Raw genomic sequence first — 70736 nt, forward strand, 5'->3', positions numbered from 1 at the left:
TCTTCTAGGATAAGAATTAAAAGCTTGTTACCTTTGGGCAAGCAGGAGGAATGACTTGGAGCATCAGTGCTTGCAAGTTTGACATGGATGTTGATTCACTCTGTCATGGAACGCTACAGTGATTACAGTGGTCTGACTCTATTAGAAACAAGTACCTCAGCCCTGCCAAGGACGAAGCATCCTTACTAGCTGGAGCCCCACCAGACTTGGGAATTTCCCCCCATATTTCCTACTGCCCGGTGGCTGGTGAAGGAAGCCATAGAAACAAAAGAAGAAATGGGTAACTATACCCCCTCCTACTCAACTGGAATTCCAGTTCCAGAAACCATGTCTTCCTGAGGATGTGAATTCAAGAAGACAGAAGACAAGGCCATCAGAACAATTGTTGATGTCTCCAAGGAGGATGTGCAGCAAAGTCGAGCACCCAGCTAAGCCGTCCCTACATCAGCAGACACCCAGCCAGCCCTGAGACACACAAACCAGTTCAGCCAAGATCAGCATAGCCACCCAGGCCATCCCAGAATCAGCCAACCCACGGCAGACCCTGAGATGATGAGGGAGTTAGATGGAGGCCATCAGAGACCAGCCAAACTTCAGCTGGCCCTTAGTGAGCCCAGCCGAGGGCAGCAGAACTGCCCAGCCCAGTCCAGCTCAAACCAGCCAGCCTCCAGCTGATCTACAGACTCATCGTCAACAAGATCGAGCTGCACATTGAGCTGGACAAAGCCTGGTTCCCCCAGGTCCCAAGGCCCAGCCTCCACTTTGAAGAAGAGCTGAAGCAGCCCAACCTTCCTGCCACTTGAGCAGCGCTCCATCCAGCATTTAAACAGTAATACCCTCTCAGGGCCTCTGCCTGGTCAACTTGTTCACCTGGGCAAGACGAGTTTGAAAGTCATGTCCTCCTTGCTCACCTTGATCTGCATGTTCTTGGAATGTGAGCTTTGAAAATTCCACTACTACTTCCTTGACGTTTAAAGGTGAGGTTAGCAGAGTCAGTCAAAGCCCCTTGTAGAGCCCTCCATAGCCCCTCCTGCATATCCCCTCCTGCATACCCCCTACACACACTGAAGACCAGCTGGACCCAAACCAAGTAGGCACTGAGCACCAGCAGTTTTCTGTAACCTTTTGTGAACAACATGAGGCCTCCGGGGCCCCAGAATAATGTTTGCTCCTGAGAAGAAAGAACATTAGGGAGGATTTCCTGCTCTGTGCCTTCCTCGTCTCCACGGGGAGCTCCCTGTTTGCTGGAGACTGCTTTGACTCCTTGTTCTCTGTGGTCTGTTGTGGCCAGAGAAAGAGGCTTAGCAACCTGAGGGACAGAGCAGTGGCCACAGGGCCCTGGAGCACCTGCTGAGGTTCGTGACGCTCTGGTTCCTGCAGATACAGTACCAGGCAGTGGCAGTGCTGTACGGGACATTGGACCTGGCCCTGCTGCCCATAAACTGATGGGCTGGATGGCCGCGATGATGGTCATGGCCAGATTTTGAATTATTAAGTACTTACTGCTTTAGGAGTAGAGACAAACTGGCCCCTGGCAATTCTGCCCTCATGAGGCAAAGACATTGAATTTTTCAGATGCTTGACCTCACTGAAAATCAACGTGGAAGCCTCAAATCAACTTTAATGGAAGCCAGACTGAAGAACTAGCTATTGGAAATATAGAAAACTGGAGGTCATTAATAAAGAGCTGAATTCTCCAGCTCTTTACTTGGACTTAAAATAGCGGCTTTTAGGAAAGGACTTACCAAAGAGAGATCTCCACATTTAGAACAAGTTGAGCTGACGGCTGGCATCACATGAAAGATTCCATCTTAGAAGACACATCAGAACACAGCCATTACCAAGTAGCCGCGACCAAAGCCACCTTCAAAATATGAGAAGAAAAAAGAACAACTTTAGACAGTATTCAAAGGTGCTTTAGAGGAAAATGGTGATATTTGGGGGTGCGTAAAGCCGCTCTCTCACAAGAAGCCAAGGAATGGCAAGGGAGAGTGAGCGAACTCATTAGACAGAATAAAATGTTCGAGAACTCGCAAGTCAGATTAAGCCTCTGGGTGGCCACTTGGTTACGTAGTGGTTTGGGGCTTCCTTCCTGGGGGAAGACAATACAGATGGTGGGAGCTTGGGATTGCACATCAGAAATGCATCGGAAAACAGGCCTCCTAGAAGACGAATCAAATCAAAGGAGTTTTAAAGAAACTGATTGATGCAACTTGTTATGGATTGAATTGTGTCCCCCCAAAATACGTGTTGGAATACTAACCCCTATACCTGTGAAGGTAATCCCATTTGGGAACAGGGTTCTCTTTGTTACGTTTATGAGGCTGAATCTGTGTAGGGTTTGCCATAATCTAATCACTTCTGGGTTATACAGAAGAGTACAGACTCGGGACAAAAGGGGGACGATAGATGCCACGTGGAGATTGCCAAGGAACTGAGGGACAGAAGCCGAAAGAGACAAAACTCTTCCCCCAGAGCCGACAGCGAGAGCCTTTCCCTAGAGCTGGCACCCTGAGTTTGGACTTTCAGCCTCCTGAGCTGTGAGAAGATAAATGTCTCTTCACTAAAGCCACCCACTTGTGGCATTTCTGTTACGGCAGCACTAAGACACTAAAACACAACTCAAATATTTATTTTAAAACACTTTAAAAGAAATCGACTGTACGCTAAATTAGCTAAAGAAGGTGCAATAACTGGTGCCCTTAGAGATCATATTTAAAGTCTTTAAACTGAGAAGCACATACTTTGGACATGTTATCAGGAGGGATCAGTCCCTGGAGAGGGACATTATGCTTGGTAAAATAGAGGGTCTGAGAAAAAGAGGAAGACCCTCAACGAGATGGATGAACACAGTGGCTGCAATGATGGGCTCAAGCATAATAATAATGGTGAGGATGGGGCAGGACCAGGCAGCGCCTCTTTCTGTCGTACGTGGGATCCCTGTGAGTTGGAACCGACTCGTGGCCACCTAACAACAAACTGAGAAGCATCCCTGCAATCGGAAAAATACAGCTAGAGAGAGAGGCAACCACTCTGTCAGAAACTGCAAGTCCTTTCTGAATGACATCAAGAAAAATAGGTACATTTCACCACATATCCAACTTAGAATTTACCCATTATAGACGGAGGAGAATCTTTTCAAAGCATAGGACGAGATCATCCAGGCATGCAAAGAGCTAGACACTTACACAGTACAAATCAAAATTTTGCCAGAAAAATGCAAAAGAATCACTGGGTATTATCAAAGCCTATTTATTTCCCATGACAGAAAAGTGCCTAATAGTGGGTTGAGAGCTCTGACTGGCTGAAAGAAACCCCGATAACTTAAGAGAATTCATACACCAGACAAAAAATTATTGAGGAAGATTTCGAAGAGTATCCTTATGCCCCGGATGTTCCAGATGGGGCATGTGGCAGAGATCAAGAGGGCCAGGCTAGGGTTGCCAGGGAAAATACAGGATGCCAGGTGAAATGGAACATACTTGGCTTCCACCACATTCCAACCTTGTGGCCTTGATCCTAGTACAATGTTCCAAAACTTTCTAAACCCACATTTACAAATGATTTCTTAGAGTCAGTCGTTTATCTCAACCGTTATACTTTGATGCTGCTAAATTTCATTCTAAAGACAGCTGGGAGCCCTGCTGGTGCAGTGGCTAAAGCCCTTGGCTGCTAACCAAAAGGTCAGTGGTTCAAGCCCACCAGCTGCTCTGCTGGAGAAAGATGTGACAAGCTGCTTCTGTAAAGATTTATAGCCTTGAAACTCCTATGGGGCAGTTCTACTCTGTCCTCTAGGGTTACTATGAGCCAAAATCGACTCAACAGCAATGGGTTTAATGGGTTAGTGATAGCAGTACCTAAGCGTTATGAATTCCTAGTTTTGCTCCTTGGTATTGACAATTACAATCAGAGCAGAAAAAAAAAAAAGTCCTCAACCACAGCCTGAGAGATAGTCCAAGGTCTAGAGAGCAATGCCTCCCACATTCAGACCAAAGCGCCAACTTCCACATTCCCCAAACAGGTATAAATCTTCTCCCCGTGGACAAATATGGACTTCAGCCTTTGCTCTGGGTGAAAATACATAAAGCATTATGAAATATGACTACCAACAAGTAGGTAAGGCAACAAAAGGACACATATATTCCACTTTTCCCCTGATTGAATTTCTACCTCTATAAAAAGTACAGACTCTGGATTTGACAGGGGTAGGTGATCTTTGGTACACCCATCTTTACCTGGCCGTCAAACAGCTCTAGGCTTAGACGGCAGCTCCTCAGAGAAGCCCTCCTTGATCACCCTAGCTAGCGCTGCTTACCCCCTTTGCTCCCTCCATTCCGATCACATCCCTTGGGAAGAATCATACTTATTGACTTGTTTATTTTCTGTCTTGCTCAGAACGGAATCTCTACAGCCTGGCCCATAAGATGCCCTCAACCAATAGGTGTTTATGAGTGAACGAACAGCTGCTAGATTTTTTTTTTTTAGGAGATTTAGCTTTAGATTTTTCCATTTGTATCTTCCAAATTGTATCTTGCGGACTGTAAAATATTGAAAATCGCTTTCTTCCCTCACGAGGTGAATCAAAAGTCTGCTAAGAATGAAAATGGAGGAAAGGGGTGAGGTCAAAGGGGAATTGAAAATTAGCAGAGTGCGGCGCGGGAGTCGGCCACAAGGGGGCGCCATTGGCTCCTGGCTGACCGTCTACGAATAGCCTGGAGCGGGAGAGGAGGCTCCAGCTTCCACCTGGACCGGGACCGGAGTGTGGCCCGGCGGGGACAGAGGTGCAGCCACAGTGCCGCTCTGAAGGGCAGGAAGGGCCTCGGAGAAATACACCCTACTGTCCGCAGCCTCCAATTCCACGGCCCCCGAACGAGCTTCCCCTCTCTCTGGGTTCCCAGGAATAGGAGCCTGGCCAGCGATGGTGTCCCCAGGAAGAGGGTGCGGGGCAAAAAAGATTCCTTTCACGATAGCAACTGAAAATATAAAATCCTAAGAATAAATTTTATGACTCATGTAAATAAGAAAGCCAGAAAGCTTTACTGAAGGCCATAAAGCTGAAATAAATGGAGAGAGAAACCATATTCTTGCATGGGAAGAGTGTGAAACTGTCAATTCTCTCCCAAATTAAAGCAAATCCAGTTAAAATCCCAGAAGGTATTTATTTGCAGCCAAGCAGAAAAAACATTCTAAGATTTGTCTTAAAAAGCAAATACATTGCAATTGCCAAGAACTTAAAAAAAAAAAGTAAGGATGACTAATGATTCTGACATCATAAAAAAGGTGCTAGAAGAAAATATTGCTGAATATTTAAGTTTAAGGATGGAAGAGGCTTTCTAAGTTCACAGACAAGGAAGAAACCATAAGGGAAAATTTCATGGTTTTATGTATCAAAGATTCTGTCAATAAAATAAAGAAGCAGATGTCAGACTGGAAAAATACTAGCGAATAGAGCTAATAAAAAAATAGTCTCCTTTTTATGAAGATAACCACAAGCATAAAAAAAAAAAAAACAGGGAGAAGACACAGGTAGGACCAGTTGCCACCAAGTTGACCCCAACTCATGGCAACCCCGACTCATGGCGACCCTGACTCATAGTGACCCCATCTAATAGTGCTTTATGTATAACCTAAGGAAACATTGCCCTGTCCTGCACCATCCTGATAGTAGTAGGTACGTTTGAGCCCATTGTTGCACCCACTGTGTCAATCCATCTCACTGAGAGTCTTCCTCGTCTTTGCTGACCCTCTACTTAACCAAGCATGATGTCCTTCTCCGGGGACTGATCCCTCCTGATAATGTATCCAAAGTATGTGAGAGGTAGTCTTGCCATCCTCTCTTCTAAGCATTGCTGTACTTCCTCCAAGACAGATTTGTTTGTTCTTTTGGCAGTCCATGGTATAGTCAATATTCTTTGCCAACACCATAATTAAAATGTGTTAATTCTTCTTTGGTCTTCTTTTCTCATTGCAGATGTCAAAGCAACTGGGGTTGGCACGATTGTCAATCGTCAGCCTACTTAATGGAGTCATTGCAGGCCAGTCCCCTCTTCCTGAGGTCCAGATACCTGGAGAGGGTCAGAAGCTCATTTGGGGAGGTGCCTGAGGTAGTAAGTGGTGGGGATACCAAGGGGTATGTCCCCAGACCACAGAATGTGGATCACTGTACCGCCTCTCTCCAAAGAAACACTTTCCAAACAAAATATTTTACCATCACAAATTCAGCTCTGTGGATCATATCTAAGACCACATGTATGGCAAGACGCTAAATGTAAAGGCTGGCCAATGATTTGGAGCTGACGATGAAGGGCTTCGTTCTTCACACCTTCGGCCCATGCCTTATCACCACGGTGGCTCCTGTATGGAGCATGACCTACCACTGTGAAAGTCTCACCTTCCTGTCTGTGAAATGAATCAGACCCACAAAAAAAGCAAACCTAGTTCCAAAGTACAGAGTAAAACTGCCTATAGGGTCTCCAAATGTGGCTGGTGGATTCGAACTGCCAAGCTTTTGGTTAGCAGCCAAGCTCTTAGCCACTGCACCACAAGGGCTTCAGGTAAATGCTTGTCGTTAGGTGCTGTCAAGTCAGTTCTGACTTTTAGGGACCCTAATGTACAACAGAATGAAACGCTGCCCAGTCCTGTGCCACCCTCACAATTGTTGTTATACTTGAGCCCATTGGTGCAGCCACTGTGTCAATCCATTCTCAGTGAGGGTGTTCCTTTTTTCACTGGCCCTCTACCAAGCATGATGTCCTTCTCCAGGGACTGATCCCTCCTGATAACATGTCCAAAATACATAAGACATAGTCTCACCATCCTTGCTTCTGAGGAGCATCCTGGTTGTATTTCTTCCAAGACAGATTTGTTCATTCTTTTGGCAGTCCATGGTATATTCAATATTCTTCACCAACACATGATTTAAAGGCATCCATTTTTCTTCGGTCTTCCTTATTCATTGTCCAGCTTTCACATGCATACGATGCAACCGGAAAATACCATGGCTTAGGTCAGGCGCACCTGAGTCTTCAAGGTGACATCCTTGCTTTAACACTTTAAAGAGATCTTTTGCAGCAAATTTACCCAACGCACTGCATTGTTTGATTTCTTGACTGCTGCTTCCATGGCTGTTGATTGTGGATCCAAGTAAGATGAAATCCTTGACAACGTCAGTCTTTTCTCCGTTTATCGTGATGTTGCTTATTGGCCCAGTTGTGAGGATTTTTTATTTCTTTATGTTGAGGTATAATCCACACTGAAGGTTGTAGTCTTTCCAGCCTGGCTCACCCCCACCCCAGAGGCACTCATTAGCATAACCCTCCTCCATGTGGTCTGGAAGCTTCGCTAAAGATCAGGGGAAATTCTAAGGTTTCCTAGTTTATCTCTTAGGAACAAAGGAGAGAGATCAAATTCTTTGGCTCAAGCTAAATTCTTTAAGGAGCCCTGGTGGGTAAAGCAGTTGACTGCTAACCGAAAGGTTAGTGGTTCAAAACCACCAGCAGCTCCTCAGGAGAAAGATGTGGCAGTCTGCTTCTGTAGAGATTTACAGCCTTGGAAACCCTATGAGGTTGCTAGGAGTTGGAATCAACTTGATGGCAGTGGTTTTAGTTTGGTTTTGGTGTGGTGGCACAGTGGTTAAGAGCTACAGCTGCTAAATTCTTTAAGGACCCCCGGTGGTGCAGTGGTTAAGTGTTCTGCTGTTAAGCAAAAGGTGGGCGGTTCGAACCCACCAGCGGCTCTGTGGGAGAAAGATAAGGCAGTCTGCTTCTGTGAAGACTACCGCCTTGGAAACCCTATGGGGCAGTTCTCCCCTGTCCTACAGGGTCACTATGAGTCAGAATCAGCTCGACGGCAATGGGTAAATTCTTTACCCCACAACATCTTGGTATTATTATAAAAATAGCTTTGACCTCCAGACCTTCCAAAGGGATGTTAGGGATGCCCAGAGTACATGAACCACACTTTGAGGGCCACTGATGTAAATAAACAAGCCAGATTCAATATTTCATTGTTCATCCAGACTTTTACAACTTTAAGCCAAACGCAAACCTGGGTGGTGCAAATAGTTAAGTGCTCAACTACTAACTGAAAGGTTGGAGGTTCAAACTCACCCAGAGGTGCCTCAGAAGACAGGCCTGGTAATCTGCTTCAGAAAGATCACAGCCTTGAAAAGCCTATGAAGCAGTTCTACCCTGTAACATATAGGATCACCATGAGTTGGAAATAATTCGATAGCAACTAACAACAGGTCTGTGCCCCCAGGTTTAGCCTCACTCGTTTCCCTCACTCACAAGAGCAATACTTCTGTCACAGGGGCCAGGGGCTGTGGTGAAGATGAACGGTGATATAACATATGTGGAAAAACTGAGCAGATGGCAGGTTGACCATGATCAGGTCCTCAATTGCTGGTTTGTGTCTTGGGCTTCTCTGTTTTCTGCCATAGAGCTTAGCACAATGCTTGGCACACAGGGGTGCTTGGGAGACACCTGCTGAGTAGAAGTGTGAATTTTGGGGGGTAGGTGGCAGGAATGTAACCAAGGATTGGGAGCTTACGGGTGGTCCCCACTTAGCTCCTCCAGACACCAAGGTTGGCAGTTCACTGAGGTGATTAACAATCATCTATACTACCTTCCTCTCTGGCCTTCATCCAAACCAAATTCCTCCTCATCTCCTCCAAACCATCTTCTTCCACTGCTCCATTCCCTCTACCAGTTCCCCAGGCTGTGGCCTTGACGTCACCTGGGCCTTCTCCTTCCTCTTGGCCTGTCTGTCCTCAAGGCATCCAAGATCTGAGCCAAGATTATCCAAGAGGTCCGGGTCTGGGATGTGGACACCAAGGGCTCAAAGCAGCCCCACAAGACCTGAGGAGAAGAGGTCAGGGCAGACTGTAGTCTCCTCAACAAAGCTCTCAGGTTCCCTGCCCTCCATGGTCAGCCCATTGGCAGAACAACAACTGGGTTTTCAGCACAAGGTTGTATGAGAGTTCCTGGGTTCTCCACCAGGGAGAGTGACCAAAGACCCAGGACTTTGGTGTCAAGAGATATGCCCCAGCAACAGAAGCCACCTCCTCCCCAATTCCCGTGATGTTTTGCAGGAACAGAGTCTTGACTGGAACTCCATTCTCCAGACACCAGCCTAAGGATCTTCCCACTACACTTGCCATGATCCTCCTGGGCAAGGGAGGCATGGGGAGGACAGGGTGGGTCAGCTGGTAACTGAGGCCTCAGCTGACACTTCATTTCTGTTCTCGGACCCGTGGCAGTGTGCACACCCAGGGGTACTCTGGAAGATTCTCCAGGAATGAAGAATGAAGGATAGTGGAGAATCCAAGATTGAGGCAAGCACCTAGCCTTCAAGGACCCTCTCTGGCCAAGGACAGGTGGGTGGACAGGTGGTGGGAGCAGGTACAGTGGAGGCCCCGGCATTTCCAATGAGAAGGCTTTGAGTTGGGTGGCGGATAAGGAACTTGTCTAGACACTACATTTGCCTGGCAAACACTTTTAACAAACTGTGTTGTGGGAGGTGATGCCGGTCATGGGAAAGGATTAAGTCAGGGAAGGAGGCTGAGTCCATGCCTCCTGAATGAATGAGTGCAAAAACGAATGAATGAGCCAGTGAGTGAGTGAATGAGTTGGCGGTTGGTTGGTTGGTTGGCTGGCTGGCTGGCTGGCTGAGGTAGCCTCAGCCCTCCCAGGTCCAGGACAGCGCACCGGCAGGGGTCGCCACCGGCGCAGCGGTCCGACCGATGGGCGGGCAGGGGGCGCAGGCGCGGCGGGCAGGCGCCCAGGCCTCCGGCGGGGGCGGGGCGGGGCGGGGCGGGGCGGGGGCGGGGCTAGAGACGGGAGGGTGAACCAGCTCCGAGCTTCCGGTGTCTGCGGATCGCGGAGCCGCGGAGGCACAGCGGAGGCACAGCGGAGGCTGCGGGCGGACGTGCGGCCGGCGCAGCCATGGTCAAGATCAGCTTCCAGCCGGCGGTGGCCGGCGTCAAGGGCGACAAGGCCGACAAGGTGCCGGCCGCAGCCCCGGCCACCGAGATCCTGCTGACGCCGGCGCGGGTGAGAGGGCCGGGGGCCCTAGCGGGGCCGGGGGGCTCGGCTGGGTCGTCATCCTAGAGTGGGGAGAGGGCTTGGAAGCGGCGGCAAGTCACAGTCCGAAGAGTGGGAGGGAGCTCGAGGGACTGGCCCCCCAGTGGGAAAACGCTCGAGGGCTCTTCTAAAAGGGGGGGGGCCCTGGGCGCCTGCCCCCCAAAATAGGGGGAGGGGGCTGGCCCGAAGAAGTTGGGAGAACGTGGGTGGGGGGACGCTCCTGGTTCCAATCAGGAGGGAGGGGGTGAGTCGAGGCCCTTGGTGGGGGATGGGAGGAGCGTTGGACATCGTTGCCCCAAAGTGTGGGTCTTGATTGGTTGGGGATTGGGGAGGGGGGCGTCTCTAGTGCCAAGGAATGGGGAGGGACCACTGGTTTCGACGCAGACGGGGTGCGGGAGGCGGGGAGGTGCTGCGGAGCTGCCCTGGAATTGGCCGGCCAGAAGTGATGAAATGGGAATAAAGCAGCTCCGGGCGCCCGGGGGTCGGGGGTCCGAGGCCGGTCGCCCACATCCCACCCAGCCCCCGGATCTGAGGAGTGGGTGCTGCCGTCAGGGCCTTCCCGCTCCTCCCTCGTCCTCCCGCTGCCCCCTTCCCGGGCAGGGCTCCCCCAGTGCCCTCCTGCGTCCTTCTCTGCGGTGCTTGGTGGAGGCGGCCCCGCCCCCCTCCAGCGCCCCGGTCCTCCTGTCCCTCGGGCCGGGGGTGGGGGTGGGGAGGGAAGGCCGAGAAGAACTGCCTGAGCTGTGTGGATTGCTCAGGGGAGGGGGCAGGACGCGTGGCGCAGAAAGGGGACCCGGCCCACCCAGTCTTTATATGTCCCTGCAAAGACGCCTCCGCAGCCGCTGCCCCAGGCGATCTCGGCTTGCACCGAGTCCCATCTCCCCAGTCGAGGCAGGACTTTAAAAAGTCTTTGTCCACTCCGTCCGCCTTCCCAAGACAGGCTTCTGAGGAGTTTTCTGCGGAGCCTCGCCCCCTCCCCAAGTTCTGTGGCTTAGACTCTGCCTGACCCGGGGTATTACTAGGCTGCACGCCACACAGCCAGCGGGGGGACGCTGGGGAGGGACCTCGGAGATGGGTGTCCCAGCGTGAGCAAAGACGTTGCATGAGGAATTCAAGGGTCTCGGCCTAGCGCACCTGCGCTTTTGTCGTCACTGCAGTGAGGATCTGTCTATAGCCGCAAGAATCCTCCCATCACCTGGGGCGGGGGGAGCTGTGCACGCAGCCAGAGCAGCTCCATCTTTATCTGTTGCGTAGTTGGGGAGGGATTTACGCCATATTTGAAGACCTGCTCTGCAGCTTTATAAGTTTTGAGGGGTTCTACAAACCTCCTGCTTATCTTTGCAGATGGGAGCCAGCCCCCTTCTCTCAGCATGGGGAAGGAGCTGGGGCTGGGGGCAGAAGGCATTGCTCTGGCCCCCACCTTCTTCCCCTATTTGCTTCTCCAAGGGCCACGCGGCCAGCTGAGACCTGGAGCCAGGACCCTTAAGCCAGTGTTGTTTCTATTCCCGCTGGGGGACAGGGGAGAGAGGACACTGAGTCTCCCAGCCTGATTAAAAACCTGGAGCTACATGTCAGTTACTGCCACGACCATGCCAGGCTCTGCCACCCGCCTGACACCCATCAGGCTGCTGTTAGATTTGGGCAGGGAGAGAGCACATCATTCAGACTCCATCAAAAGGTCCCCAGAATTTTGCAGGAGTGGCACATTCTCCTCACAGCAGCCTGATGGCGAAGCCCGGCATGGTCATGGTCGTGACATGCAGCTTCTGGATTTTAATCAGGCTGAGAAATTGAATGTCTTCTCTACCCCTGTCCCCGGTCCCCCAGCATGAATGGAAATATCAACATTTTCCTGCTAGCTGTTTGTGATGGCCTTGAGCCCACTGAGCTGGCTCCTCCCACAAGCTGGTTAGCCTGTGCTCTCTAATTGGCAGGGAGGAGCCAGGGGCTCAGGAGGAGGAGAAAAATGGGCACCTGTCAGACAGAACCACATGTTGGTAAACCCGAGGTGATGCAGGGGACTCGCGGTGTGGAATTTAGCCCTTGGTGCCTTGGGAAGGCAGTGGACTTCTGTGAGCCAATGGGCACATGTCCACGTAGTTCAGAGCCTGGCTGGTGTGGCCCCGTCCTGCAGTGGGCACAGTAGGCACAAGGCTATTTCACAAAAGTAGCTCAGGAGAGAACGTTGGCCATTAGTGGGGCCAGAAAAAAAAACCAGAGGGGAGATCTTTACTGAGGCAGTCAGTTTGGATTTTGTCCCACAGGGAACACAGAGGAAAGCTGGACTGGCTGGGGCCGACCTGGGAACGCTCCTTGGTTTCTGAACCGGATCCCACGCCAAACATGGCTTGGGGGGACCTTCAGGCAGTGAGCGCCTGTCTGGCTTTTATAATAAAACGTCGACTTGGGTCCAGGCTGGGGGTGGGGGCCGCACCCTCACAGGTGGGCTCCCCTTGCTTCGGAGCAGAAACTGACACAAGGAGATGTCTCAGGATCCGAGGCTGGAAGGAAGTGCCTTGGTGGGCCCAGGATGGGGGACGGGGGCGGGGCCTCCCCAGGAGTCCACGCGGTGCCTAGACTGGCTGATGAGCTGCTCATGGTGGGGAGAACGGAAGCCCACCCACCCCTCCTGGCAGCCCGGCCTGGCCCGGCGGCCATGCCCCTCCAGCCTGCCTCCCCTGCTCACACAGGCGGGGGTGGGCAAGTACAAACTTGAAGGGGCCAGGGGCTGCAAGAGAGACACATTAAATGTAGTCATTTTCTCCGCTCTGGAATTTTCTCCCTTGCATTTGCCTTTGATTAACAGCCCCTGTGTCCCCCTCCCCCACCGCATACCTGGGGATCAGGTTTCACTTTCTGTGTGTGTCGGGGCCCCAGCCCTTGGCGGGGAGCTGGAGCTCTAGGAACATTGTCAGGGGGAAGGGGGTTGGCTGGGCAGGTGGGCAGGGCGTTCTCCTCCCAAAGGGCCCCTGGTGCCCACTCCCCTGAGGGCTGGGTCAGGACGACTTTGGTTTTTAGGTGGCTTTGCTCTGGGTCCTTTCCCTAGTGGTGGGGGCTTCCGAAGCCTGCCCAGGGGGACTTTGGCTTCTTGCTCTGTCTCTTCCCAGCATGCTTCAAGGCTGTCCGCAGCCAGCCAGCGAACAGGAATTTCTCTTAGGAAAAAAATGTTTCCTCATAAAATCACAGAAGCGAAGCCCGCCACCTCCCCAGCAGTCTCAAGTTCTCGCTTCCCCGTGAGCAGTGAGTTTGCTTCAGTCCTTCCTGAGCCTTTGTTCTCTCGAGCAGGAGAGAAAATCCACAGCGCCGAGGAGAGAGCATGAGGCCGGAGCTGTCCTTGTCCAGCCAGCACCCAGAGCACCACCAGGCCACACTGTGGGTGGACGCTGGGCCAGCCAGGGAGCAGTACGCTTCTGCACAGATGGGGGGGACATAAGGGCGGGTTCCCCTAATGGTCAAGCCACGACTCGTGTCTCAGAGGTCACCCAGGGGACCTCTGGAATCTGGAGCAGCGAGCTCTCTGTGGTCAGGGCTGTCCAGCAGGCATTTGTCAGCCCCCATCCCCCTCGGTGTGTCTATCTGTCACACACGCCACTGCACCCTTTGCCCTGTGGTCCGGAGCCTGGCAGAGAGATGCTGAGGGTAGAGTGATGCTAGGGAGGCAGAGCAGATGCCGGCCCGCCCCCACCCCCGACCGGGCCTCTGAGAGTGCTTCTGCTGGCCTCCTGGGCTGCCTGCAGCCAGAGTGTAATCTGCTTGAGTTAATCTGGACATTGTTGCAGAGGCGAGAGAGCTGGGGAGTTATCTCCTCTGGCCGTGGGGTCTGCTAGTTAATGCTGGAATTGGCTGCTTCCTCAACCGGTTTGGCCCTGGCCTCGCTAAATCATGTCATGAGCCCATGGCCCATCTCAGGGTCCCAGGATGACGCTCGAGAGCTTCACACGCAGTGCAGAGCACAGAAGCATTTGCACTGAGAGCCGAGTTGCCTTGGAAACAGCATGCTATAGTTTTTCTAAACTGAAGTCCCCCAAATGCGTGGCAGCGGATGCTGCTCCGTGGGAAGCCGAATTTTCCTGGGCCTCAGCAGTTGAGCAGCAGGAGGCCTGCTCAGCCTTTCTTGTGAGTGAGTTGGGCTGCCTGGGGCCTCCAGCCAGCAGGGACGCCAGGGGCTGGGGGCAGCGCTGACTGTGGACACATCACAACAGGTGTAACAACACCAGGTGTTTGGGCTGTGGCATGCCTGGGCTTGGAAATGTGAGCCCTGGTCTCGGTTATGTGTTACTGGGCCCTGTAGGCAAAGGCAGTGATGGGGGTGGGACTCGGGGCTCTCCCTGCCGTTTGGGGCTCTGTGTCGGAAGCAGGGATGCTGTGGTCTCCCCCTGGCAGCCCCTCGGCCTGCCTCCCCTTGCTGCCCTGCGCAGCCATGATGCTTCTGGCCGCAGGTTGACAGGGTGTTAACAGGGCAGGGGAGCGAAGTCACTGTGGCCATTCACCATTCCCAGGTGAGGCGGGGAATTCCCAGTCTTCACAGTGACCCCCACAGACACATGTGAGGACATAGCCAGAAGGCCCTGGATGGAAGCTCTGGCCTCTTCTGCCACACCTGGTCACCTTCCACTGGGGCCACTCAAGCCCCACCTCTTCCCTGCCCTTGCTGACTTTTCTCTCCCAGCCTCTCCCCCAGCTACACAGAAACACTGCCCAGCCATCAGGAATGCAGGGCAGAAACAGAAAGGTGGTTGTGAAGCAAGAGGCCTCACCTGGCCCTAGCAGGTCTCACCTGGTCCTAGTAGTACTTCTTACCTGGTCCTACCAGGTCTTACCTGGTTGTAGTAGTACATCTCACCTGGTCCTAGTGAGCCTCACCTTGTGCATGAATTTTGAGGTGCAGGCCCTCCAGGTCTCGCTCCTGGCCCGTTTACCCTCTCCCCCCACCTTTAACAGCTCTCAGCTCACTTCTCTGGTTTCCCGGATGCAAGGAGCCCTAGAACGGCCAGTGCAGCCTCAGCAGTGTCTGTCCTCAGCGCTGGGCTGATAAAGATCTGCTATTTTTATCTAGCACTTCATCCTTTACAAAGGGCTTCCGGGTTCTTTTGTCTCTTTTAACCCCAACAAAACCCTTGTAAGGGAGTGCTGTCCACTTTTTATAGAAGAAACCCAAGGAGGGGAGGTTAAGGTGCTTCCACGCTGCATCTAAGCCCAGGCCCTTGCCAGGGTCTCTGGTCCTTCTCAGCTCTGGGTCCCAGTGGCCATCACCCACCCTGACCCACTCGAGTATGTTGTGCCCGAGGGCAGCCTCAGCGGGTGGGGGCGGCCTGACCAGACTCTGGGTCTGCAGCCTTTCCTGAGGACACACTCCTGCTGCCACTTTCCCCTGGCCTCCGTGCTTGCAGGAGCCCTGGGGTGGCTTGTTGTATGGAGTCCACCCGACCTGTGCTGCTCCCCAGAGGGCCGTGTGGGCCGTGGCCATGCATCAGTGTGATCAGTGTCTGGGGGCTTGTTTCCCCAGGGAGCCCCTCCACTGGAAGAGCCCCCAGCCCAGAGTGCTGAGGCAACACCCACAGGACCTGTGGCAGGGCCAGGGCAGGGAGAGGCCCCAACCTGCAGAGGAGCTCAGCCAGTGAGGGCAGCTGGTTTAACTCCCCCTTCTGACCGCAGAGCTACGGGAGGGCAGACTGGGTATGGTGGAGTGGGGTGCAGGGGCCAGAGTTCCCCTCCATCCCATCTCCATCCTGTGGCTGGAGCCTGGCGGCCTCAGCAGTGTCTGTTCTCAGTGAGGACAGGTGAGGAATGACAACTGTGCCCAGCTAGGGGATATGTCCTTTGGCCGTCTTCTGTCCTTCTCCTGGGGTGGGGGTGAGGACAGTGCCACTCTGGTGGGACTCACCGCTGTGCCCCGAGGCCTGGGCTCCACCCCCAGTCTTCTCTAAGGCAGGAGGGACTGGGGATGGGACCTGAGCACAGCTGGCCCCACCCCAACCCAGCCAGACCCCTGTGCTGCACTGAGAGCCGGTCCTGGGTGACATGGACCTGAGCCATGTCCCCACCCTCCTGCCACCCCCACCAGCGTGAAGGGGCAGAGGAAAAGCAGCACAACCTGAGAACATCAGACTGGAAAGGGCCTGCGAGATCACTTAGTCTGACCGGCTCGTGTTGCAGATGGGGAAACTGAGGCCCAAAGGGGCGAAGAGGCAGCTAGTGGCACAGCCAGAGCAGGAAGCACCAGGCCCCCGGCTGGAGCCCCTTCCTTCCCCCAACACTGCATCCTTGGGGTCGTGGTGGGGGTGGGAGTTCTGGGAACTGATGTCTGACCTCACTCTTGGCTGTGTTTGGGCACCCTCTGAACACCACGGAGGATGGGTTGAATGGTGGACATGGAGGTGGAGACAGGCCCGAGGCTCTTGCAGACATTTCCAAGGGTGAATGAGGGCCTGGCTGAGGGCAGGGTGGCGGGTGGCCAAGGTCACAGCCTGGCCAAGGGCCAGAGTCACCAGCCTCTCAGCCTAGCACTCCCAAGTGACAGCAGCTATATTGGGTTACGCCCTCTCATGCCTTCTTCCGGCACGTTCTGGACACAGTCAGTCGTGTTGGCTTGTTTCCTGGCCGTCCTGAGCCTGAGTCTCCTGGCATCACAAGCAGTTTTCCCCAGGATCCTCTGGTCCTGGCTGCCCGGAGGGAGCACGTCTGACTCCTGGTGGGCGCTCCCCCCCATAGACCCCACTTCTCACAGCCTGTTTGACGTGACTTTCATGCCGGCCAGGACTCAGCTCAGTAATCTTCCCTGGCTCCCCACTGCCTGAGGGATGGCTCCCGAGGCTGCCCAGTGCATCCCTGTAGATTCCGACGTCTGGAGGGATCACTGCATCTGTGCTTCCCACCAGTTTATATCGGAAAGAAATCCTGCGGTCACTCAGGACAAGCTGGTATGACGAGGAGACAGACAGCACGGAGTAATTCAAACTGCTTTTGCTGGATCCCAGCTGGTCGTTTCGTGTGGCCTCGGGCAGTCTGGGCTTCTCTTTAAATGGGAGGAAGCTGGGGGTACCAGGAAGGTCTCCTTTCCTTCCAGATGAGGCTGCTCTCCTCCCCTCCCCTCAGGCGCCCTGTGGTCCTCGGGCTGTGGCCCCATTCCTGGGGTGGGGGGTGCCCTCCGGGGCCCTGGCTGACCCTGGTACTGTGTCCACAGGAGGAGCGGTCGCCCCACCCCCGCTACAAGAAGGGCAGCTCTGTGGGCAGCGTGTGCTACCTGTCCATGGGCGTGGTCGTGCTGCTCATGGGCCTGGTGTTTGCCTCCGTCTACATCTACAGATACTTCTTCCTTGCCCAGGTGAGGGGCCTGTGGGAGGGCCAGCGCTGTGAGCCAGGCCTCAGGTTGTTTGCAGTGGGTATGGGAGCAGGGAGCCCGGGGATGCCCCTCAGGTAGGTGAGTGGCGCCTCGGATGGGTGAGTACCCAGGCGAGCCCAAGAGACCAGCTCCTGTCTCCCACCCTGGGGCCTCCTGGGACCAGGCCTGTCCCCCCTCAGCCCCATGTCCTGGGGAGCCCAGCGTTTGCCCTGTGAGAGGGAGAGCTGGGGCTGGGCCCTGTCCTCCGCCTCACAGGGACCCTGAGGAGCTTGTCATCGCCCCATATCTGCACATACATTGGAGACTCATAGGAAGCCTCCCAGGGGCCCCCAGGCAGGGTGGGAAGCAGGGGTGGATGCGGGGCTATGTGACTGCAGGCCCAGTGTCACCATGCAGCACCAGCACCAGAGACCCAGTGCAGGGGAAATGAGAATGCTGCCGTCCCAGCCCCATGTAGTGCGTGGCTTCATGGGAAATTCCACCTCTTGTAAGGAGTGGGAAGTGGACTCCAGAGGGTCACCTCCACCATGATCCCCGACCCAGCCCACCTGGCGGCTGCTCTCACAGCAAGTAGAGCCCAGAGAGAAAGGCAATGCCTCTGTGGTCTCAGAATGGAAGGTTGTTATAAGTAGCTTAAAGGAGTCAGCACAAGCTCAACCAAGTTTTCTTGGTGGTTGTCAAAACTAGGAGTCTCAGAGTGACAAAGCAGCTGGGAATTACCAGTTGTTCATGACACTAGTAGCCTGCTCCCACCCTCGAGCACAGGGGCACTGACTTTGTTGTCACCGGTTTCCCCAGGGTGGAAATGCCTGGAATTTGTATTCCATGGGACTTTCTTCTTGAAACCTCAGTTCCCCTTTTGTTCATCGCCTCTTCCTCCCCCTCCTCCTCCCCCCCCTTCCCCCACCCCCCACCCGGGTCTGCTTTGCTTCTCCTGTGTGGGACAGGACAGCCCACAGGCCTGGGACCCTGTCCCAAGCCTTTTCCTATTGGGGCCTTGGCCCTCCCCCAGGACCCACACTGGCTCCTCCTGGTCTCCCGTTCCCTGCCCAAGTCTTGAGCCCCCACCCGAGTTCTCCGGGAATGAGGACACCTCAGAGCAGACCCTGGGTTTGTGACCCTGGAGGCCACAGTGGAGCCCAGCCCTGGGACCCAGTCCTGGAGCAGCACTGAGCCTGCACCCCTGGCCGCACTCAGGAACCACATGGCCCTCAGTGACCCGTCCTCCGGAGAGCTCACACTGAGAAAGGGAGAGGGGTACTGCCTGTCGTCACAGGTTGGTCAGTCCTGAGCATGAATCTGCAAGGGCCCCGGAAACGTCTGAGCAGGCAGGCTGGGTGGTTCATCTGGCATAAGTCTCTCACCCAAGGTGCCTGGGGTGGTAGGTCAGATGTTTGTCACGGTGTCTCGGGTGGCCCAGGGGTCCAGGAGAGGTGAAGAGACTGGTCTGAGGCTAGATGTGAATTAGCGGCAGGGGCAGCTGCCTGTCACCTCCTCCTGGTCCTCTGCTGTCCCCCAAGGTCTGCAGGGCTCCAGGGCAGTAGGTGGAAGGAAGGCAGGGGAGCACCCCCTGGTGGCAGGGAGGGCCTCCCCATAGTGCCTCAGCCCATCCAGTTAGCGGTTGTGGTCTGACCCGGCTCCTGTTTTCTGCAGAGGGCCTGCCCTCCGCACCAGCTGCTTCCTCTGTGTCTAACCCCTGTGGGGGGCACAGGGTGGCCACGGCCTCCCCGTGCCAGTCTACCCCATTTCTCAGTCATGGACTCACAGACTTGAAGGGGCCTTTGGGATCCTCATTCCCAGATGGGGAAACTGAGGCCCGGCAAGGTCATCCACCTAGGAACTGTCAGACTTGGTTCCCCCACCCCTTTGTCTCCCAAGCTGTGAAGTGCCTTGTCCAAGGCCCAGCTCATCTCCTTACAGGCAGCTCCGTGCTCTGACCTCACACCCCTACAGGTCTGTTTCTTCATCTGTGAGATGGGTTTAGCGTCTCGCCCTTCCTGCCACCCCAGGCTCCAGGGTGGCAGTGGCAGTGCCAAGAGTGCCGCATGACCAGTCTGTCTCCCCTCTCTGCCCTGCTTAGCTGGCCCGGGACAACTTCTTCCACTGCGGTGTGCTCTACGAGGACGCCCTGTCCTCCCAGCTGCGCACACGGATGGAGCTGGAGGAGGATGTGAAGATCTTCCTCGAGGAGAACTATGAGCGCATCAATGTCCCCGTGCCCCAGTTTGGGGGCGGTGACCCTGCCGACATCATCCACGACTTCCAGAGGGTGAGGCCGGCCTCCTGGGGGGGCGGGGGCAGGCAGGAGGCCAGAGCTGCCTTCCATGGAGCCACAAGGAAGGAGAAGGCCGCAGTCCACCGAGCGTCCATGGCCTCTCTGCTGTACAGTGTCAGCTGGTTGTAGTGGTGTGCGGTTTAGGTTTATTAGGGATGAGAAGACGTTGCTCATGTTGTGGGTAACACAGTCACTGCCAAATCTGAACTAACTGTGGCTGATTTTCCCCTCGGCCACCTGGCAGCGTCAGACACTGTCTCTCATGAGTGCGGGAGGCCAGGGTTTCTTGTTTTTGGTTTCATATCTTAGAGCTCAGCCAACATGTCATTCAGTGCACGTACCTTAATGTACAGCTGAGTGGGTTCGTATACCTTCACAGTTGGGTTCAACTACTATCAGAAAGTTTGGCAATTTGAACCTACCCGGTGGCACTGCAGAAGAAAGGCCTGACGACTTGCTTCCATAGAGGTTATAACCACCAAAACCCCATAGAAGAGCTCTACTCTGTCACGTTGGGGTTTCTTGAGTCGAAATCAACTCGACAGAAATGGGTGTGGCTTTTTTGTTTGTTTGTTTTGATACATTTACATAAACCAGGTAAAGACCTGGAACGCCGGCAGCCCTCCAGAAGGTTACCTCATGCCCCTTCCCAGCCAGCACCCCCATGCAGAGGTAACCATCCTCTGACTTCTGTCCTCGGCACTGGGTCTGAGGCCCAAGAGGTGCAGGCCCCCGGCCCTCTCCCCCCAGTACTTGCTTCCCAGAGCTTCGTGGAGTGTTTCAGTACTGTCTTCTCTGCACCCCAGGGTTCCTGCAGCAGAAATCCAAGGGGTGGGCAGAGGGGCAGGCTGTCCGCAGGGCTTGGCGGGATGCGTAGCTGGGACAATACAGGACTCCCCAGATCTCAGCTTTATAAACCCTTGAGAAGAGCCCTCGGAACAACCGAGGCACTTAGCAGTTGGTATTTTTCATCTGTTACGGGGAGCCTCCTGCAAACAGGCCAGGAGATCTGGAAGAGGCAGCACACCCAGGTGCGGAGAAGCCTGGGTGTGTTGTACCCAAAGGGCCTGGGCCGGGGGTGGCGCGCTGGCTGGGAGCCTCTCACATGCCAGGGTCAGACCCTGGTCTGTGAGACTGACCACCACATGGCCTTTCTCCACGCAGGGCCTGACCGCCTACCATGACATCTCCCTGGACAAGTGCTATGTCATCGAGCTCAACACCACCATTGTGCTGCCCCCTCGCAACTTCTGGGAGCTACTCATGAACGTGAAGGTGGGCTGGGGCTCAGGGCCTGTCTTCTCTGCCCCAGCGGAGGTGGGGGAGCCAGGGACATTGCTGATAGCTGGGCCCACCACCCCAGACTGGCTCCCTTTTTCCAGCCCCCACCCACATCCTGCAGTCAGTGCCTGTCCTCCTTCCCTGATATTCTGCCTCCCTCCCTCAAGGAGAGCCCTGTGGCCAGCTTCCTTCACCTTCAAGGCCATGCCCAGTGTCACCAGTGCCAGGAGAAGACGCAGGCCCTGGCACCAAGAAGCATGGCCCCTAGGGTGGGGACCAGACTTGCAGGCATGCATCAGCCCACGGTAGTGTAGGCTCAGGCGCCGGCACAGACAGGAGATACCAGGGCAACACGAGGAGACCCACAGGCCTCTGAATGAGGGGGCTGGCTGGGCGAGGGGAGATCTCGGGAGGTGAGCAGAGGCTTAGGGAAGGTTGGCAGGCGCTGACCGGGGCTGCTGTCTTTGCAGAGAGGGACCTACCTGCCGCAGACGTACATCATCCAGGAGGAGATGGTGGTCACGGAGCACGTCAGCGACAAGGAGGCACTGGGCTCCTTCATCTACCACCTGTGCAGTGGGAAGGACACCTATCGGCTGCGGCGCCGCTCCACCCGGAGGCGTGAGTGCCCACTCCCCCACCGGGCCCCACCCCGAGCTCCAGCCCTCAGCCTCCCCGAGCAGCACCATGCCCCTCAGAGAGCAGAGGCGAGAGGCGCCGACATTAGCTGAGCACTTACTGTGTGCCAAGCACTATTTCACACTCTTTTTGTTGTTCCAAAGAGTGTAAATTGTTATTATCTCTTTTACAGATGAAGAAACTGAGGCACAGAGAGGTTAAGTGCTACCTCTAGGGTCACACAAGGAAGCCCTGGGTGGGGAGTCCTGGGTGGTGAAGTGGTTAATGCATTCAACTGCTGACTGAAAGGTTGGAGATTGGAGTACACTCAGAGGTGCCTCAGAAGAAAGGCCTGGAGATCTTCTGAAAAATCAGCCCTTGAGAACCCTGTAGAGCACAGTTCTGCTCTGGCACACGTGGGGTTGCCATGAGTCGAGTTGATAGCAACTGGAGTGGAAGGTCACGTGGCGGGAGGTGCCGAGCTGAGGGGTCCCACCAGTGCCTGAGCTTAGCCCTTCTCCGTGCTGCTTCCTGGGCCCCGGCTCCTGGGTCCTGAGGTCTGGTTCTGGCCTTGGGGCCTGTGCGCGTGGCCGGTGGTGGACCCTGCCCCGGGTTTCACTGGGATTTCTCTGTCTTCCCCCAGGTATTACCAAGCGAGGGGCCGAGAACTGCAGCGCCATCCGCCACTTTGAGAACACCTTCGTGGTGGAGACACTCATCTGCGGGGTGGTGTGATGCCGCCCCTCCCGGGCCCACCCTGCCCTCGTCCTCTTTCTTCTTCCTGCCACCTCTGGCCGCCTCCACCCCTTGCTTAGCTTATACCCTGGACGCCTTTCCTTAGATGTGACGTGTCTCACCGTTCTTTCCAGCCCTGCCCCACCTTCCTGTACCAGCGCCATGGCCCCTCGAGGCCCCCATCTCTGCTGACCTCCAGATGTGGGGAGGGGGAGCAGGCGAGGACTCTGGGTGAGAGGATGGAGTGGGGCGGGGTGCAGTGGGGGTTGGGTTCAGAAATACCTGGACGGTGGGAAGGTCCTGAAAGACTTTCTCCTTGTACAGCACAGTCCTTCCTGGGTCCCAGTCCCTCAGCCTGGGGTTTGGGCTGAGGAAGGGTGCCCAGGGCCGGGCCTACTCAGCACAAGGGAAGGTGGCTGTTCTGAGGGCTCTAGGCCCTGTCAGTGCCTTGGCCCACCAGCAGGAGCCTGGGGGTGGGGGGTGGGAATGAGAGTCAAGCACAATAGTCCCAAGTGGAACCAAAGATGCGAGGAGCCAGGGGCCCAGCCCCGGCCCCCAGGAGCACAAGCGGGGTCCCTGCAGCTAGGGCCAGAGCTGCGGGGTGGGGCGGGCTCAGGAGGGTCACTTCTCGGTCCCATCTCGCAGCCCTGAGACTGAACTTTCAATAGACGTGAGCTGTGTGTTCGGTCAAGTTGGTGAAGTTCATTGCTTTCTCCAAGCTTAGAGTTGTTTGTTTTTAAAGATAAATTGGGAAGGGAGAGCCACCTGGTACTTGTAAACCCTGCCTCCCCTTCATTCTGAGTTGTCACCCCCTCTGCTCTAGGGGAATGCAGCATTTTTCCTTTTCCTTCTCCTTTTGCATGTTTTTACTGATGCTTCGATGTGTGCCCTTGGAGCTGAGCCTGAAGAGGGGGGCTCACCACCTCTGTCAGACTTGGGTGCTCCCTGGAGACGAAACTCTAAAACGCTTTGTATATTTTCTCAAGTAGATCTCTTCAGAAGTGTCTGTAGAACAATAAAAGATCTTTTACTTCTGACTGTGACTTGGGGGCAGCAGGGGATGTGGGTGGGGGTGCGATGGGCTGGGGGATGCACCTCCATTTTGTGGACTGCGGAGGTATGTTGAGAGAGTGGCTCAGGTGGGCTTCAGTTAAGGCTGTGGGTGGTGGAGAGGTCAGCAGACCTCTTGGGGTCCAGCCCTTAAGGAGATGGGCATATTGCCAGGTTCGGTGAAGGATATCCCCTTCATTCCTGTGAACCTGGCTCTGAGCCAGGCACGGTCCAGGTGTTCCAGGTGAGGGAGGAGTAAAGGGCTGGAGATGTTCCGTAACTTGCCCAAGGTCATGCTGCTTTTGAGGGCCTATACACCACACCAGCCTTTCACACAGCAGGTGACATCATGGCTCGTCCTTGAGTACAAGGACATTGCTGTGCTTGTCATGGTGCCTAAACAATTGATAGCCATTCTTGGTGGTTCTGGGCTGAGGTTTGGCATGATGGCCACGTTCTACAGAGAAGGGAAGAGTGAGAAACAGCCCATAGGCTCAGCTGATGTGGACCCCAGGGATGGGACCAGTAACCTGCCCCAGGGTCAACGTGTGTACCTGCACCTGTGTTTTCTAGAATGTTCTGTCAGTACCCTGTAAGGGATGGAAAAGGCTCAGTGAAAGTGTGAAGACACGCCTCGTTCTTAAATCTAAAGATGATTTGCAAACACTTCGAGTTTGCTTTTATTAAACTCAAAACCAAACCTGTTGGAATCGAGTCACTTCTGACTTATGGTGACCATGTGCATTATGTAGTAGAACTGCTCCATAGGATTTTCTTGGCTGTAATCTTTACAGAAGCAGATCGCTACTCCTGAGGTGCTGCTGGGTGGGTTCAAACCACCAACCTTTAGATGCCATTCAGGAACTCACAGTAGCTAGTCTGAATGCAACCCAATCACAAAATACCAACAGGATTTTTTTTTTTTAAACTTTACAACATCAGACCTTTTGGGAACCTAAACGTGGCAACATAGCCAGGTAGATTCTGGAAAGAGGAAAGAACTCGTCGATTTGATTCCAACTCAGCAACCCGGTAAGACAGAATAGGACTACCCCATAGGGTTTCCAAGGAACGGCTGGTGGATTTGAACTGCCAAACTTTTGGTTAGCAGCTGTAGCATTTAACCTCTGCACCACCAGGGCTCCAAAAATATCAAAACTAGGGAGGTACATTTTTGCATGTCAAGTCAATTTTATCATATTTTAAAATTACGAAGTATTTATTATCTAAAAACTAACCAAACCCATTGCCATCAAGTCAATTCCAACTCATAGTGACCCTGTAGGACAGAGTAGAACTGACCCATAAAGCTTCCAAGGAGCACCTGGTGGGTTCAAACTGCCAATCTTTTGGTTAGCACTTAACCACTATGCCACCAGCGTTTCCATTTAGGGTCCATAAAGTATTATGTATGTTATATATAAAGGAACGAACAAATTTGTCTTGGAAGAAGTACAGCCAGAATGCTTCTTAAAAGCAAGGATGGTGAGACTTCATCTCGAGTATGCTTCTTAAAAGCATGGATGGTGAGACTTCCTCTCGTGTACTTTGGACATGTCATCAGGAGGGCCAGTCCCTGGAGAAGGACATCAGGCTTGGTAGACAGTGAAAAAGGAAGACCCTCAATGAGATGGATTGACACAGTGGCTGCAACAATGGGCTCAAGCATAACAACCATTGTGAGGGTGGCACAGGACCAGGTAGTGTTTTGTTCCGTTGTACATAGGGTTGCTATGACTCAGAACTGACTCGACAGCACCTAAGGACAGCAATATGTAAATGATTAGTATGCGAGTTAATGAAGCATAATGATCAGTGTGTACATGGAAACAAGACTGCCAAGAAGACCATTGAAATTCCCTGTACACTCCTCTCCCTTTGCCGCGGCTGACAAACTGCCCCGGAACTCAGTGGCCTGAAACAGCAGTGTATTCTTTCTCCTGATTCTGTGGGCTGACAGTTGGGCTGGGTGACAGCAGCTCCACGTGGGGTAGCTGCATTCAGCTGGGCGCTTGGCTGGGGCTGGAGCATCCAAGTTGGCCTCTTCACACGTGACCTCTCATTCAACAGGCGAGCCTGGCCATGGCGACAGCTGGGCAACTGAGCACCAAGAAGGGGAAGCAGAAGCTGCCAGCCCTCCCGGAGCATGAATTCCTCTACTGGTCAAAGCAAGTCACAAACCAGCCTGGATTCAAGGAGAGGGGAAATAGACCACCTCTAAAAAAACCAACCCAAACCCATTGCCGTCGAGTCCATTCCGACTCGATAGGACAGAGTAGAACTGCCCCATAGGAGTGGCTGGTGGATTCGAACTGCCGACCTTTTGTTTAGCAGCCTGAGCTCAACCATTGCACCATCAGAGCTCCAGACCACCTCTAGGTGTGGGGAAAGAACCTTGGTGGCGCAGTGATTAAGCACTGAGCTGCTAACCAAAAGTTCAGTGATTTGAACCCACCAGCAGCTCCACAAGAGAAAGATGGAGCAGTCTGCTTCTGTAGAGCTCACAGCCTTGGAAACCCTATGGGGCAGTTCTACTCGGTCCTACAGGGTTGCTATGAGTCGGAATCGACCTGGGTGGCAATGGGGTTGGTTTTGTTTGCTTTGTTTTAGATGTGGTGAGGGAGTCCTGGGCAATGCAAAGGGCTAACGCACTCAGCTGTAAACCAAAAGGTTAGTAGTTGGAGTCTACCCAGAGTTGTCTCCGAAGAAAGGCCCGGTGATTTCCTTCTGAAAAGTAAGCCTTTGAAAACCCTATGGAGCACAGTTCTACTCAGACACATGGGGCTGTCATGAATCAGAATCAACTCCACTGTTTTTTTTTTTTTTAATGTGGGAGGAGGAAGCACGCGTGTTCAGGGATGGAAGGAATCAATGGCAGCCATATTTGGAGGCTACTTCATCACCCCAGCTCCCTAACCTTCCCCAACTCCGCCTCAATATCCTGTGAGGGACATAGAAGTCAGTTGCCATGGAGTCGATTCAGACCCCACGTGTATCAGTGTAGAACTGTACTCCATAGGGTCTTCAATGGCTGATTTTTTGGAAGTAGATCACCAGGCTTTTCTTCCAACGTGCCTCTGGGTGTACTCAACTGCCAACATTTTGATCAGCAGCTGAGCGTGTTAACCATTTCCACCACCTGGCCACTCCATGACAGACATAAAAGACACGCTTTATTATTTTTATTTATTTATTTTTATTGTGCTTTAGATGAAGGTTTACAGAACAAACTAGTTTCTCATCGAACAGTTAGTACACGCATTGTTCTATGACATTGGTTAACAACCCCACAACGTGTCAACACTCCCTTCTCAACACTGGGTTCCCTATTACCAGGTTTCCCGTTCCCTTCTGCCTTCCAGTCCCTGCCCCAGGGCTGGTGCACCGCTTTAGTCTTGTTTTGTTCCATGGGCCTGTTCAATCTTTGACTGAAGGGTGAACCTCAGGAGTGACCTCATTACTGAGCTGAAAGGGTATCTGGGGCCATACTCTCAGGGTTTCTCCTGTCTCTGTCAGGCCAGCAAGTCTACTCTTCCTTTTTGAGTTAGAATTTTGTTCTACATTTTTCTCCAGCTCTGTCGGGGACTCTCTATTGTGATCCCTGTCAGAGCAATCAGTGTTGGTAGCCGGACACCATCTAGTGGTACTGGACTCAGTCTGGTGGAGGCCGTGGTAGATGTGGTCCATTAGTCCTTTGGACCAATCTTTCCCTTGTATCTTTAGTTTTCTTCATTCTTCCTTGCTTCTGAAGGGGTGAGACAAGTGGAGTATCCTAGATGGCCTTTCACAAGCTTTCAAGAGCCCAGATGCTACTCGCCAAAGTAGAACGTAGAACATATTCTTTATAAACTATGCTATGGTTATGTCAATTGAGCCAGATGTTCCCCAAGATCATGGTCCCCACAGCCCTCAGCCCAGCAATGTGGTCCATCAGGGAGTTTGGATGAAGACACACTCTATTCTTAGATCTAAAGACAGCCTTGAAAATAAGTCCATTTTCCTCGTATTAGCTAATTTCCTTTTGTTAGTCAATTTAGGTAACTCCTATCCTGGGTTTCCCTTTCCTTTATGGTTGTGCCGCGTTTCTATGAACCCCTAAATAGTATCTTGTGACATTTTGCTTGGATATGAACATAACGGTGGCAACAAAATACATGTGTATTGACTGACTTTCTCTTCTCAACCTTGTATTTCTAAGATTCATCCATGCTGATGCCTATGGTAGTGTTTAATTCATTTTTCCTGCTGTATGTTAATCCATTATGTAAATGTACAGTTTACTCGCTTATTCTCATAACAGTGAATATTTGAGTTGTTCCTAACTGTTTGCAATCACAATGCTTCCATGAACGTTTCTTATACCAACTTCCTGGTGCACCTGTGCAAGGAGTTGTCTGTTGTATATGCCTGGAAGTGGCATCATTGGGTCACATGGTGTGCAAATATTCAACTTGGCGAATTCTACCCAATTGTTTTTCAAGGAACTGAACCAGTTTACACTCCCACCTGTGCTGCATAGACGTTCTCCTTGTCCTGATCCTTGGCGGCCCTTAATGTTAACAACCTTTAGGATTTTGGCCAATCAGTTGAGGGTAAAATGGAATTTCATTACTATTTTAATTTTTATTTCCCTGATTATTATTAAAGCGGAACAAGCTTTACTGTGTTTATTAGACATTCAAATCTCCTTTCCTATAAAATCCCTGTTGGTGTTCTTTTGCCAATTTTCTTGTTACATGCTTGCCTTAGTTATCAAGTGCTGCTATAACAGAAATTCCACAAGCAGATGGCTTTAACAAGGCGAAATTTATTCTCCCACAGTTTAGGAGGCTATAAGTCCGAGTTCTGGATGCCAGCTCCAGGGGAAGGCTTTCTTTTTCTGTTGGCTCTGGAGGAAGATCCGTGTAATCAATCTTCCCCTGGTCTAGGAGCTTCTCAGCGCAGGGACCCCGGGTCCGAAGGATGCACTGCCCTCTTGGTTCCTCATTCTTGGCATTAGGAGGTCCCTCTCCTCTCTGCTTGCGTCTCTCTTTTATATCTCGAAAGGGATTGACTGAAGATACAACCTAACCCTATAGATTGAGTCCTGCCTCATTAACATGACTACCTCTAATCCTGCTTCATTAACACATAAGAAAAATCAGATCACAAAATGGTGGACTACCACACAATATTGGGCACCATGCCCCGGCCAAATTAACACACATTTTTGGGGGGACACAATTCAATTCATAACAATGCTTTATGTTTGTCTTATTGGTTTGTAGGAGTTCCTTATGTATATATATGTTTTATGCAATTCTTTATCTATTTTGCTGTTAATTGCCTAATTGTGTGACTTGTCTTTTCACTTTCTTTGTATTCTCTTTGATGAGGAAATTATTTAGTGTAGTCAAATATGTCAGCTTTTTTCTTTACAGTTAGGACTTTTTGTGTCCGTGTCAGAAATCCTTCTTATCCCAAGGTTGTAGAGATATTCTCTTATATTTTTCTTCTAATAGTTTTAAAGTTTTGTATTTTACATTCAAGTCTTTTAAGCCCCCTGGACTTAATTCCTAGGTATGGTGTGAGGTAGGGATAACCATTTGTTTGGGGACTTTTTTATTTTCCTCACTGAGATGGAGTCTATGTCTGCAAAGATCAAATGTTCAAATGTGTGAGGTGTATTTCTGGGCTTTCTTTTCTGTCCTACTGGGTCTATCCCTTGTATGACCACACTTAAAATAAGTCTTGATATCTGGTTGTGCGAGTCTTCTACCTTGATCTACTTTAGCAGTGTTTTGCCTATTTTTGGCCCTTTATTCCTGCATATACATTTAATAAACAATTCATCATGTTTCATGAAAATTTCTGTAGATGTTTTCATCAGGTTTGTATTAAATCTATAGATCCACTTGGGGAGAACTGAAATCATTGTAATATTGAGTGTTCTGATTCATGAACGTGGTATTTAAAAAATTTATTTAGATCTTTAATATCTTCTAATACAGTTTTATGAAGAGCTGGTGGCACAGCAGTTAAGATCTCAGCTGCTAACGTGAAAAGGTCGGCGGTTTGAATTCACCAACCACTCCTCGGAAACCCCCTGGGGCAGTTCTACTCTGTCCTATAGGGTCAATATGAGTCAGAATCAACTCGATGGCAGTGGGCTTTTGGTAAATACATGTCATGGATTGAATTGTGTCCCCCCAAAATATCTGTCAACTTAGCTGGGCCATGAGTCCCAGTATTGTGTGATTGTCCACCATTTTATGCAATTTCCCTGTGTGTTGTAAATCCCATCACTATGATGAAATGAGATGTATTAGTGGCAGCTGTAATGATGAGATATACAAGATTAGATAGTGTCTTAAGCCAATCTTTTTGAGATATAAAAGAGAGAAGCAAGCAGAGAGACATGGGGACCTCATACCACCAAGAAAGCACTGCTGGGAGCAGAACGTGTCCTTTGGACCTGAGGTTCCTACACTGAGATGCTCCCACACCAAGGGAAGCTTGATGATGACGACCTTCCTTCAGAGCTGACAGAGAGAGAAAGACTTTGCCTGGAGCCGGTGCTTACTTCTAGCCTACTGAACTGTGAGAGAATAAAATTCTCTTTATTAAGGCCATTCATTTGTGGTATTTCTGTTACAGCAGCACTGGACGACCAAGACAGAATTTGGTACTGAGAAAGCGGGGTCCTGCTGTAACAGATACCTAAAATGTCGAAGCAGTTTTGAAACTGTGAATGGATAGAGAACCAGCAGCGGCACAGATGCGGCAGCAGCAGAGAACCAGCAGCAGCAGAACCAGGAGACCAGCGCGAGATGGCGCTGGAGCCAACCCACGGAGCTAGAGAACAGAGTTCCTGTGCGCAGAAGGCTTCCTGGTGGAGTATGGTGCCTCCGGGCACTTATCTGTGGAGCTACAGAGTTTTAGAACACTTGCCCCAGCAGGGCAGATGTGGGTATGAGGCCCAAGGAGCCGAGAGGCCAAGATACCAGGAAGCAGAAGCTGAAGAGACAAGGAACACAAGAAGCAGAGCTGCCTTAGTCTCAGAAGGTATGGCTGCGACCTCTGGGGTTTCAAAGGGTAGAGCTATGGCTTCTGGTGTTTCTAAGGGTGGAGTTGCCACTCAGATGAACTAGGAGAATGGTGGGCCTAAAGCAGAGGGAGCAGAATTGCTGTCCCAGTGGGCCTGGAAGGTGGAGCTGAAGCCCAGAGCCAAGGGGCCTCCACTCAGAATCCGCAGAGTGTGGCCAATACCTAGAGTCTGGAGGGCAGGGCTGTTGTGTAAATGGTCTCAGAGAACAGAGGGTTATTTTCAAGCCTTGAGGGCTAATATAATGTGTTCTGCTGACTTGCTTGGTGCCTGTTATTCCTTCTTTTCCTCCAATTTCTCCCATTTGTAATGGAAATGTCTAGCTCGTGCCTGTTCTGCCATTGTACTTTTGGAAGAGATAATCTATCTGTATTCTAGATTTCACAGATGAGGAAGAATTTTTGGATTTTGAACTCAAAATTGATTTAAGACTTTTGCTGTGATATGGTGGGGTGAATATATTTTACATGTGGCAAGGACATGAATTTTGGGGGCCCAAAGGGTAGAATGTCATGGATTGAATTGTGTCCCCCCAAAATATCTGTCAACTTAGTTGGGCCATGAGTCCCAGTATTGTGTGATTGTCCACCATTTTATGCAATTTCCCTGTGTGTTGTAAATCCTATCACTATGATGAAATGAGATGGATTAGCAGCAGTTATATTGATGAGATATTCAAGATTAGATAGTGTCTTAAGCCGATCTCTTTGAGATATAAAAGAGAGAAGCAAGCAGAGAGACAGGGGGACCTCTTACCACCAAGAGAGTAGCTCAGGGAACAGAGTGCAACCTTTGGACCTGAGGTTCCTGCACTGAGATGCTCCCAGACCAAGGGAAGACTGACGACAAGGACCTTCCTCCAGAGCCAACAGAGAGAGAAAGCCTTCCCCTGGAGCTGGCACTTACTTCTAGCCTACTGGACTGGGAGAAAATAAATTTCTCTTTGTTAAAGCCATCCACTTGTGGTATTTCTGTTACAGCAGCACTAGATGACCAAGACAATACAGTTTTATACTTTTCTTAGTAGAGGTCTTGCAAATCTTTTGTTAGATGGATTCCTACATCCCCTATATTTGTTGTTATGATTTATAACTCTTTGTTGCTAGTGTGTAGAATGTAATTTATTTTTGAATATTGATCCAGCAAACTTGCCAAGCTGTCATTCTTATTCTAATAAGTTATCTGAGGGTTCCTTTGTGTTTTCTATGTAAGTAATTGTATTCATTATAAATACATTTTAATTCTTTTGTTCAAATAATTAAAACCTTTCTTTTTCTTGTCCTTCCCTGGCTAGGAGCTCCAGTACCGTAGTGATAGCCAAAAGTCTTGTTTATTCTTGATTATGTAGGGAATTCACCATTGAGTATAGTTTTAGCAATAGGTGTTAGGAGAATACCCTTTTAGAGGTTGTCTTAGTCATCTAGTGCTGCTGTAACAGAAATACCACAAGTGAATGGCTTTAACAAAGAGAAATTTATTCTCTCACAGTTTAGGAGGCTCGAAGTCTGAATTCAGGGTGCCAGCTCCAGGGAAAGGTTTTCTGTCGGCTCTGGGGGAAGCTCCTTGTTATCAATCTTCCCCTAGTCTAGGAGCCTTTCAGCACAGGGACCCCAGATCTAAAGGACACGCACTCCTGGCTCTGCTTTCTTGGTGGTGTGAGGTTCCCCTGTCTCTCTGCTCGCCTATCTCTTTTATATCTCAAAAGAGGTTGACTCAAGACACAGCCTAATCTTGTAGATTGAGTCCTGCTCATTAATATAACTGCTATTAATCCCACCTCATTAACATCATATAGATAGGATTTATAACATGTAGGAAAATCACTTCAGATGACAAAATGTGGACAGTCCACAATACTGGGAATCAAGGTCTAGCCAAGTTGACAGATATTTTGGGGGAACACAATTCAATCCATGACAGAGGTTCAAGAAGTTCTCTTCTATTTCTAGTTTTCAGAGAGTTACTTTTAGTCAGGGGTGGATGTTGAATTATTTTATCAAATATTTTTCTGCATCTCTTGATATGATTGTGTGATTTTCCCCTTTAATCTGTTAATATGGATAACATTAATAACCAATTTGGTCATGATGTACTGTCTTGTATTCTGTTGAGGAGTTTCAGGCATATGTTTATTAGTAAGATGGGCCTGTAATTTCCCTTTCTCTTACTCTCTTTTTCTGGCTTTTGTGTAAAGTTATGCTGGCCTCACAGAATGAGTTGGGATGATTTGTTCTGTGGGTTTTTGTTGTTGTTTTGGTTCAATAACAGTCTTCTCAAGAATGTACAAGGTCTCTTGTACCAGTCATAAGAATAAATTGGTCCGACAATATCGAATTTTAAACTGCAATATCGTTGTTTTATCATTTTCACGGCTAGGCATTTTCTCCTACAGAGAAACTCAAACAGCATACAAAAATATACGCACAAGGACATTTATTGTAATAGCGAGAAACTGAAAACAAATGTCTCTCAGTTGGGAACTTGGTTAAAAAAAAAAAAGAGAGAGTACAATATTTTGTTGCCATTACACGCAATGAGGCAGATCTCTTTGTGCTGGTGTATAAAGCTCTCCAACGCCTGTAATTGGGGTAAAGCAGGTGGCAGAGCAAGAATACAGACAGAGCTCAATGCCGTTTGAGAATTTTGAAAAGACTGCTATATGGGTGTTTGTACGCTCTTTCTGGAAGGATGCTCGAAGCCTTGGTACATCAGTTACCTCTGGAGAGGGGATGGTGAGGAGCTGTAGGCCTTTAGAGCCTTCATATCATGGAGATGTATTCTTTCCATCGCTGGTGTGTGTGTGTCGGTGGATGTATATCCTATTCCTGGGAGTGAGGAGGCCTGCCTGCTGAGGAGATATCCTCACTTGCAGCTAACTGCGCACAGTGTCACCCATTTCCCCTCCAGCCCTTGAAGTGTCACCCACTTCAGCAAGAAAGCCCTGTATTAGGCCCGAATTTGGCCTGGAGAATAAAGCAGTTGGAAATGTTAAAAAAAAAAAAGAAAAAAAATTTTTTTTTTTTTTAAGTCGACATAAATAGGAAGCTCTGTAACCTCCTGCAAGTGTTGCCATGGAAACCAGGGCCTGGGCAGTCTCCATGGAGACGGTTCTCAGCCCTGTGCCTGAAGGAGCTACCACCCACTGGAGTCTTATGATGTCACAGAGCTTCAGTAAGTGCTCAAGGAGGGAAGAGGGGGCTGGGCCCTGCCCACCTGGGGTGCCTGGTGTGGGCTCCAGGAAGGAGAAAGCCCATCCCCATGGGGGCATGCTCCTATGGGGAGGCCTTGTGTGTCCGAGGCAGACCACCCACAGCAGGGCATGCAGTGTCCCCAGAGTGAGGAGGAGGCCATGTCTGTAAAGTCTGCCATTCACCACAGGTGGGGGCTGTACAGCCGTGCTGGGGTAATACAGTCTCTAGTCTCCAATTTACTCCTTTTACAAAATGGAGGACTCCCTGGATGGTGCGAATCGCTAAGCTCTCAGCTACTCACGGAAAGGTCGATGATTTGAAGCCACTTAAAGGTGCCTCAGAAGGAAGGCCTGGCGATCTCTTCTGAAACATTACAGCCATCGAAAACTCTACAGAGCACTGTTCTACTCCGACACACATGGGGGCACCATGAGTCAGAATCGACTCCATGACAGCTGGTTTGGTTCTGGGTTTTAGAAAATGGAGAGATTGGATTCAGTCACTCCGAAGGCCTGTTCCAGCTCTGATGGTGTGGTTTTCATGTGGTGTGCCCACGTGGGGTTCAGACCTGGCTGGAGGCAGCCAGAGGAAGGAGAGATCAAGCAGGGGTCAGGGGAAGATTCCTGGAGCTTCAACTGAGCTTTGGAGGGTGGTGAGGAGGAATAAATGAAAGAGGAGAGAAGTGAGCTTTCTGTGGGTAGTGGGCCTGGGTGCAGGGCATGAGAGGCCTGGCTCCTGGGCTGACTTTCCTGAGGGTGGGTGTCTTCATTATCTGTTGTTCATTGTTAGGTGCTGTGAGTCAGTCCTGACTCATAGCAAGCCTACGTACAACAAAACGAAACACTGCGGGTCCTGCACCATTCTCATGCCAGACACTTCATTTATTCATTTCTTTCTTATCTCAAGGATGAGCATGAATTTCATGGCCACACACTCAGACCGTGCAAAAAACTATTTTTCTATAATCATCTATTTTCTATAATCATCTATTTTCTATAACAATCTGTTTTTCAAACCTCCATTTAGTTGGTGGCAGAAAATGTAATCTTGGTCATTTCTGGGTAAACTCGGTAATTACTTCATTTCTAAGTTGAGTTAATGAAGGGTTCGCTCTAGGGGTAGATATTGTGGCTCTTCCCCCACAGGGCTCAGCATCCAAATGGCCTTCCCGTATTTGATGTCTTCCTCACTGTGAGAGGGTGAATGTATTTTTGCATGCTGAAGGGCATGAATTTGGAGGGTGGGGCAAAGGATGGAATGTTATGGATTGAATTGTGTCCCCCAAAAGATGCGTTGGAATCCTAACCCCGGTCGCTATGAGTCAGAATCGACTCGACAGCGCTGGTTTTTTTTTTTTATACCTATGGATGTAATCCCATTTGGGAATAGGGTTTTCTCTGTAACATTAACGAGGCCACATCAGGTAGGCTGTATTGTAAACTTTTGAGTGGTAAAAAGAGCAGATTAGGCACAAAGACAGGCCAGCATAAATGAAGGACAGAGAGGCTACATGGAGATCACCAAGGAACCGAGGAATGCAGGGATCACAGAAGCTGAGACAAGGGCTTTCCCCCAGAGCAGATAGAGAGAGCCCTTCCCTAGAGCTGGTGCCCTGGATTCACGTTTCTAGCCTCCTGAACTGTGAGAAAATACACTTCTGTTCCTTAAGACCACCCTTTTGTGGTATTTCTGTTATAGCAGCACTAAGAAACTAAGACACCCACCAAAAGGAGCTTTGATGGGAGGCAGTGGTCCCTCCTATTAAGGAGCCAGAATGTGGCTTTCCCAGCCACCTTGTAGGTGGAATCAGGTGTGTGGTCCAGGCTCAGCCCGTCCATATGACTACCTGGACCATGACTCGAGGACAAGTGATTCAGGTAGCGGGACATCCTGGCAGAGGCCTGGTGACAGCAACGCCCAGAGTCCTGGGGTGGCAGGGAGGTGGGGGGGCAGTCCTCTTCGTGGCTCTGCAGCCTAGATTGGACTGTGGTTCCCTTTGTTGCCTGCCAATTGCTGAGCCCATTTCTCCAGCCCACCCTGTGTCCTGTCAGTAAATTCCTTTCTGCTTAAATGAGCCAGAACTGTCTCTGTTGCTGTATAACAGTTTTATTGAGCAAGAGAGCCTTGTAGGGTATAATTAGAAAACAATTTAATTCTTTCTTCCCCACTTCCTTTTCAAACCTGCCCTGTGGGGCTGCTTCTCTCCCAACCGTGGATGAAATCTAGGGTGGGTTACTTGGTTTTTCTGGTTAATCCAAGATAATAAAAATTCCTTAAGGCACTTGTAGCTACAAAAAGCTGATTTCAGTCATTAAAATGTCTAGTTATGAAAAATAGTCGAAATTCGAAACTTCACCTGACGCTAAAGCTGCTCCCCTCTACTATCTCAGACCCGCTGTGCAGTGGACAGGGAGAGTCTGGACAGCCTCTTCTCTGGTCTGGTACTGTCTTGGTTACCTACTGCTCCTGTAATACAAGATACCGCAAGTGGGTGCTTTGGGAAAAAAAAAAAGTTACCGTTGAGTCAATCTTCACTGTCTCTGACTGTCATGCTCTCCTCTCTGACTTCTTCATCCCTCAGCTTGTGGGATCTTTATCTAGACTTGGAGGGGGAGATATGGGAAGAAGGGAAAGGACGAAAACTTCGTTAGGCCTACACATACTTTAGGCCCTGCAAGCTCCCCAGTGAGCATCGGTCTTAGTTTTTCAGTGCTGTAGCAGAAAGATGTAGATGGCTTTAACAAACAAATTTATTTGCTCACAGTTTAGGAAGCTAGAAGTCTGAACTCAGGCCTCCAGCTCCAGAGGAAGTCTATCTCTCTGCCCGCTCTGGGGGCAAACCCTTGTCTTAGCTACTCTATCCCTGACATTCCTCAGTTCTCTGGCAATCTCCACTGGCATCCATCTTTCCCCCATTTGTGCTTGCTTCTGTGTGCCTAATGTGCTCTTTTTATTTGTCACAAATTGTTAGGTTTAAGACACACCCTATACTGATGTGACCTCATTAACATAACACAGAGAACCCTATTCCCAAATGGGATCATATCCATAGGTACAGGGGTTAGTATTCCAACACATATTTTTAGAGGACACAATTCAATCCATAACAGCCTCCCAGGCCTGGTGCTATACCCCAGGACGGGCTGGACCAGGGAGCCTGGCCCTGTGGCCAGCTGTTTGCATGGCTCCTGGCTGAGCTGGGATTCAGGAAGCTGTGTGAGGAGGAATGTGCTGAAGCTCCCGGCTTCTTGGGACCTGAACATGTTCCACTTGCATCTTGAACATGAATGGAGGGTGACACAGCCTTACCCCACAGTGAAGGGTAAAAACTCTGGATGATGCCCTACATGTCAACGGTGGCAGTTCAGCCCTGAGGGGTGGTGGTAAGGAGTGGACTCTGGACTCAGCAGACTGGATTCAAATCCCATTTCTGCCACTCACGAGCTGTGTGATTGTTTTGGTTACCTATTGCTGCATAGCAACTCCCATTGTTGTTGTTAGGTGCCTTCAAGTCCATTCCAACTCATAGCAACCCTATGGACCACAGAACAAAACACTGCCTCATCCTATGCCATCCTTACAATCGTTGTTATGTTTGAGCCCATTGTTGCAGCCACTGTGTCAGTCCGTCTCATTGAGGGTCTTCCTCTTTTCTGCTGACCCTGAACATTACCAAGCATGATGTCCTTCTTCAAGGACTGATCCGTCCTGAGAACATGTCCAAAGTATGTAAGATGTAGTCTTGCCATCCTTGCTTCTAAGGAGCATTCTGGTTGTACTTCTTCTAAGACAGATTTGTTTGTTCTTTTGGCAGTCCATGGTATATTCAATAATCTTCACCAATACCACAATTCAAAGGTGTCAGTTCTTCTTCCTTATCCATTGTCCAGCTTTCACATGCATGTGATGTAATTGAAAATACCATGGCTTACATCAGGCGCACCTTAGTCCTCATGGTTACATCTTTGCTTTTCAACACTTTAAAGAGGTCCTTTGCAGCAGATTTACCCAATGCAATGCATCTTTTGGTTTCTCAACTGCTGCTTCCACTGGTGTTGATCTTGGATCCAAGAAAAATGAAACCCTTGACAACTTCAATCTTTTCTCCATTTATCATGATGTGACTTATTGGTTCAGTTGTGAAGATTTTTGTTTTCTTTATGGTGAGGTGTAATCCATACTGAAGGCTGTGGTCTTTGATCTTCATCAGTAAGTGCTTCGTATCTTCTTCACTTTCAGCAAGCAAGGTTGTGTCATCTGCGTAATACAGGTTGTTAATGAGTCTTCCTCCAGTCCTGATGCCCCGTTCTTCTTCATATAATCCACCTTCTCAGATTATTTGCTCAGCATACAGACTGAATACATATGGTGAAAGAATACAACCCTGACACACACCTTTTCCTGATTTGAAACCACGTAGTATCCCTTGTTCTGTCTGAAAAGCTGCCTCTTGTTCTATGTACAGGTTCCCCATGAGCACAATGAAGTGTTCCGGAATTCCCATTTTTCACAATGTTATCCATAATTTGTTATGATCCACACAGTCGAATGCTTTTGCATAGTCAATAAAACACAGGTTAACATCCTTCTGGTATTCTCTGCTTCCAGCCAGGATCCATCTGACATCAGCAATGATATCCCTGGTTCCAAGTCCTCTTCTGAAACTGGCCTGAATTTCTGGCAGTTCCCTGTCAATATACTACTGCAGCTGCTTTTGAATGATCTTCAGCAAAATTTTGCTTGCATATGATATTAATGATATTGTTCAATAATTTCCACATTCGGTTGGATCACCTTTGTTGGGAATAGGCATAAATATGGATCTCTTCCAGTCAGTTGGCCAGGAAGCTGTCTTCCATATTTCTTGGCACAGATGAGTGAGTACCTCCAGCACTGCATCTGTTTGTTGAAACATCTCAATTGATATTCTATCAATTCCTGGAGCCTTGTTTTTCGCCAATGCCTTCAGAGCAGCTTGGACTTCTTCCTTCAGTACCATCGGTTCCTGATCATATGCCACCTCTTGAAATGGTTGAATGTCAGCCAGTTCTTTTTGGTATATTTGTGTATTCCTTCCATCTTCTTTTGATGCTTCCTGTGTCATTCAAGATTTTCCCCATAGAATCCTTCAGTATTGCAACTTGAGGCTTGAATTGTTTCTTCAGTTCTTTCAGCTTGAGAAATGCCGAGCGTGTGCTACCCTTTTGGTTTTCCATCTCCAGCTCTTTGCACATGTCATTATAATACTTTACTTTGCCTTCTCCAGCTACCCTTTGAAATCTTCTGTTCAGTTCTTTTACTTCATTATTTCTTTTGCTTTAGCTACTCAACTTTCAAGAGCAAGTTTCAGAGTCTCTTCTGACATCTATTTTGGTCTTTTCTTTCTATTCTGTCTTTTTAAAGACCTCTTGCTTTCTTCATGTATGATGTCCTTCATTCCACAACTCATCTGATCTTCAGTCATTAGTGTTCAATGTGTCAAGTCTATTGTTGAGATGGTCTCTAAGCTCAGGTGGGATATACTCAAGGTCGTACTTTGGCTCTTGTGGACTTGTTTTAATTTTCTTCAGATTCAACTTGAACTTGCATATGAGCAATTGATGTCTGTTCCACAGTCAGCCCCTGGCCTTGTTCTAACTGATGATATTGAGCTTTTCCATCATCTCTTTCCACAGATGTAGTCAATTTGATTCCTGTGTATTCTATCTGGTGAGGTCCATGTGTATAGCTGCCATTTATGTTGGTGAAAAAAAGTATTTGCAAGAAAAATATTTGAAGAATTCGCTGGTCTTACAAAATTCTATCATATTATCTCCAGCATCGTTTCTATCACCAAGGCCATATTTTCCAACTACCGGTCCTTCTTCCAATCACCAGTAGTTATCAATGCATCCTGATTGCACGTTCGATCAATTTCAGACTGCAGAAGCTGGTAAAAATCTTCAATTTCTTCATCTTTGGCCTTAGTGGTTGGTGCATGAATTTGAATAATAGTCATATTAACTGGTCTTCCTTTTTTTTTGTAGGCGTATGGATATTATCCTATCACTGACAGTGTTGTACTTCGGGATAGATCTTGAAATCCTCTTTTTGATGATGAATGTGATATCATTCCTCTTCAAGTTGTCATTCCTGGCATAGTAGACCATATGATTGTCTGATCCAAAATAGCCAGTATCAGTCCATTTCTGCTCGCTAATGCCTAGGATATCGGTGTTTATGCGTTCCATTTTATTTTTGCTGAATTCGAATATTCCTAGACTCATAGTTCATTTATTCCACGTTCCAATTATTGGATGTTTGCAGGCGTTTCCTCTCATTTTGATTCATGCCACATCAGCAAATGAAGGTCCCGAAAGCTTGACTCCATCCACATAATTAAGGTCGGCTGTATTCTGAGGAGGCACCTCTTTCCCAGTCACCTTTTGAGTGCCTTCCTCAACACCTAGTGGCCTAAAATAACAGCCCTGTGCTCGCCGCATTGCAACTGGGCAGGGCTCAGTGAGGAGGGCTTGTCTTTGCCCTCTATGTCATCAGCCGAGTCTGCTTTGTGGGGGCAGGAAGATCTACTTCCAAGATAGCTTCGCAGCCGGTGAGTGCTCAGCTGCAGCTGTCAGCTGGGACCCTCAATTCTCCTGCAAATGGCTCTCTCCACTTGACTGCTTGGGCTTCCCCACAGCATGGAGGCTAGGTTCCAATAGGAAGGAAGCAGAAGCTGCCAAGCCTTCTTCTTCTTTTTAATAATTTATTTTATTTTGTTGTTGTAGTGGTTGAGAATGAGAATATACACAGCAAAACATACAACAATTCAACATTTCTACAGGTACAATTCAGTGACACTGATTGCATTTTTCAAGTTGGGCAACCACTCTCACCTTCCTTTTCTGAATTGTTTCTCCCACATTGATACAAACTCACTGTCCCCTAAGCTTCCCAACTAACCTTTCGAGTTGCTGTTGTCATTTTGATCCCATATAGATATTTCTTCAAAAGAGCACAATGTTCAAGGCAGACATCCTGGTGGCATAGTGGTTAAGAGCTCGACTGCTAACCAAAAAGTTGGCAGTTTGAACCCACTAGCTGCTCCCTGGAAATCCTACGGGGCAGCTCTGCTCTGTCCTGTAGGGGTTGCTATGAGTCGGAGTCAACTCAATGGCAATGTTTTTACTGTTATTGTTTGCTTTAAAGAAGAATTCAGGGGATATTTTCAGTTTAAGGTTTAAAGATCACCTCAGCTGCCACACCCTTCTAATGCCTGAGCCCGGAAATCCCAGAACATCATTTCGTCTGCATTCCATTGGCCAAAGCAGTCGTGGTTCCAACCCAGATCCAAGAGGAGGGGACAGAAGCTCCAGCTCTTGATGGGAGAAGTGACACGTGTGTTCGAGGAGGGGCAAAACTGTTTGGGGCCATCTGTGAATACGACCTTACCACAGCGAACTTGAACAAGTCATGCAGTCTCTCCAGTTTCAGTTTCCCTTTCTATAACCTGGGAATAATAACATCTATCGCACTTGCTTCTTGAGTGGATTACATAAGCCCTCAGTTGAGCCCACGAAGTACCAGCGCAGCCTAGGCTTGAAAGAATTCAGTATTAGTATCAGACAATCCTTAATACGTACCAGTGCCAGAAGGTGGTGAAAATGGCCCTTTCCCAGTTAGTCCTTGCAGCTCCTACCTCTGACATCTCCTCTCTGATCTCCCCCTCCCTGCTTTGCGTCCTCACTTCCAAACCCCCTCGGTCTTTCCTCCCCCTCTCCTGTGATTCATCCTGGAGAACCAGCAGAGTGCTCAAGGTTCTGAACTTTGCTCCTGGAGGGGCCCTTCACAGGCATCGCTGGAGTGGCTTTTAGGCCACCAGTTCCTCCAGGTTTGGGTGTATCCACCCCGTCATAATTCCCCCAGGGAATAACACTAATATGCCCTCCCCTCCAGGCACAAAACCTGTTTCTATCTAACCCAGGGAGTCCCTGGGTAGTGCCAATGGTCAAAGCGCTTGGCTGCTAACTGAAAGGTTGGAGGTTTGAGTCCACTCAGAGGCAACTAGGAAGAAAGGCGTGATAATCTACTTATGAAATATCAGCTACCGAAAACCCTATGGAGCACCGTTCTACTCTGACACACATGGGTTGAAATACACTCGGCAGCAACTGGTATCTAAGCCAGTCAGCCCCCTCCTGTCGTGACTAACCAACCTGCGGAGCTCTCCCTTCCTGGTCAGTTAGTCGGGTAGGGGAAGGGTGACGCAGCAGAAGAGGAGAGAGAGGTGGTGAGGGCCAGCGCGGGGCAGCAGCTGCAGCTCCTTAGCACTGCAAGGCCTCAGCAGGCCGAGGGGGGCCCTCGGCAGGCCGCACAGCCGGGCCCTGGCAGTGCAGTTTCCGCTGGAAGCAGGGCTGCAGCTGATGGATCCTGGGGGATCCCAAGACCTCCTCGGGTCCAGGGGGTTACACAGTCGGTAGCAATCATTTGGAGCGCCGGGGAATGTGGGAAATGGGGCAGCTCTAACCAGCCGGTCTAGGGAGCAAGAGCCCTTTCTTCCCATTTTTAAAGAGAAGGGAAACCTGATGTTCTAGGTGTTCAGAAATGAGCAGTTAATGAAGGCAGGGCAGGCCTGGTCTGCCAACAGGGCGGAGGTGGTGGGGGGCCTTGCAGTAAGGGGTTGAGTGAGATGCACCCTGTTTCAGGGGTGGCTTCCTCCTCCCAGGCATCGCAGAGATCCTAGCTCCTGACCATCCTAGCGGCGCCCAAGTCCCAGGCTTGCAATCCTGGATGGAAACCCAGCACCCACCAGGGTCCTTTCTCCCTGCACAAGCAGAGCTGCCCCCCACGGCCTGCTGAGCTGGCTCCAGAGACCGCAGCAGGGCCTGAGTTCCCGGTTCTGGTCCCCTCCTTACCGAGTAGACAGCCGGGCCAGGCTTTGCTGAGACTGAGCCTCTGAGACTAGCAAAGCTTCCAACTGGATCTTTTCCTATTTTGTGCTGTTGCTGCTGGTAATAAAACTCACATTTACCAGAATTGGGGCTAAGACAGGATTTCGGTGAAAGGCACCAAGTCCCTGGGCCTCGGCGTGGAGGATTCCATGCCCTGACTGGAGAGCTCAGTGTTCTACCAGTTAGTGCGGCAGCCGGTCGCCACCCCCTTGGACAGCGGGGCTGTGCACCTGGTAAAGACGCTCCACGCAGGCCTTGAGGGAACCCCTCGCCACCCCCGCCTCCTGCCTCCCCCCCCAGAGGGTGTGATCACAGCTGTCTCAGCTGTGAAGACAAGTCACTTTGCACATCATTTGTCTCCCCCCGCCCACCCCGCCCGCTGCAGACTGGGATGGAACAAGAGAGGAAATGAGAGCACAGGTGACTGCAGTCATTCACTCCACAATTGAATTCTCCCTTCCATCAGGAAGACAGGGATTCGAAGCGCGGCCAACGTCTCTCAGGCGTAGCCGCCACCCGGCCTGTCAGTGGAAGCTCGAGTGGTGCTGTGATGCTGAACAGGTTTCAGCCGAGCTTCCAGACTAAGATGGACTGGAAAGAAAGGTCCAACAACCTACTTCTGAAAGTCAGCCATTGAAAACCCTAAGGAGCACAGTTCTATTCTGACTTCACAGCGACTGATTTTCTTACTGGTTTTAAGGGCTATACCTGTAGCTCCGAGGCTTTTGGGAAGGGCTGACCACGCACGTGTGAGCGCTCGCGCGCACACGCACACGCACACACACACACACACACCCCTGTCCGTCAGAATCTCCAAGCCCCAGCCCCGCCCCGCCCCTGCTCTCCCTTCTCCCCAAAGCCAGTCTTTCCCCCTCCAGGGCAGAACTTCATCTCGCTAGTAGGAGGGCTCTTTGTTGCCAGCAAGAGAAACCAGCTTGATTCAATGCAAGTGAGAAAGGCGCTCCTTGCAGGGAGGCTGTGAAGCTCACAGACGCCAAGGGGTTGCTGAGCAACTAGGCGCTGGGACCCCTCTCCGCAGGGCACCGCCTCTAGGTGAGGCCTCCACCCGCCCTGCCCTGCTCACTGCCCTCTCCTGGGTTTGGGGCAGGGGTCCTGAGCCTGGCATCCTTGGATCACTCGACTGTGGCAGGGGTCAGGGGCACCCGTGAGAAGAATCTGGATTTGCTCTGCCTACCCAGACCTGGGTTTCTCCAGGGACAAAGGGCACGGTCCATACATGCTCAGGCATGAGGCCACCCTGGATATGAGGCACCGCCTATGGGCCATTCAGAAGATTGCACATGTCACAGACATACTTTCCAAATGAGAAGATCCAACTTGGATATATAAAGTATTAGGGGTGTGTATGCAATTGTTAAACGTCTCATGTAGTAGTTACTGTACGTTTTTGTTGCTGGATGCCATCAAGTCGATTCTGACTCATAGCACGTGACAGAGTAGAACTGCCCCACAGGATTTTCTAGGTTGTAATCTTCACAGGTGCAGATCAACAGGTCTTTTCTCCTGTAGAGAGTCTGGTGAGTCCGAACTTTGTTCACTCTTTACTTAGCAGCTGAGTGCTTAAGTGTTGCACCACCAGGGCTCCTCAGTAGTTACTCTGTGTCTGTCACGTGTGTGTATAAAACCATTTGCCGTTTCAACCTTTTTCCCGTGTACAGTTCAGTGACATTAATTACTTTCAGCATGTTTACAACCATCACCACTATCCATTTCCAAATTTTTTCATCACCCCAAACAGAAACTCAGTGCCCCCCAAGCAGTAATCCCTCCTTCCCCCTCACAGCTGCCCCTGGGAACTACTAATAAACTCTTCTCTACGCATTTGCCTCTCCTGGATATTTCGGATAAGTGGGATCAGACAGTATTTGTCCTTTGGTGACTGACTTATTACACTCAGCGTAATGTTTTCAATGGAGCCGTGGTGGCTCAGTGGTTAAAGAGCTTGGCTGCCAACCAAAAGCTCGGCAGTTCGAATCACCAGTCACTCCTTGGAAACCGTATGGGGCAATTCTGTCCTGTCCAATAGGGTTGATATGAGTTGGAATGGGTCTCGAGTCTGTGTCATAACATGTATCAGAACTTCATTTCTCTTTATGGCTGAATGACTATTAATTTTTGAATAAGGTGTGTTTTAATTCCATAGAATAACTAACCTATTAAGGCAGAAATGTTTCTTTTCACTCTCACATTTCATGGGACACCATGAGCTCAACTTTTACCAGCATCTTTGGTGTCTGTGTCTCCTTCATCCATGGAGCCACTCTTTAGAGTCACCAGCTGCTTCCAGAGCGCGTCACCTCCCCTCTCCCTGCATGATGAATCACTGGGAATTTTATCTCAAGCAATAGCCGCCCCTGCCCATAATGCTGGGGGAGAGGTAGGACTTAGAGCCATTATTTGAACCTTCTGAGAAAGGTGGCCTTATTCGCATCTGCTGTACGTGGTGATGGGGACATATCAGCCACCCTAATGTTATCATCATGACTGTCATGGCGGCTCCCGTCTCACGGTGCGGGGAGGGGTTGGGGGAAGACCCCTGCTCTCTGTGATCATCAGCAGGTACCACTGGCTCAGGATGCAGGGCGAGTCGAGCCTCCAGTTGGCCTTGGTCAGAGGTGAGGACAGTCAGTGGGCTCAGTGCAGCTATCAATCATGAGGTATTTACTGGCTCCGCTATGGCCCAGTCTCGTACCAGATGTGCGGGGCGGAGAAGAGATGTGGGCCCCACTGGGAGAGACAGTTAAGAAGGAGTCGCTTCTGTTAGAACAGCCTGGTGCACAGAGCAATGAAGGGCCAATGAGGAGGAACAGAAAAGGAGGGGCAAGTCTGTTCCCGACCAGGTGCTGACTGGGTGGTGGAGGCCACAGCGGGCTTGTGCCAACTGCTGTTGGGAGCAGATGGGTCACCCCCGAGTAGCTCAGGGTCCTTGATAAGCCCTTAGCTGGAGAAAGGGTGGTGTCATGGAAAGACAATTTGATGGGAATCAGAGAGCTGGTGCCACTTGTACTCCATGGGCCTCAGTTTCCACTTCCAAAGCGGGGCTTTAAACTGGTCCATCCCGGTTTGACCCCCTGCTGAGAATTTGCATTTCCACCCCAGATATACTGAATCAGAACCTACATTTTAACAAAATCCCCAGGTGATGCTTATGTGTACCTATGCATCACCTAGGGATACATAAGAATCACCCGGGGTCTTGTAAAAATGTAGATTCTGATTCAGTATATCTGGGATGGAAATGCAAATTCTCAGTAGGGGATTGAACTGGCCAAACTGGCTCAAAGCGCTGTTCCAAAGCCAAGTTCCTACAACCTATTTCTAGCCCCAAGTCCTCCAGCCTCAAGGGGTCGCCCCTTTCTTTAATCTCCAAACAGAAGGGCTTGTGTGTCCCCCCTCCACATTCAGTGAGACCCAAGCACCCTCACAATTCTCAGGGAAAACTGCCAGATTGCCATCTTTGCCCATTCCTTGCTTCCATAAAGAAAAAATGTAGGAGATTTTTTACTGAAGGTGGGAGCACTGCAGATGGATTACAACACAATAACAGTACAGACAGCAACATGAAGTGCACCCGAGCCTCATCCTCTGCCAAGGCACTTCTCCTTAGCCTTGTGCCGCCCCTTCCCTTCCCCTCCCTCCAGGGCTGTTCATTTCTGGTGCGGTGAGCTCAGCCCTCTCTGCCTTCTACCCCAAACTGATCTCCAGCCACAGATGCCCCTTGGGGTCTCTGCCCATCAGCAGCACAAGCAGGAGCTGTGACAGAAACCTTGGGCAGGGCACCCTCTGCACCGGTGTCTCAAATGGAAGAGGAAGGCTCTAAAGATTTATATCCCCTGGAGTGATAGTGGAGCCCTGGTGGTGCAGTGGTTAACAGCTTGGCTGCTAACAAAAGGTTGGCAGTTCAGATCCACCAGCCATTCCTTGTAAACCCTGTGGGGCAGTTCTACTCTGTCCTGTAGGGTTGCTATGAGTTGGAATTGACTTGACAGCAACGGGTTTGGTTTAATTTGGTCAGAGTGATAATAGAAACCCTGATGGCATGGTGGTTAAAGTGTTCAGCTGTTAACCAAAATGTCGGTGACTCAAGCCTACCAGCTGCTCCACGGGAGAAAGATGTAGCAGTCTGCTTCTGTAAAGACTGTTGTTGTTATCGTTAGGTGTCGTCAAGTCAGTTCCAACTCATAGCGGCCCTATGTACAACAGGATGAAACATTGCCCAGTCCTGCACCTTCCTCATAATCATTGTTATGCTTGAGCCCATTGTTGCAGCCACTGTGTCGATCCATCTCATTGAGGGTCTTCCTCTTTTTCATTGACCCTCTCCTTTACCAAGAATGATGTCCTTCTCCAGAGATTGGTCCCTCCTGACAACATGTCCAACGTATGTGAGACGAGGTCTCGCCATCCTTGTTTCTAAGGAGCATTCTGGCTGTACTTCTTCCAACACAGGCTTGTTCGTTCTTCTGGCAGTCCGTGGTATATTCAATATTCTTCGCCAACACCATGATTCAGAGGCATCAATTCTTCTTCGGTCTTCCTTATTCATTGTCCAGCTTTTGCATGCATATGAGGTGATTAAAAACACCATGGCTTGGGCCAGGGGCATCTTAGACCTTAAAGTGACATCTTTGCTTTAAAGATTACAGCCTTGGAAACCCTATGCGGCAGTTCTACTCTGTCTTACAGGGTCATTATGATTTGGAATCGACTTGACAGCAATGAGTTTAGTGGGTTTGGGAGTGATAGTAATGCTGAGATGACATATTTCCCACATCACCAGTTACAGGGGATATGAATACAGTCACATTTCTCTGAAGGTCCAAATAATGACTCTGAGTCCCCCTCCCCCAAGTCCTCAGGGTCGGGGTGGTAGGACATCCTTCCCAGCACAGCATGCGGGACAGTGACATCTCAAAGTCCTGAAGAAATGACAGAGCTTCAGACCTGCTGGAGGCCGAACTTCCAGTACCAGAGACCTCCCCCTGTGTCCAGGCAAATATGGGCCCACATGGACTTCTTGTCCCCTCCCTGCCTTAGACTTGAGACCTGCTTTGGTCCAGAGCTTCAAAGCAGCCAGATGTGTCCCTCTCTCCCTGACTTTTCAGGGAGGTGGGAGTAGAGGAGTAAAGAGGGGGAGGGAGAAGAGAGAAAGGTGGGGCTAGAGAGGGCAGACCAAGGGGAGCCCAGATCAGGGAGCAGACCAGCCAGAAAAAAAACAGTTGCTATCAAGTTGATTCCAACTCACGGAGACCCCATGTGTCACAGAGCAGAACTGTGCCCTATAGGGTTTTCTTGGCTGTAATCTTTATGGAAGCAAATTCCCAGGCCTTTCTTCTGCTGTGCTACTGGGTGAGTTCAAATAAGCAACCAAGTGTAAACTCTTTTTGCCACCAGGGACCTCAGAACAGCCAGAGGTGTGGAGATATCTACCATACATTATACTTGTCAGGGCTCTTGGGTTGCAAGTGACAGCAAAGCAACTCAGACCAGCTTAAAAAGAAATGTGTTGGCCCCGGTAACCCACCGTGCAGCTACATAGGCACAGATGGATCCAGGAACCAAAGTACTGTACTTTTACGCAAATAACACTCACCTTCTACGTTGTTTTTTTTTTTTTTTTTTTTTTTTTGCCAATCACACGCCTCCCCCCGCCCCTGCCCCCAGGTATTTTGGTAAGTACGCTATGCTAATATTTTACAGCAACATAGGGGAAGAAAATTGGCATAGCGATGCTTCTGAAAATACCTGGGAGCCGGGGGAGGCAGTTGGCAAACAAACATAGAGGACGTGCATTATTTGCATAAAAATATGGCAATGAAATGGGACATACTCTCTCTGTCTCCTAAAGGTACTTTTCTATCAGGAGGTGGGGTCTATGTTCCTTCCCCTTGAGACTGGGCTAGCCTTAGTGACTTGCTTCTCACCAGTAAAATGTGATGGGAATGACACTGTGTGGGTGGGAAAAGGCCACGCAGGGGAATCCAGATGCCTGGCAGAAGCCTGACTCCCTTGAGACCATCATGCTCAAGAGGCCACATGAGGGCGCTCCAGTCCACAGCCGGCTGAGCTCCTGCGGCAGCCAGCATCAACCACGAGCCCTGTGGGGGCGCCATCTTGGATGTTCTGCCCGTCTAACCTTCCTGTAACTGCAGCCCAACCCGACATCTGACTAAATTCCATTAGAGACCCCAGGCAAGAACTGAGCAGCCGAGCCCTTCAGAATTCCTGACCCATACACTTGTGAGCAAAAAGGGGTTGTTTTAAGCGATTGAGGTTTGGAGTAATTTGTTACCTAGCCATGGTGACTGACAGACTCTCCCTTCTCAGTGGCAAAGATGAACCTAAGGAAACAAAGGGCTATGGCAGAGGCAGGCCTCTCTCTGCTGAACACGCACTGTGTGAACTTGAGCAGGTCTCTTTACCCTGGGGCCCTCTTTCTCTGCTTTAAATAAGAAAGTTTGCTTCTGGACTCTATCTGGTACCACAGTGTGATCTGCACCACTGCTCAGGAGACCCCCTTTTTGTGTTAAGACTTAATGTTATGCCTTCCACCCAACCAACGGGAGAAATGTTCCTATAAAGAGCCCTCTGAGGCTTTTATGTTATCCAGTCAGGCCCAAATGGAACATTTCTCTTTGAATTCAAGGCCAGGAAAAAGTTCGTGTATCCAAAATAGATGAGGCCTTGGTGGTTTAGTGGTAGAATTCTTGCCCTCTGTGCAGGAGACCCAGGTTTGATTCCTGGCCAATGAACCTCATGCATAACCACCACCCATCTATCAGTGGAGGCTTGCCTGTTGCTATGATACTTAACTTTTAGACTAAGACAGACTAGGAAGAAAAGCCTGGTGATCTACTTCTGAAAATCAAACAACAAAAACCCTGTGAATCACAATGGTCCAATCTATAGCTGATCATGGGGATGGCACAGGACCAGGTAACATTTCGTTCTGTTGTTCGTGGGGTCACCTGAGTCAGGGACCCACTCGACAGTAGCTAACAGTAGCAACAACACAGAATAATAGCTTCCTTTTTTCAAACATCAAAGAGGATATGTGTTTCTCTTTTTGCTTTACTTGGTAAGAAAATTCTCCTTTCCCTAGAGGAATTCTTATACCCCAGGAGTCTGGTCACGTCAGCATCATGGCTCCTCTTCCCAAGGTCTAGTTCTGTTTCTGTACCTCTTTAACCCTACCTTATATCATTCTTTATTATCTTTATTCTTTTTCTGATTATTAATCACTGGAGAAAACCTCGGAACGGCAAAAGATACCATAAATAAAGGATAAGACAAGAACACAGGGAAAGATAATATTTGCAATATATGCAACAGGCAAATGGTTGATTTCCTAGTTGTTTAAGAAATCCAACAAGCAAAAACAGGCAAGAGATGTGAACAGGTAATTACAGAAAAAAAAAAAAAATCATACAAAAGACCAATAACCGTATGAAAAGGTATTATATCTCTCAAGTAATTAGAGACTGCAAACTGGGGCTACAGTGAGATCCCATTGTCTGCCCACAGACGGAGAGAAATTAAAAAGATTGAGATTGATAAGAGATGAGACGAAAAGGAATGTGGGAAAAACGGTGCGCTCACACTCTCTGGTGGAGCATGTATTAGTCCAGGCTTTTTAGAAGGTAATTTGATTGTGTCTATTGAAACTTACGACACATACTTTGCAGTAATGCCAGTTCTAAAAAGCCATCCTGAGATTCACATACAAAGACGTTCTTCACAGCAGTGCTTTCACTAAAACACTGAAAACAACCTACACGCCTCTCAGCAGGGGAATGGGTAAATAAATAATGGTACGTCTAAATGGTACAATGCTGGGTCTGATGAAAGCTAGATCTATATGGGAGTCCCTGGCTAATGCAGGAGGAGCCCAGGTGGCACAGCAGATAAGTGCTCAGCTGCTAACTGAAGGGTCAGAGGTTCGAACCCAACAGCCACTCCGTGGGAGAAAGGTGTGGCAGTTTGCTTCTCCGTAAAGATTTACGGCCTTGGAAACCTTATGGGGCAGTTCTACTCTGTCTTATAAGGCCGCTGTGAGTCAGAATTGGTTTTGTTTGGGGTAGTGCAAATGGTTAGTGCGCTCAGCTGCTAACCAAAATGTTGAAGGTTCGAGTCCACCCAGACCAACCTCAGAAGGAAGGCCTGGCGATCTACTTTCGAAAAATCAGCCATTGAAAACCCTATGGAGCACAGTTCTACTCTGATACACATGGGGTCACCATGAGTCAGAATCTGGAAACTGTTAAAAAAAAAAAAAAAAAAGACTGAATAAAATAAAAATAGGGCACGTAAAAGAGGTGGGGGATCGGAGAAGGCTGGAGGAGCGAGAGGGTGTGGGCGGTCCTGCCCACTTCCTCCGCAGGCCTCGGGGAACCTATTGTGTACCCACAGATTAATGCAGCTAAATGGGGAGGGGTCCTTCTTGGAGAGGCTCAGGGTGATGGGGAGGGGAGAGAGAAGTTTCGAGATCCTTTCATCATAGCGGGGGCGTGGGAATCAACCTCCATAGAGTCGAGTCTGACTCCTGGTGACCCCATGAGTGCCCAAGGGTGACAGAGAAGTCTCTATTCAAGAGTCAGTGGGCACCGTGGCTGTGACCAGTGTGGATGGGAACCTGGGGAGCCTCTGCAAATATTCTGGATACTGTGGGATGCCCCCCGGCCCAGGATTTGCACAGGAATCTGGGTCAGGAGGGAGCCCAGCAATGATGGAGCTGGAATATTCTACGGCAAAGCCTTTGCAGATTATATCTGATTTGAAGAAAGAAGGGAAAGGGGACTCTTCTTTGACTCCATGTAGTAGAGAAAATGCGTTCCTGCTCTACCTGGATGGGTCTGCGGTATGAATCCCAGCGAAGAAACAGCAGCAGCTGTGTTAGCCATTGAGTTTCATTCCTGTCTTATCCATGTGTCTTAAATGCCCCAGCCTATGGAGTCAAATTTGCAGGCCTCAAACCGGTTTGGTCCAGTGCGAACCCCTGCTAAGAATTTGCATTTCTAACAGGTTCCCTGCTGAGAATTGGCATTTACAACAAGTTCCCAGGGAGTTATACATAAGAATCACCCTGGGATTCTGATTCAGTATATCTGGGGGGTGGTAATGCAAATTCTCTACAGAGAACTTGTTGGAAATGCAAATTCTTGATTCTCCAAGATGAAAGGTGAGCCCTGGCTGCCCCTTTAACACGTCTCCACTGAAGATTTAGGAAAATGAGAAAACAGCAGAGCAAAGAGACTTCTATCTGCTGCTGGTTGTGGGCATTGTCAGAGCCCAAAGCCCAGTTCCACCCAGCACATCCTCAGTTGGATGTCGGATATCTAAGGAGGCTACCTGGTGTCCCAACCCCACCTGAGACCCCAGATGGAGGAGGAGCCTGTGTTCCAGCCCCACAAGCATGTCCTACCCTATGGCCAGGCTTCTGGAGCCTTCCTTACCAGCCATGATGGCTCTGAGCCTTTCAGGGAAACCCTACTGTGATGGTTAATCTTATGGTCAAATTGGCTAGGCTTTGGTACCCAGTTGTTTGGCCAAACACTAGATGTTGCTGTGAAAGTATTTTGTAGGTGTAGTTAACATCTATAATCAGCTGACTCTAAAGGAGGTTACTCTTGTTAACATGGGCGGGCCTCATCCAATCAGCTGAAGGTCTTAAGAGGAAAAAATGAAGTTTCTGGGAGAAGATGGAATTCGGCCTTGAGACTGTAACATAGAAATCCTGCCTAGGCGTCCAGCCTGCCTGCCTGCCTGCCTGCAAATTTCAGACCTACCAATCCCATAATCACATGAACCAATTCCTTAAAATAAATAAATGTCATCAATCGCTCTCTCTTCCTCTTTAAGTTGCCGTCCAGCCAATTTCGACTTATGGCAACTATGCGTGTGTCAGTGTAGAACTGTGCTCCACAGGTGTTTCAGTGACTGATTTTGGGGGATATAGGTCTCCAGGCCTTTCTTCTGAGGTGCCTCTGGGAAGACTCAAACCTACAGCCTTTTGGTTAGCAGCTGAGCACATTAACTATTTGTACCACCCAGGGACTCCTCCCTGTAAAGGTATATATATGGGGTCATTGGACATCAGTATCTTCCCCAAGTCAGGGTCGTTGAGACTTATATGAGCCATCTGTGAAACTCAACTATTTGGATTATCTGGGTCTGGCCACTTCTGGTCCGATGCCTGGGCAGGACTTGGTGCTGGCTAAAGGGGACGTCCCAGCTTTGCACCTTTCCCAATTACCTGTGATCGCCACTCCCAGCCTACAAGATGCACTGGCACAAGGACTCAGGTGCGTGCTTGTGGGCAGCCATCTGGTGGTGGTACAGTCCAGGGTGTCATGAGAAAAGAAGGGCTTCTCAGAGGGGACATACTTTGCAGAGACGCCACATTGGCAGCACCCTAGACACTTCGTATAACCGCACTGCACCCTGTGGAACCACAGGTCTCAACATCCCCCCTTGCAGGAAGCATTTCTCACACTTGCCCTAGTGACAACCCCAGAACAAAGGGGTGTTGGAGGCCTCAAAGGTGAACTCAGGGCCCCTCCACCATGCAAAGCCGACTTTGAGGTTTGAAGTGACAATGCTTCTGATCCTACGCTCCCCGTGACTTCAAAGCACACGGGGCCACATCTTGGTCTTGTCGTGGGTCACAATCAAGACACCATTGAGTCCCCCCTGCTGCTAGCACCAGGAGGAGGGTGCGTCTTGCAAGCTGTTGGCCCAGGACGGGGTCTCAGGCCTGAAGTGGAGGCAGGGAGGTCTGGTTTAGCCTCCGCTTCTAGCTCCTGGAGCCCATCCTTGACCTGCTGTGCGCACTCCCTGGGATGTCCATTCCCTGCCCCGGTTGGCAAGGAGCGCAAGGTGGCTGTGATGGCCCTTTGAGAGGAAGCTCCAAAGCGCCACTCTGTGGGTCTTTGAGTCCTTGTCCTCCTTAGCAGCGGGGCTCACCGTGGCCCCAGCCTGCCTTCCCTTGGCTGTGGGAAGTGCCTGTGCACAGCACGCCCTACCAACCAGGGGGTCTGGGGTCTCCACCCAGGAATGCCTCCATCCCCACCTCAGGATTGTCCTGCACACCAGCCTCTGCTCACACCCACAGGGGTTGCTCTTCCCAGTTTCTTTCCTCATTGATCTATTGACAAAATTCCTTTAACTTCTGTTAGTCTCTACAGTTGTCTACAGGTCTCAGTCGTTCCAAACACCTATGCCATTACTATTTATTTATGGCAGCTTGCTGCTACAGGGTGATCTTACTATTCCAGATATCACTAGTAACCCATAGCAGTTATAGAGGGGACACTAGTAGTGATTCACTGGTAGAATTCCCACCTTCCATGTGGAGACCCAGGTTCAGTTCCTGGCCAGTGCACCTCATGTGCAGCCAAGTGTCAGTCAGTGGAGGCTTGCATGTTGCTATGAAGCTAAACAGTGTTCAGCAGAGCTTCCAGATTAAGACAGACTAGGAAGAAAGGCCTGGCCACCTACTTTAAAAAATCAGCCAATGAAAACCCTATGGATCACAACAGTCCGATCCCCAGCTGATCACAGGGATGGCGCAGGACCCAGCACTGTTTTGTTCTGTTGTGCGTGGCTTCATATGAATCAGGGGCCGACTCAGCAGCAGCTAATAACAGCAACAACAAGCAGCAACATAGCATTAATATGATGACTTTCAGCTTCATACGGCCCCAACCAAAAACCCGTTGCCATGGAGCTGATTTCAACTCATAGCGACCCTATAGGACAGAGTAGAACTACCCCATAGGGTTTCCAAGGAGTGACTGGTGAATTCTAACTGCCAACCTTTTAGTTAGCAGCGGAGCTCTTAACAACTGCACCAGCAGGGCTCCCATAGGGCCCCTGAGAGGTGACTGAAAAGGAATATAGTTAACGTATGCAGCGTGTGGGCTGGCATTTTCCAAGTCAAACCCTGTCTAGGGCATGGCCTGAATGTGCATTGGCTCCTGGCTCCATAGCAGATGACACCGGGGTGTGACCAGGCTGTCCTCAGGATTAGGGGGCACTCAGAAGAAAGGGGTGGCCCGGGCCATGACCTAGCAGCTCACACCCTCCAGGAGCTCTGGACTGGTTGGCAAGATTCACATGTAAGGAACCAAGGGGAAAAATTCAGATCTAACCTGGAGAGTCGGACTGCCTTGTAGGTGGTCAGGGAAGGGAGGGGTCACCAGCAGAGGACCCCTGCAGAGCTGACTCTGGGTCTTTAGTTCCTTGGAGGCTAGCAGGTCTCTTGTGCTGGGCCATATGGTGTATGTGGACCTAGGACCTTAGAAGGAAGCTCTAGTGGTCATGGTAGTATGGTATAGACAGTGAGCGGAGGTTGGGGAGAGGGGAGGGACTGTGGTGGGGACATGTGGGGTCTGGCTCCTGGCCACCAGGGACAAGCCACTGTCATGCTCAGGAGCACGCATGAGTACCTGTTTCCTGTGGCCTCAGACTCCATTTCCAGGTGACTACTGAAAGGACCAAGAGTGTTGGGTCATCTGGCAAGGGCCATGAGGGGCCCAGCCCTTCTCTGGAACCAGACGAGGTCACATGACATCATACAAGTTGCTTTATTTGGTAAACCAGATGAATTGAATTGTTTATTCCAATTAATTATGCTGGTTTCACAAATGCCCATGTAACAGGTGTGTCTCAGCTTTCCCAGTCTAGGATAAATATGGCCACGTTTATGCCCTAATAACTTCTTCAAGCCACCACTGGCTTTAGTAACAGAAAGTTTGGCAGGGGGCCCCCGACTCACTAGCTGCTGCTTGCTTGGGGGGTAGGCCCTCAGCTGCTTGCTCACCTGGAGGTGGTGCTCTGCCCCCTTCTGTGCCTGCTGGGCCCCACTGCCAATTGCGGGCCAGGCTCAGTGGCATTTCAGATACAGGAGACCAGAACGTGGACCTTCCACAGAACAGCCACCCTGGACTGCAGCATTCAGCCTGTGCCTTGCTTCCTTCGGGCCTGATGAGTTCTCTGATTCACAGGGCAGGATGAGTCCCCATGGTGATAGAGAGGAGGTCTTCTCCTCCCCTCAGGATATTGGGATCAGTCAAAAGGTCTCCAAACCTCACCCACAGGCCCACAGTTGCCATTTCAACCAAGACTGCTGCACCCCTCCATGGACCTATGCCAATAGCTTGTGGATCTTTCTAGAAGACTGAGTTGGTAGATCTAGCTAGAAGAAGACCCAGCTGGTGGATCTATCTAGAAGAAAACACAGCTGGTGGATCTGTCTAGAAGACTCAGCTGGTGGATCTATCTAGAAGAAGACCCAGCTGATAGATCTATCTAAAAGAAGACCTAGTTCATGGATCTGCGTAGAAGAGGACCCAGCTCGTGGATCTATCTAGACTGCCCACCCTTTATGGTGATCCTCCTCTCAGGCATCTAGAGCCCTCTCTGTTACCTGGCTCAGGGAGAGCCAAGCTGCCCACAGACATGACTTTATGTTTGAGCATTGCTGGGATGGTGAGTGGTCTGGTCACCACTGTATATCATAGACACAGTGCAACATGAAGAGAGCCATTCACCTCCACCAGGGCGAACTCCAAGCTCCAAATGCAAAGAGAGAAGTTGAAGCAGGAGCAGTCCCTAACTCCACCCACCCATGGGCTCTGAGTCCCAGACCCTAATCCAGCCCCAAAAGTCCTGTTTTCTATGACAGTCTGAGTCTTTAGAAGTAGCACAGTTGGCATCTCTGTGCCCCTTGGCAGTGGGATGGGCAGCCGAAGGAAGGCAGGCAGAAGAAGAGTGTCCAGGGTGAGGGGCAGTGGGGCAGAACTCTGCCTCATTCCGGGTTCCTGGAGGGCCCTTCTGAGGGCGGAGTCTTTTGTCCTGGCTGCAGTTACCCCGCCACACCACGTCTACCCCTTCACTGACCCGTTTTTCTTCACCCTTCACTCCAGCCACACACAAGGCCTCTGGAGTGCACCCAGAAGAGGGAGTCAGGGGCTGGTGGCAGCAGGAGAAGAGGGGGCTCCTGCCCTTGAATGGCTGTCAGTCTAGTTGGGGAAATGAGGTTCTCAGGCAGGAAGCAACTCTGCCCTCAGCTCTTCCTGCCCATTCCCTCCCCCACCACCATCCTCACACCCCTCCCAGAGCCAGCCCCAGGACTTCAAGCCCAGGTGATTGCTCAGCCCCCTCCCCAGCAGGTCTTGGGTTTTATCTAAATGGCCCCCACAGGTCTTTGGCCACCACTTGGCATCAAAGCCTCCTACCCCACAGGTAGAACAGGGCTGCTTTTCTTCCCAAGACTTTCACTTTGTCTACATTAAGGCTCAGCTGTTATCTCCTCCCACTCATTCTGTCTACCCCACAATTTATCCTTACAATCGTTTGACTCATTGGAATAGCTGAGTCATCTGAAGGCCTTGGGCTGTGACTGTGCCTCCTTCTTTAGATTGTTCAGAGCCCAATCCAAGCAGGGATCCAATTGTTTACAGTTTCCAACCAAGTTCTGCCAAAAACCCTGTTGCTATCTTTCTCAAAGCCAGGTTTTTGTATCTTGGGAACAAAATGGCCCCCCAGTTCCTGGCTGACTCATTTTCTCACTCCTAGGCACTGGAGAGGGGCAGCTCCATAGGGAGTGCACCCAGGGCCAGCTCCACTGCCAGGACTCAGATGTGCAAAGAAAACTCACCTTCATTGTCCTGTGGCTGAACTGAACCAAGCCTGGGTCTTTCTAATTGTTTTCACAGAAACTAAGTCCAATGAACACCTTGGTCTGTTCAAGATAGAAAGCTGGTCACATTCCCTATTTACCCTCACCCAGGATATTGTTTCACAATCCCTCCTCCCCTGGGCCAATTGCAAAAGCGCCATGCAGGAAACACCCTGATGGCAGTGGGATGGGAGAGGGTAACCTCCATCACACTCTGGCTTCCTTCCCCGAGGGTATCCTGTCCCCTCTCAGGTGTCACCTACCTCTTTCTGCTCTGTCCCCATTGCTTCCACAAAGTATCCACAGTTTTACCATGAACTGGTTCATGCTACCCCCTCAGTCCTTGCATGTCTTTCTTGTGGGCATAGGAAGGTTTGGCTGACGAGCCACGCCTTTCTAAGGCCCATGGGAAACTTGGGGCCGTCCTGTGTACTCGCTCTGCCTCTAACATTCCCACTTGCTGTCATCTCTGTGAGGTTCTTGGCCAAGAGACTTCCAGAAGGGATGGGAAAGTAGAAATCTTTTCCCCAAGCTAGAAAGGGGGATTGATCCTTCCTCCTCCATCTCTGCCCAGGACACCCTCCACTATGACTGATTGTCTTGAATCCCTCTCCTAACTCCTCTTTCTCTCTCTCTTTTTTCCCCTATAGAATTTCATAGTCTAAAAGAAAGACAGGGTAGAGTTGAAAAGTAGTCTTGTTCATATGGTCATCTCATTTTCTTCCTCAACTCTTCTGCCTCGTAGTTTTTGGACTTAGAAATCAAGAATTTGTCTGATTCTCAGGTTTTTCAGAAATCCCCCAAACACTTGGTGATTCAAGTCAAGTTGTCTGGATTTAGAGGAAAGGTCTTTGGGGTACAATGAGCGAAGATGGCTTTCACTGAGCATCGAAAGGGGAAGCATCTCAGTGATTAGTGATCCATATATCCCATCACGTCAAATACTTTGGAACAGACACCTGCTACTGGAATTCAGGGATGGGGTTTCCTTCCTCTGAGCAGGGCTTCTCTTCCCTCAGTCCCTGGTGATCGTGGTGTCCTGGAGGAACAGCTGGGCCCTGGAAGGCCGGCGTGCCATGATGTTCACGCGGAATTCTTTGATGACAAAGTAGTAGCAGAAAACATCCAGGCAGCAGTTGATGTTGGAGAAACAGAGGGACAATTGCAAGAAGAAGCTGATGTTCTGCTTAGCCCTGCACTCCAGGATAAACCCGTTCCTCACCAGGAACTGCAGGAAGAAACCCAGGTGCACTGGTAGAAAGGAGACCACAAAGACAGCCAGGCTGGACGCAATGGTCCAGATGCAAGCCCTCTGCTGGACCCAGTCCTGAGTGTGGTCCCGACGGCCAAGGAGAATGTGAATACTCTTGGAGGAGCAGAAAGCAACGATGCCCAAGGGGAGAAGGAACCCGAACACCTCCAAGGGAAAGAAGATCTCTGGGCTCCAGGTGCCATCAGACATGTTGTGGAAGCATGTGTACTCTTCCATTTCCCCGTGGAAGCTGTAGATAGGGATACTCCCGACCCACACGAGGACCCAGATGGCACAGCAGATCATGAAAATCTTCCTGGGCGAGCGGAGGTGGCTGACCAGGAGTGGGTACTGGATGGCCAAGAAGCGGTCCAGGCTGATGAAGCAAATGGTGAAGATGCTGCCGTACAGGCTGATGAAGTAGAGGCACTCGATCATGGTGCAGAAGGAAGGCAAGGGCGCCTGCACGTGGGACAGCACCAGCTTGAACGGGAGGGAGAGCACCAGCAGCAGGTCAAAGACCGCCAGGTTGATCATATAGATGGAGGTGGCAGCATAATCCGGCCGCCTCTTCCTCAGGAAGGAGCTGAAGCGTCGGATGGCCAGCAGGTTGAGGACTAAGCCCAGGATGAAGGTGGGGATGTGGACTGCCAGCTGCAGAGCTTTTGTCAGCTCATCCACAGCAGTGAAGGAGCAGTTTAGAGGGCTCATGGTCTTCCCTGTGACACCAACAACAGATTGGCTGAGGGTCCTTCCACCCTCCTGAAATGATGGGCTCAAATCTTTGTCAAGAATAATAAACACTTCCCCTTTAACATGCCATAGTTTGTGTTCGTGGAGTAGCAATTACAGAGCACTGAAAAGAAAGAGAAAATGGACATGACCTCTAATCCTGCTACCCAGATGTAACCACTGCTACCTTTTTGTGTATACCATTACAGGCTTTTTACACACACACACACACACACACACACACACACACACCCCTTTTTCTTTTGCAAAAATGTAACCATACTGTGCAGGTGCGTTTGTCTCCCCTCCCTTTTTTTTTTTTTTTTCCAATTAGAACTCCTTCTGTTGAGAGTAGTACCACCACCACAAACCTGGACCCAAACTGGTTTAAGCAAAGAGAGAATGTCACACACTTGGAAACATGACAGCTAGGATCAGGCTGACTTCAGGTGCAGCTGGATCAGAGATTCCAGTGCTATGACCAAGACCCAGCCCCTCTTTCTCTCCTCTCCTTCATCCAGATAGTTGGACAGAGTTGACCTCAATCCTGACTTTGGGTGGCGGCAATCAGTACATCACCCTCCCCTGGGCACTGTGTTTGGCTCAGGGATGGACATTTTGGCTCACACAGAAGCAATGAAAAGCAATAAGATTTTTGCTTCGGTTCTAGGCAGGAAGTGGTGGGCTTTTTTCATTTTTAAGACCCTATATGCAATTCAAGGAGCCCTGGTGGTGCAGTGGTTAAGCGTTCAACTGCTAACCAAAAGGTCAGTGGTTAGAACCCACCAGCCGCTTCACAGAAGGAAGAAGCGGCAGTCTGCTTCCGTAAACATCTACAGCTTAAGAAACCATATGGAGCAGATCTACTGTGTCCTATAGGGTTGCTGTGAGTTGGAATCAACTTGATGGCAATGGGTTCATATGCAGTGCCATTTAAGAGCACCCCAACCCTCTCTAAGGGGGAAGACAGATCTATAGATGATAGATACATAGGTAGCTAGATAGATAGCCAGGTAGCTAGGTAGGTAGATAGATAACATTCATTCAGTACTGTGTGCGACCTGATATACATTATTTAGTCTGGCGGCTTTTCAAAATGAATAGTCTATTCCTTCTTAAATGTTAGGTTTTTGTATGAGCTTATGTCTCAAGAGATCTGGGAAAATGTATTTCCTCGTGTTTGAAGCTTTAGACTCTTGTGGTCTGTGTGACCACAGCCCGGAGTAGTACAGTGTGGAACCTTCTGCGGAGGCCCATCCAGGACTCAGGCCTCCAGGTGTAATCACTTCCACTAGAGAATGCCTAGAATAAACACAAGCTGGCAAGCTGTGTTTGCCCGTGAACACTCCAAAATAGCCATAGGCCTATCTCAAAAAAGAGCTCAAATAACTGTAGCCAATAAGATAAATTTCAAAATTGATGACAAAAAACTCTATCTAAATTGTTGTGGATTGAATTGCGTCCCCCAAAAATGTGTTGTAAATCCTAATCTCTATGACTGTGGTTATAATCCCATTTGAGAATGGATTGTCTTTGTTAAGTTAATGAAACACAATTAGTATAGGGCGTGTCTTGAGTCAATCTCTTTTGAGACATAAAAGAGATTGAACAAGCAAGCTAAGAAGTAGAGATGGGGGAAGTGAGATGCCAAGCCACATGAAGACTGCCCAGGAGCAGAAGCTCAGAAGAGATAAGAACCTTCCTTCAGAGCTGATACAAAGAGAAAGGCTTCCCTTAGGGCGGGCACACTGAATTCGGAGCTTTAGCCTCCTAAACTGTGAGAAAATAAATTTCTATTTTTTGAAGTCATTCACTTGTGGCATTTTCTTTAGAGCAGCATTAGATAACTTAGACAAGATCTAACTGAAAAGTATCATAACATCAAAGAGGAAGAACAAATTGGTTTGGAGAAGTCACCTTCAAGGGCAGAAATAGCTGAAAACCAAGAACCACAAGAGATAAGAGCAAATACAAGTCTATGTTCAAAAGAGCTCAATAACATGGTGAAAAAGGAACTTGGAGCATTTGTTTTTGACCAAACCACACTCGGACAAACTCCATGGATGCTGAGTTCTCAACGTACATTGCTGGTGGTTCAAAGAATAGGTCTAAAATGGCCAAGAACAACATCAGTGATGCTGAAAGACCAGCCCAAGCTGAAAATATGGCTGAATTGAACAAATCATGAATACCAAGGGGACAAAGTGGACAGGTCTGACAGGAAGCATAACCACCTAGGTGCCAGGACCTGTCTCAATTGTCTGTACCAGGTACGGAAAACAGACATGATCGGACCACCTGTGTTTTCCACTGGGGCTGTCCTACAGGTCACACCTGACTTACTGACCACTTTCCAATGGAACTTCTCAAATGTTAACCTTTAAAGCCAGAGAAAGCATTCTATGGACTGGCAAAAAGAAATTAGATTGAAAAAATCCTTCCACCGAATGGAAATGTGAGTGGACACTCTGAAAAATTAATCTTCTGAATTCCCTCTGAAAGTACAAGGAAACTGTCGTGGATTGAATTATGTCCCCCCAAAAACGTGTGTATCAACTTCGTTAGGACATGATTCCCAGTATTGTGTGGTTGCCCTCCTTTCTGTGATTAAAGGGGATTAGGGTGGGATTGTAACACCCTTACTAGGTCACATCCCTGATCCAATGTAAAGGGAATTTCCCTGGCGTGTGGTCTGCACCACCTTTTATCTGACAAGAGATAAAAGGAAAGGGAGGCAAGCAGAGAGTTGGGGACCTCATACCACCAAGAAAGCAGTGCCAGGAGCAGAGCGCGCGTCCTTTGCACCTGAGGTTCCCGCGCTGAGATACTCCCAGACAAAGGGAAGACTGATGCATCACAAGGACCTTCCTCCAGAGCTGACAGAGAAAGAAAGGCTTCCCCTGGAGCCAGCACCCTGAATTCAGACTTCTAGCCTCCTGGACTGTGAGAGAATAAACTTCTCTTTGTTAAAGCCATCTACTTGTGGTATTTCTGTTATAGCGGCGCCAGATGACTAAGACAGAAACCTTTTTTTTTTTAAATCGAGAGCTTCATTGAAGTAACCTTTAAACCATAAACAGAACTATCCCCGAACTCATCTTTAAACTAAACAATAAAAAAAACAATAGTTTAGCTTAATTATCAAAGAATGTCTGCCTTGAGCATTGTACTCATTGTACTCTTTTAAAGAATTTTCTATATGTGATCCAATTGACAACAGCAACTCAAAAGTTTAGATGAGAATCTAGGGGGCAGTGAATTTCTGTTAATGGTGGTAGAATAATTCGAAAAAGGGTAGCGAGAATGGTGCTAAACTTGAAGAATATAATCAATGTCACTGAATTGTACATGTAGAAATTCTTGAATTGGTGTGTGTTTTGCTGTGTATATTTCCACCAAAAAAGAAAAAGGAAAAACCAGGAACTTCACTAGGATGAAATGAAAAGACATAAATATGCCCCAGGCTGCAGCAAGAGGTAAAACCATCATCCTTCTGGAAAACGACTTGATAATGAAAACCAGTTATACTTGTAGTCTGTGACTTGGTGCTGGGCCCCTGCTCTGGACCAACCCACAGATCAACACTAATCAATTTATCGCAAGGCTAGGTGGGTGGATGGGCGGCTGAGTCAGCTTGTCTTATGAGAAGCAGGCACTAAGACAGTATTAGACATCTATGAGATTTATTGGGAGGAAACACCAGTGAAAGATAAAGGGGAAAGGGTGCGGTAGTAGGCAGGGAGAGCCTACAGCCACAGAGCAGGGCTGATGCCTGTGGAAGGAGGGAAAAGGAAGAATTGGGTCAGAAGAGCTTCAGACCACAGGTAGCTCTGAGAAAGTCTTGGCCATGGCAGTGGATGTCCCTGAGCAAAGGATGCCCATTGGAGGAGCCCTATGTCAAGATAGAATTGCTCAAGGCTAGTCCCCCATCATGTTCAGTCATGGGTTGGGAGCAATACAGACAGAGCATGGCCTCAGCATCATCACCATGTGAACCAGGAGGGGCAGAGCTGGCTCTCAGTCAACATGCTCCCCCAGCAGGTTCTGTGGAAGGGAGGTCTGAGCAGCACGCCTGCACAGCCCACCCATGTGCCCTTTCACACTAAGGCTGGTCACAGGCAGCAGCAGAGACCCTCCCAGTTACATTCCTGCAGGACTACCTGCAGTGTGTGGCAGTCTTTCTTCAACAGGACCAGCTGGATCCTTTCATCTCACTGAAGGATTTGAGTGAGGACAAATTCCAGCCTCATACCAGGAGGGAAATGAAATTGAATGGAGAAAGGTCATGGGCCAAGCAAATAGGTCCCTAAATAGAGCTGAAGGGCGAGACGACCTTCGTTGATCACCAGCAGCATGGTTCCTGGAAGGTGGGGCTGAATTGAACAACAGAGAAAATGAGAACAGAGATGATAAATAGGTTGGAGGAGATGCCATGTTTCATGAAATAAGGGTCATGCCCAGAGGTGCCACTTACGTTCTTAAATGTCCTTAATATAAAGCCTTTTGAACATCCACGAATAAACAAACCAACTGCCTTGGAGACTTCTCTGAAAAAAAAAAAAAAAAGGCCAGAAGAAATTTAAGGGAGAAAATTTGAACACAAGAATTCATATCCAACCAGGCTATAGTTCAGGTGTGGAGGCCACAGAAAGACACTCCCAGGTGTGCCTGTTAGCTGCTGTCGAGTTGGCCTCTGACTCGTCACAACCCCACTTACAACCGGATAGGCCCATTGTGATCCATAGGGTTTTCACTGTCGGATTTCCAGGAGTAGATCCTAGTCCATCTTAGTCTGGAAGCCCCACTGAAACCTGTTCAGCATCACAGCCACATACAAGCCTCCACTGACCAATGGGTGGTGGCAGCGCGCTGGCCAGGAATCAAACCCGGGTCTCCAGCATGCAAAGTGAGAATTCTACCACCTAGCCACCACTGCCCTCCAGGCATACCTAACCTCTTGAAAAAAACCTGCCTGAAAGTTTAGGGCTCCATGAGATAATAACAATGAAGAATGCAAGACTGAAGAAATCAAGGTGGGAAAGCTTGGAATAGAGCACTGAAAGCAGGGAACTATGGAAACAGACTTAAATTATGCATGATGGTCAAGTGCTCGGCTGCTAGCTGAAAGGTCGGTGGTTTGAACCCACCCGCTGCTCTGCGGGAGAAAGATGTGGTAGTCTGCTTCCGGAAAGACTACAGCCTTGGAAACCCTATGGGGCAGTTTTACTCTGTCCTCTCGGGTTGCTATGGGTTGGAATCAACTCAACGGCAATGAGTTTTTGTTTTTTTTTTTAATAGTTACAAATTTAAAATTAAAAGAAGAAACAATACAAGATAATCTTTTAAAGATAGGATTTGGCAAAGGCAACATGTTCTTGGAGAGAGGGAGTGAAGATAGCGGAGCATAATAGTACATGACGTGGAGTAAATGGCTCTATTAATATCACATAAAGAGGAATCGAGAGTTACTGCTCCGTTTTTTACTTTGATAATTAGAGTGTCTTAGTCTGCTAGTGCTGCTACAACAGAAACACCACAAGTGGATGGCTTTAACAAAGAGAAATTTATTCTCTCACAGTCCAGTAAGCTAGAATTCCGAATTCAGGGCATCAGCTCTGGGAGAAGGCTTTCTCTCTCTGTCGGCTCTGGAGGAAGGTCTTTGTCATCAATCTTTCCCTGGTCTAGGAGCTTCTCATCACAGGAACCTCAGGTCCAAAGGACAGACTATTCTTCTGGCTCTTGTTTCTTGGTGGTATGAGGTCCCCCTGTTTCGATGCTTGCCTCTTGCTTTTACATCTCAAAAGAGATTGGCTTAAAACACAACCTCGTCTTGTAGATTGAGTCCTGCCTCATTAACATAACTGCCTCTAATCCTGGCTCATTAACATCATAGAGGTGGGATTTATAATACATAGGACAATCACATCAGATCACAAAATGGTGGACAATCACACAATACTGGGAATCATGACCTAACCAAGTTGACACATATTTTGGGGGACACAATTCAATCCATGACAGAGGAGTGTAAGCTTAAGATTTTATTTGAAAACCTTAAAGTAACCACTGACTATTAAAAACAGGATATTTATTTTAAAATCACCAAAGAATAAATATTAAAAAAAAAAAAAAAACAGACTATAAAGCATAGCAACAATTATGAGGATGGCACAGGACTGGGCGGTGTTTTGTTCTGTTGTACATAGGGTTGCTACAAGTTGGATCCTACTCGACAGAACCTAAGAACAACAACATATAGCAAAGGGATAAATGGAATGGAAAAAGAATTTAAGTATAGAAAGTACAACAATAAATTTAAGAAATTCAAACTTCCCTTTATTAATTGGCAAAGATTCACAGATCAGTAAGAAATAAAGTTCTACTCATTGCTGCTTATAAAGGGCACACTGAAATGACACAGATATTAAAAATAAGTTATACGATGACATAGCAGACAAATATAAACAAAAAGAAAGCCAAACTTTCTATATTCGTAATTAAACCAAAACCAAAGCAGTTGCCGTCACCTCCAACTCATGGCAATTCCGTGTGTGTCCGAGTAGAACTGTGCCCTATAGAGTTTTCTTTTCTTTCTTTCTTTCTTTTTTAATTTTATTTATTTTGTTGTTGTTGAGAATATACACAGCAAAACATACACCAATTCAACCAATTCTGTATGTACAGTTCAGTGACATTGATCACATTCTTCAAGTTGTACAACCATTCTCATCCTCCTTCTCTGAGTTGTTCCTCTCCCATTAACACAAACTCACTGCTCGCTAAGGTTTCTGTCTAGCCTTTTGAGTTGCCATTGTCAATTTGATTTCATATAGATAGTTCTTAAAAGAGCGTAATGCTCAAGGCAGACATTTTTTTACTAGTCAAGCTAAACTATTGTTTGGTTTCAAAAAGACTTCAGGGGATACTTTTGATTCAGGGTTTAAGATTATCTCAGGGCAATAGTTTGGGGGGTTCATCTAGACCCCATGGCTCCAGAAAGTCTGGAGTCCGTGAGAATTTGAAATTCTGTTCTGCATTTTCCCCTTTTGACCAGGATTCTTCTATGGAATCTTTGATCAAAATGTTCAGTAATGGTAGCTGGGCACCATCCAGTTCTTCTGGTCTCATGGCAGAGGAGGCAGTTGTTCATGAAGTCAGTTAGGCATGTATTCCATAGCCTCCTCCCATTCCTGACTTTCCTTCTTCCTCTGTTGCTCTAGCTGAATAAAAACCAGTTGTTGTGCTTTGGATTCATAAATTTTTCAATGGCTGACTTTTTGGAAGGAGATTGCTAGGCCTTTCTTCCGAGGCATCTCTGAGTGGACTCAAACCTCCAAGCATGTCAACCGTTTGCACCATATTCATAATTAGTATTACAGAATTTGAAAAAAAAAAAAAAAGCCACTACTCAGGACTATGCAAGTCATTTTATGTTAATAGAAGAAAAACTCAACCATAAAGACAAACGAAGTGATCTTTTATGCACTAACTGGTGACGTATAAAATACATAAAGTAAAATAGAATTTAAAGAGCCAGGAAAAAAAAAACTTGAAACAATTACCATTGAGCCAATTCCAATTCCAACTCAGGGCAACCCCATGTGTGTGTCAGAGTAGAATTGTGTTCCATAGGGTTTTCAGTAGCTGTGCTCTTTTGGAAGTACATCAGGCCTTCCTTCCAAGGTGCCTCTGGGTGGATTTGAACCATCAAACTTTCGGTTAACAGCCAAGGGCTTAACAGCTTGTGCCACCCATAGGCAAAGACAGATTGTATCAGCAGACTGTAACAAACTATAGGTTAAGACATATCAAATGGGCGAAATATAAATTAGAATACAAGATGACATGAATAATATATTAATACAGTTTAATCGTTCTTAGATTTGGTTTTAAACAAATAGGCAATCCACTTTCTCCACAAGTGTCCAAGAAACAGTTGCCAAAACGAATTATCTACCTTGTAAGAACAAAACCTCCCATAAATAAATCAAGCAGGAATTATATTGGCTGTATCCTCTCCTCCCAATACACAAAAACCTAGGAAACAAAAAATATCATTGGCTATTTAAAATTAAATTGAGAACTACAAAACAAAATGTAATCCAGAAAGACTAGGACTTTTTAGGTTGGTTGTTCAAAAAAAAAACACAACTATACAGAATGGGGCCAAAATTATTTTCAGAGAGCCGTAACTGCAGAAATTATGAAAAAAGGAACTAAATAAATAAACACACCACTTGAGCATTTAGAAAACAAAAAAGTCCTAGGGAAATTAGGAAAAGGAAATGTACAAAGATAAAAGGAGAAATAAGTGAATTAGAAAAGAGGTAAACGCCAGAATCAATAAATTTGACAGCTGGTTCTTGTGTGCGTATGTTGTGGGGGGCGGGGGGGCGGTGACAGTAGCCTAAACGAGACACATACCTCTGACAACTATGACCAAGAAAAAAGATTCAGATGAGTGTAACTAGAAACAGGGAGAGACTAAGGTAAAATGGAAAGAACAAAAATAATTTTTAAAAAACTGCCTCATCACTTGTGTGATAATTCATTGAAAACCTCGATGTAGTTGATGATTTCCAGGCAAGACATAATTGACCACAGCTGATTCCAGAAGAGGTGGCCCAAGAAGCACTGGTTCTTGGTCTAAGCTTCTCTTTAATTTTCACTTCACTTTCAGAAGTGATTAGACCAATAACCATGGAAGAAACAGAATATTATCAAAGAATTGTCGTTGCAACAGGCACTAGTTTATTTCCAATTTTCAAGGAAGTCTATCAACTATTTCTGAACATAAAGAAAAAAAAATTTTTTTTTAATTAATTTCTATGATTAACCTCACTTACCCAAATACTAAAACTTGAGAACTTTAGCACAAAAGAGAAAAATTATGGCTCAAGTGCCCTCATGAATACACATGCAAACAACCTGTTTTACATATTTCCAGATAGATTTTAATATATTGAAATTATAGTTTATCCTGCCAAATAAGATTTACCAGAGAAATGCAAGACTGTTTCCACATTAGGAAATCTATTTTTATTGTACACACATTAATTTATCACACTATTAAAGCAAAAAGGAAAAGCTGTCTAATTGTATGAATAGGTAGGTTTTCATAAAAGTCATTTATGAAGAAGGAACAGAAAGGTACTTCTTAAACATGCTGAAGAGCAACCTCGTTACACCAATGTCCAACATTGTGTTTGATGGTAAAATAATAAAGGCATTCTTGTTGAAATCCCTTCCTAACATCCAGAAGTTCCAGACGGTGCGATAAGACATTCAACAGAAATCAAAGAAATAAAGGAGATACCACCAAAATCAATAACAGAAAGTAAGGCTGAGTCAATAAACGATATTGAGACTTCCGTTAAAAATTAGGGGGTAAAAAACCAACTTAGATCCTCATCTCGTACCAAAGAGCAAAAGAAGTTCTAAATTTATTAAGGAATTTAATTAAAAAAAAAAAAATCAAACCATAGAAAAACTAGATGAAAATGTAAGACAATCAGTGGGAAAGCAGTTTGGTTGCTAACCAAAAGGTCAGCAGTTTGAATCCACCGAGCCACTTCTTGGAAATCCTCTGGGGCAGTTCTACTCTGTCCTATAGGGTTCTATGAGATGGAATCGATTCGACAGCAACGGGTTTGGGTTTTTTGGTATAAAAGTCACTGGAAGTTTTGACCTTAGAATGACTGAAAGGCAAAACAAACAGGAAATACACAGGACAAGTCTGACTGCCCAGAAATGGAAAACTTCTTTCTGTTAAAAAATGTTTACCATCAAATTATTAACAATGCAGAAGAAAAACTAGATAACTGGGACCTCCTAAAAATCAAACACCTACACTCATCCAAAGACTTTACCAAAACAGTAGAAAGACTACCTACAGACTGGGAAAAAGTTTTTAGCTATGACATTTCCGATCAGTGCCCGATCTCTAAAATCTACATGATGCTGCAAAAACTCAACTACAAAAAGACAAATAACCCATTTAAAAAATGGGCAAAAGATATGAACAGACACTTCACTAAAGGAGACATTCAGGTACATGAGGAAATTCTCACGATCATTAGCCATTAGAGAAATGCAAATCAGAACTACAATTAGATTTCATCTCACTCCAACAAGACTGGCATTAATCCAAAAAACACAAAATAATAAATGTTGGAGAGGTTGTGGAGAGATTGGAACACTTATACACTGCTGGTGGGAATGTCAAATGGTACAACCACTTTGGAAATCCATTTGGCACTTCCTTAAAAAGCTAGAAATAGAACTACCATATGACCCAGCAATCCCACTTCTTGGAATATATCCTACGGAAATAAGAACCTTTACACAAACAGATATATGCACACATATGTTCAATGCAGCACTGTTCACAATAGCAAAAAGATGGAAGCAACCAAGGTGCCCCTCAACTGATGAATGGATAAATAAATTATGGTATATTCACACAGTGGAATACTACACGTCGATAAAGAACAGTGAGGAATCTGTGAAACATTTCATAACATGGAGGAACCTGGAAGGCATTATGCTGAGTGAAATTAGTCAGTTGCAAAAGGACAAATATTGCATAAGACCACTATTATAAGAACTCAAGAAATAGTTTAAACAGAGAAGAAAATATTCTTTGATGGTTACGAGAGGGGGGAGGGAGGGAGGGTGGGGGAGGGAAATTCACTAATTAGATAGTAGATAAGAACTACTTTAGGTGACAGGAAAGACAACACACAATACAGGCAAGGTCAGCACAACTGGACTAAACCAAAAGCAAAGAAATTTCCTGAATAAACCGAATGCTTCGAAGGCCAGCGTAGCACGGGCAGGGGTCTGGGGACCATGGTTTCAGGGGACATCTAAGTCAATTGGCATAATAAAATCTATTAAGAAAACATTCTGCATCCCACTTTGGACAGTGGCTTCTGGGGTCTTAAACGGTAGCAAGCAGGCATCTAAGATTCATCAATTGGTCTCAACCCACCTGGGTCAAAGGAGAATGAAGAACACCAAGGACACAAGGCAATTACGGACCCAAGAGACAGAAAGGGCCACATAAACCAGAGACTACATCATCCTGAGACCAGAAGGACTAGATGGCGCCCGGCTACAACCGATGACCGCCCTGACAGGGAACACAACAGAGAACCCCTGAGGGAGCAGGAGAGCAGTGGGATGCAGACCCCAAATTCTCATAAAAAGACCAGACTTAATGGTCTGACAGACTAGAAGGACCCCAGACCTTCTGTTGGCCCAGGACAGGAACCATTCCCAAAGCCAACTCAAACAGGGAGTAGACTGGTCAATGGGTTGGAGAGGGATGCTGGTGAGGAGTGAGCTTCTTGGATCAGGTGGACATTTGAGACTATGTTGGCATTTCCTGCCTGGAGGGGAGATGAGAGGGTAGAGGGGGTTAGAAGCTGGCGAAATGGACATGAAAAGAGAGAGTGGAGGGAG

At 48.8% G+C, this 70736-nt stretch overlaps 2 protein-coding genes and 1 long non-coding RNA gene across 3 annotated transcripts; 1 reads left to right on the forward strand and 2 right to left on the reverse strand.

The window, feature by feature from the left end:
- Positions 1–1810: 1810 nt before the first annotated feature.
- Positions 1811–8750, reverse strand: LOC126078427 (uncharacterized). Its single transcript, XR_007518035.1, has 3 exons — positions 8737–8750; positions 8109–8189; positions 1811–1864 (listed from the first exon to the last, which is right to left on the reverse strand). It is a non-coding gene; the product is annotated as an uncharacterized LOC126078427 (long non-coding RNA).
- A 1097-nt stretch (positions 8751–9847) lies between these two features.
- On the forward strand, positions 9848–23367 carry ITM2C (integral membrane protein 2C). Its single transcript, XM_049888431.1, has 6 exons — positions 9848–10052; positions 17263–17403; positions 19502–19690; positions 20861–20971; positions 21448–21598; positions 22239–23367. Exons 1-6 carry the CDS (start codon positions 9945–9947, stop codon positions 22328–22330), a joined length of 792 nt encoding a protein of 263 aa, XP_049744388.1. The 5' UTR covers positions 9848–9944; the 3' UTR covers positions 22331–23367.
- Positions 23368–56780: 33413 nt separating this feature from the next.
- GPR55 (G protein-coupled receptor 55) lies at positions 56781–59300 on the reverse strand. The gene has a single exon (XM_049888439.1). It carries the CDS (start codon positions 59247–59249, stop codon positions 58302–58304), a length of 948 nt encoding a protein of 315 aa, XP_049744396.1. The 5' UTR covers positions 59250–59300; the 3' UTR covers positions 56781–58301.
- Positions 59301–70736: the final 11436 nt, after the last annotated feature.

This window comes from Elephas maximus, chromosome 6 (genome assembly GCF_024166365.1).
Source record: "Elephas maximus indicus isolate mEleMax1 chromosome 6, mEleMax1 primary haplotype, whole genome shotgun sequence".
NCBI lineage: Eukaryota > Metazoa > Chordata > Mammalia > Proboscidea > Elephantidae > Elephas > Elephas maximus.

Bases quoted from the DNA above. Each gene is read 5' to 3' on its own strand.
- ITM2C (XM_049888431.1), top strand. From the start codon at position 9,945: ATGGTCAAGATCAGCTTCCAGCCGGCGGTGGCCGGCGTCAAGGGCGAC. The intron at 10,053-17,262 runs GTGAGAGGGCCG...CTGTGTCCACAG, and splicing joins TCCTGCTGACGCCGGCGCGG to GAGGAGCGGTCGCCCCACCC. The intron at 17,404-19,501 runs GTGAGGGGCCTG...TGCCCTGCTTAG, and splicing joins GATACTTCTTCCTTGCCCAG to CTGGCCCGGGACAACTTCTT.
- GPR55 (XM_049888439.1), bottom strand. From the start codon at position 59,249: ATGAGCCCTCTAAACTGCTCCTTCACTGCTGTGGATGAGCTGACAAAA.